General features: G+C 34.7%; 1 protein-coding gene across 1 annotated transcript; it reads right to left on the reverse strand.

Moving 5' to 3' along the window:
- Positions 1-4,014: 4,014 nt before the first annotated feature.
- On the reverse strand, positions 4,015-30,903 carry LOC142624252 (protein transport protein SEC24 C-like). Its single transcript, XM_075797782.1, has 25 exons — positions 30,764-30,903; positions 29,532-30,478; positions 28,677-28,907; positions 28,364-28,438; positions 28,135-28,233; positions 26,343-26,454; positions 25,155-25,282; positions 24,827-24,946; positions 24,508-24,588; positions 18,294-18,371; positions 18,070-18,162; positions 17,355-17,409; positions 14,181-14,257; positions 13,768-13,839; positions 13,548-13,631; positions 10,730-10,849; positions 10,556-10,624; positions 9,892-9,969; positions 9,622-9,760; positions 8,953-9,117; positions 6,900-7,045; positions 6,638-6,817; positions 5,747-5,835; positions 5,573-5,604; positions 4,015-4,637 (listed from the first exon to the last, which is right to left on the reverse strand). Exons 2-25 carry the CDS (start codon positions 30,378-30,380, stop codon positions 4,528-4,530), a joined length of 3,282 nt encoding a protein of 1,093 aa, XP_075653897.1. The 5' UTR covers positions 30,381-30,478; positions 30,764-30,903; the 3' UTR covers positions 4,015-4,527.
- Positions 30,904-55,729: the final 24,826 nt, after the last annotated feature.

Genomic DNA, 55,729 nt, shown 5'->3' on the forward strand with positions numbered 1-55,729 from the left:
TTTTTTTTCATTTCGCGATACTCGCGTTGACTCGCGCCAATCCAAGCCGATTCGCACTGATTCAGGCCAAATCGGTCCGTATCCGCCGAAACACACCGTGCTGGAGCCGAACAAGAAAATGAAGAAAGAAAGAAAGTTAGAGAAGAAGGTGTGGTTTTGGTAAGACGAAGTTGAGCTTGCTACAACCATTCTATCTCTCTGTGTGATTGTGATACTAGTGGCCTTAACCCCTTTCTTCTTCTTTGCTTCTTCGTTTTCTTCTTCCTTTTTTAGCTGGAGCCCCTGCCTTTTGTTCTATTTCTTTTTTTGAAAAGTTTTTTTTTTTTTTAAACAGTAGAACGATGGGATAACTGGAGCCAGCTGCCAACCATATCTTTAAATGCCTTTATTAACTTTATTTTGTTATTTGTGACCAATCACGTGGGCCAGCCACATCTTCCACCTCTTTTTTTTTTTTTTTTAGGTAATGAGAAGAAATTACACTTATTTTAATATTTGCCACATATATCATTTATTTTGTTTTTGGGCTGACCAAATACGTGAGTCACTAAACCAAATATTTTTATTTATTTATTTATGAGAAGCCTCATCTATTTTAATACCTCTGCCAATAATTCAAATGTCAAAAACTTTAGTTCAAATGTCAAAAACTTTAGTGTACTTATTATTATTATTATTATTATTATTATTATTATTATTATTATTATTATTATTATATGAGTTTTCTATTATTATTATATAAAAAAAGTATGCTTAGCAATATATTAAAAATATAAATAAAAATATTTTTAATAATTTTTTAATCGCCGCACCCGCATCCTACTTTTTCAAAAATTGCCGAAACCCGCACCCGCACACGAATCCGAAAACGCACCTGTGCTTCATAGTTACTAGCTTACTTTATATAATAAGTAATTTCTTTTTACTTTTAATAGCCTTTATCTCTTTTAACAGAAAGTTAGTTAGTTGATAGGTTGTTAGTGATAAGTGCAATAACTTATTAGTTAGTTAGAAAAGTTAGTTAGGCTTTGGCAAATCACATGGCAACCACATGGTGGGTTCTTGTAACTAACTCAGCAACTTGCTTATGTAACTATAAATAAGCAAGGTTGTCCTCATTATAACTAGTTGAATTTGAATCCAAGAAATCTACCTATGAGATATTATTCCAAGAGTGTGTCTCTTCAAGAGCTAGTTCATTCTTTCTTTTCTCTAAACAACTTAGCTTTCTAAAGCATCTTTCATTTTCACCATTTTTCCTCCATCATATTTTGGTATCAAACCTTAAGATCCTTAGAATTCAAGTTGGTTTGCAATTTGTTTCTTCATTTTTAGTCATCAAGAACTTGTCAAGATCCTATCTTGATTTCATTTTCTTATCCTCTACTAGTGAACCGGATTTGTGTAGATGGCACCAATAGCATACAATAGAAGGAACAAGAAAGCTTCTGCAACACATGAACTTGTGGTGCAGGTTCATCCTAGGCAACAACCGCAACCATACGAAAAGGGAGAACCCTAGGTGACATTGAAGCAGACTGTGGAGTTGCTAAGAGGGCAGCTTGTTTCCTTGATTGAGGAAGTGAGAAGAAACCGGCATTATCATCCTAAAAATGAACCTACTAAAACTAACAATCACAACAACTTTAGTAATCCAATTGGTCAACCTAGAGGAGTTGTTCCAACTTGGTCTTCCAAGGGGAGAACCAAAATGGGAATCAAACTTCAAGATTGAGTTACCTGAGTTCTATGGTAGCTTGAATCATGAAGTATTCGTGGATTGGCTTAATCAAGTGGAAAGAATCTTTGATTTCCATGAGGTACCAGATTCTAAGAATTTGAAATTAAACTCTATCGAGATGAGAGGGAGAGCCTCAGCCTAGTGGAAACAACTCCAAGTTCAAAGAGCTAGGAGGGGTAAAAAAAAAGATCAAATATTGGTCTAACTTGAAATAGAAAATGAGAAACCAGTTTCTGCCTTTCAATTATATACAGTCCTTGTACAAACAATTGCACTATCTGAAGCAACATGGCAGAGTGAAAGAGTATACAAAGGTATTTTATCAACTGGTAGCTCAAGTAGACCTAAATGAGAGCGAAGAGCAGATGGTTGCAAGATTCTTGAGTGGTCTTAAACCACCAATTCAAGATGCCTTATCCTTGCACCAATTGTGGTATGTTTTTGAAGCTTACAATGGGGTCTTGATGTTTAATAAGTAACTTGCAAAAAGAGCTTTTGTGCAATTTCAAGCTTATGGTGGTAGCAGAAGTACCCAAGTTAGCACTCAAGGAAGGCCAACTACTAACAATGCACAGCCTTTCAAGAGCAACAGTGTAGGTCTACCATTAACTTTTGGTGCAACTAAATCAGTCCCTAAAGCAACACAAAGTTTTACATTTAAGTGCTACAAGTGTGGAGAAACTAGGCACAAGGCCACAAATTGCAAGAAAGGGGGAGTTAATGCTCAAGGCAAGGGTAAAGTTTGATGATTGAAGGTTGTGAAGACCAAGAACATGAAGAATTTCCAATATATGAAGAAGAAGAAGAAATGTGTGATGGTGTATTGATAATTGAAAACAATAGAGGAGAAGAATGTATTCAAGAACCTGTGTATGATCAATACGTGGAAGAAGAAGTAGATGCTCATTTAGAGGAAAAAGAGGATTTATCATTAGTAACAAACGTCTTGCAAGTTCCTAAGAAAGAAATGAAGGATGATGAGTGGCTTAGAAGAAGTAGTTACGAGGATATGGTGTCACAAGAAGTTTTTAACAATCTTGAATCAAGACCAGCCCTAACTACAAAAGCTATCTTGGTTTAAGAAAGGAGGTGAAGCTAGAGATTCTAGAAAGTGCTTAGAGTTCTTAATTACTTGCTTTCAAGATTATGTTCTTTGTGTGACAACCATGGATGTTTGTCATATCTTACTTGGGTGTGAAAGATTATGTCCATATCAAACCATTTTGGGTGGAAGGAGCAACACATCCAACTTATACAAGAATGGAGATCATTACACATTGCAGCCAAAGAAGGGAAAAGCTAGTCCCAAACCCATGGGCAAAATGAAGAAGGTTGGATGCAAGACCATCTACATTGCTGCCTACACTTGCAACCTTGACACAAAGCAACAACAAACCTTAATCTCTAGCATGGTGCAGCAGCTTAATACATTAACTAATGAGAATGCAGATCAGTGCAACTACCAGATCATATGCATATCTCCAGATTATCTTACAACTAGCCACACTTGAGAACAAGTGCCTTCCAAAGAGGGACATTTCTAATGCAGTTCATTTTCAAAGCTAATTGTTACTAGCTTATGTTGTATGATAAGTAGTTTCCTTTTACTTTTAATAGCCTTATCACTTGTAACAGGAAGTTTTTTTTTTAGAATAACATAAAGTTAGTTAAACTGATAGGTTGTTAGTAATAATGCAATAGCCTATCAGTTAGTTGGAGAAGTTAGTTAGGAAGTTTTTTTTTTAGAATAACATAAAGTTAGTTAAACTGATAGGTTGTTAGTAATGATGCAATAGCCTATCAGTTAGTTGGAGAAGTTAGTTAGGTTTTGGCCAATCACATGGTGGGTTTCTATAACTAACTCAACAGCTTGCTTATGTAACTATAAATAAGTAAAGCTATCCTCATTGTAATAAGTTGAATTTAAATCCAAAAAATCTACCTATGAGATATTATTCCAAGAGTGTGTCTTGAAGAGCAAGTTCATTCCTTCTTTTCTCTAAGCAACTTAGGGGTCATTTGATAACGTTGTTCTAGTAACGTTATTTGTATTTTTTGGAAATAAGTGTTAGTGAAAAAGTGTGTAGAAATACGTTTAATATTGTTTAAAAACTAAAAATATGTGTTTAAACACATATACCAAACGGGCCCTTAACTTTCTAAAACATCTTTCTTTTTCATCATTTTTCCTCCATCATAAAGTTCATTCTATTTGTAAACTTGCAGTACCTAAGCCACAAGTACTGAAAATTACCAACATGAAAAGAATGAGGTGGAAATAATAAACTGAATAATTTTTCCATTAGATAATGTCTGGAATTACCCCCTTTATGAGTCATTTCAAGCGTCAGACTAAAGAAGAGAGAGAGTTCCATCTTCAAATGACAGAACATAAATTATCTAGTTGACTAAACCTGTGAAATGTTTCTTTCTTCCATGATAAAATTACAAGTAATAAATGTTGATCAACAACAAAATCGTTTATACATTCTCTTTCCCCTTATCCCCCCCGGGGCAGGGGGTGTCTGGGATGGGGACAACCAAAATACATAAACTAAAATACGCTTTGTATTTTCCACTGAACATTGCCTATACTAACAAACCTCCTGTAGCAAAACTTTAACTGTGCTTGCATGGCTTTGAACAAGTCAATACTTCGCAGGGATAGCCAATGACTGCATACAGATGACAAGAATCTGAGCTTTCCTCTGTTTTTGGATTTCATAGTGTGCCATTTGCCAGAGGTGATCAAAACTTGTATATCAGACTAAAGAGGCATAAAATGATCAAGAAGACATTTTAACTTGGATTTCCCGGTGGACATGGACTAGAAATTCAACATATGAAGGGCCGCTTGGACTCTTATCTTCTACCAAATAGGAGAAGAACAATGCTCCTGGGGGCAATAAATAGTGAAAAGCTTGAGTAAAAAGAATGTCATAAAATAATTTCTTAAATAAAAAAATCCCTTTACTGCATTTAATGACAACACAACAAGTGACAATAATTTGTTTAAAAAATAAAAATAAAGATTATATTAAAAACTATGTTCTGCGTCTCATAAAATAGCCCTAGAATGAGAATAATGCAAATACAAAAAAAAACAGTGATATGAAATATTCAAATTAAGCACGTGCCTGACTAGTTGATAGTATATTAGTGACAAAACAAGGGATAATAATTTAATATGTTACCCTGTCTGTGTCTCACAATCCTAGCACTTGAGAAGGGACAGTGCATACTATGAATACTGACATGGCAGTAAACAAATAGAGTATATTAACATAGAAATGTCAGCCCTCCTAGTTGATAAGTTTCTAATCTCTACAAAAACCCAAATATTCAAGATGGCAACCCGAATCCAACTCTAAAATCAGTATTAGAATGTACCAGTCCGCAAGGGAAAAATGCAATCACCATCAAGAACACTAAAATGACAATGTTGCCACTTAGAGTCGAGATTGCCTGCTTAATAAATAAACAAGATATAACTGCATTTGCCATTTTAAATACATAAGATTATATAACTACAGCATACAGCTATGTGATCTATGGATATAACTGAGTGACCTTTTTCATTCAAAAGAAATGATTTCTTTGTCTAGTAGTCTGTAAAATCAACTATGAAAGTAAGGGTTGTTCCAATGCAAAAGTCATGAAATCATAAAAAATGGTCCATTTCCCATCCCAATCTTTAGATGAAAAGATCATCTGTTCCAGCTGAATAGAATTGTTGGATCATAAACTAGGAATCTTAGATTGAAATGAAGTCATAAACTAGGAATCTATCTTAGATTCCAAGTTATCTCATGGGGTTTCAACTGCACTGACCTGACGGATCTCCTTTCTTACACAACTTCATGCTGAAAAAAAAAAGTCACAAAGACAATCAACAACAGCATCAAATAAAGAAATCATAAATTGAATTAGGTAAATATACTAAAAGATACTGTAATAATTTCTCTCAAGAATAAAGAAAAAGTAACAGAAATAAGAAAATCATACCTGAGGTAGGAACATCTTTGACGCCTAATCTCATTTACCAAATCATTTAGTTTCTTTGATAGTGGATTGTCATACTGCTGCAGCACGAACTGAATCACAAAGTCATAAGTTAGAAGACGCAACATTGCAGAGCTGGAAATGTATCCCAGCAAATGATTTCTACAGATATACATCAATGATAAATGCCCTCATTTGTCGCAATCCAAAACACGTATCCCCCAAAAGTCCAAACACCAAAGGAAACTTTTTACTCCTTTTCCTTGATGTCAACAAAAACTAACCGTGACCTCACCCCATACCCCTTGTTTATTGAGGGGAGGAATTTCCTTTTGGTCCAAAAACCATAGGCAAAACAACAAGGAGCCATATCACAGGCCACAGCATCATTAATAAAAAATGAATTGAGTGATCAGTCTTTTTATGCACACCCTTGCCAATGTCACATTTTACATCAAAACAAAAAGTGTACCCCATTATAAAAATCTTGAAGCAGATAACAAAAAACTTAGATTGCATTCCTTTCATGTGTCAAGAGCTTGCTCACTATTTCCACACTCCCACTTAAGTTTTTGAAAAAGAAAAAGGCTAAGCAAGGTTTCAAGATTAAATGGTTCAATGCCATCCGGCCCTCAAGATCTTTTTTTGCAGGGAATGTCCTACATTGGCCTATTTTGAGACAGTAAGCCTAATTATGCTTCAAGAATCGGGTTTGGGTGCTTAAGATTCTTGTGTCTCAGACTCAATTATGCTTCAAGAATCGAGTTTGGGTGCTTAACATTCTTGAGAATCAGACACAAGCTGTCATGCTTAACATTCTTGAGTCTGAGACAAAAGTTGTCACCATATATAATGCTGACATTACATATTTCGAAAGGATATGACAAAAACTACCTGAGTAGGAATTTCATCAGATGGGGAGATGTTGAACAGTTGTTGCAAGATATTTGAATCCACCAAGTTCCCAATATAGATCAAGCAGTCCTCACCATTCTCGAGAAGATAAATTCCCTCGTCACTAACATGCTCACTAGAAAGCGGAATCACAGGAGGAACAAGTGATTCATCTTCATCCTGTCAATTAAGGGAAGGTCACAGAATGGTTGAGATCATATTAAAATATGTAATGCATAACCTTGTATGACATAATTCACACCTTCGAACCAAGGTTATGAATAGCCACCATCCTGGGATACACCAGTGGAATTGCCAAAGGTGTAGAGAGAGCAGAAACATAATTGATCCAAATAGACCGCTCATCTATTCTCCCATCACTCCGCAGCCCCGTACTTTTCATTAATGCTGAAAAGAAACAAAAGAATTAAATATATCAACCAACAATACTTAATATAAAAAGATCACTGATATAACATGTTATTTGTGCAATGTTGTCAAAAGCGCCAGCGCACTTGAGCACAAAGGTCGCATAGAGCCTAGCGTGCCTAGGTGCAAAGCAGAGTGTGAAGTGCAATCATGCACCACCACACCTGATTGAAGCAAATATAATTCAGTATAAAGAAAGATTCATAAGATACCATATTAAAATAATAATAATAATAATAATCATCAAAATGGTAATATGTTTAGCATTGCATTTGATCTCAACAATGTATAAAAGATCCCCTCAAGACTTTTATAAAGGATATCCTCAATTTTAACATAAGTATTGCCAATGAGCTCTAATTCAAAAGAGCAAGGCAGAGGATGAGGTCATGGGTTAAACACCCATAGGGTGCAGGTCTCTAACTTGCCTATAAAAAAAAAAAAAAAAAAAAAGGAATTAACATAAATATTATGTCATAATTAAAGTCACTAATTTGTTCAATTACTAAATAATTTTTAATTGTACAATACCATAAAAGAGTGTTCATATGGCAAATTAGCGGTCCATGTTAATTCTTGTAAGATCTAACAATTAAATTTAGAGATTCTTATATTTTTCAACAAAACATATAAATGAACTTCCTTGTGATTTTCCAAAAAAAAAAAAAAAAACAAATGAAAAAGAAGAAGTAATGAGCCTCACTTCAGGCAAGTGAAACGCTTCAGCCCTTGGGCTTTGCGATTTGCACTTTTAACAAAACTGTATATGTGGCTCCAAATTTTCCAAGCAGAAGTGACATATTTGATGACAACTGTGTGTCATTATCAATAAAATCAGGAATTATCATTAACCATAAAATATAAATAAAATTCTCTTTTTTTTTTATTATAAGAATATAAATAAAATTCTCAAATGTATGAAAGACTCAAGTTATAATAAAGCAAAATGAGATGTAAGAGAAAATAAAAGGAAAACAATGGTAAAACTCCACAACAATTTACCAATCATCATATGCATGGGTTGGTACATACTTTTAAAAGTATAACACTTAAAAGTATCATGTCATCTTTTAAAAAAGAAGACAAGACACTCAAGAAACAGAAACCCCTAGACACCAAGAAGATTATAGATATTTTGAAATTCAGTTGGGGAAACTTGCAAACTTGTAATTTCAAGTTTGACTTAAATTGAGTCTTTTGTGTATTTGAAGATATAATGATGCTGGAACCTTTTAAAAGTTTTACTAAATTTAGTAGTCACGGTTATTTTGGTTGTGGTTTAATGGTCTTACTTTGGGACCACTTGCTTAATTGAGATTTGTGTGTAGTCTTTTCTTGAATTTTTATTGTCCCTGATTTGGATTTCTAACTTCTATTAAAATAAGAATTAGGAAGTTGCAATCAGCATACATAAACCTTCATTAGAGATCAATGCATCAGCTTTCAAGCTCTTTCTAATATAGTTTTGTTGCTTTTTTGCTAAATGTGATCACTCAGAATGCCCAGGTGTAATCTTCATTCCCCTCCTTATTTCCCCAGGAAATGAATGAGCTTTGCTGCCTGCAGCAAAACACACCTTAAACCCACCAAATTTGTTAAATCTTCCTAATTTCATGCCAAAGATCACCAAACTCTGATCTCCAATAGGCAGGCATTAAACCACAAGGGTATCCTTAATATGGTGTATTAAGATCCTTCTTGTAATATTTTGTTGAAGAATGGAAGTTCTATAACCATGCACAGAAAAGTAGGCACACATAGAAGGGAAAAAATAAACATTAAGTCTACAGAATAGATGTTAGCCATACAAAGCTTCATCAGAAGTTAGCTGCTTAAACTTAATACATCCATATGAGCATAGATATATTAGAAGATAAAAAATATACCGAGGGTGTATAGAGGCAGAAGCTTAAGTGCCTCCGGAAGAATAAGCTGTCCAGACGATGTGACTGTAGCACAAAATTTACGATAAGAAAGCAGAACGCTGATGCAAAGATTTGTCACTTGTTCCCGGACTTGCAGGAGGGGAGTGGAAGGAATTTTACTTGCCGCTACAAAGAGTAATTAAAATAATAATAAATAAACAATTAATAAATTCAAAAGATGATGAAACTGTGAATCATGATGTTTCTAGAAATGCAAAACACTACCAACAAGGAGGCAGTGCAACCACCACCGGATTCCCCACTCTACGGGAAGAAGCATTTATATTCTGATTTAAGGCCATTTATTTATTATTATTATTAGCTGTTGGTAAGTTACACATGCATCCAGGGGTTTTGAACCCAAAATTTAACCATCCAAATTAGAATTTTAAGGCCATTATTATGGATAATTAACTTCTTTATAAGTACTATTATGGGGTATAAAAAATTGGGGGTTAAGGCTGCCTACCATGACCTCTCCCATACCCCGCAAAAAGTGAAAGTTTTGTGCACTGGATATGACTTTTTACTGTTATGGGTTTTAAATATTAATAGTTACAAATACATTGACAAAAGAACATTACAAACTAACTGAATTGCATGTTAGGAGGTAAAAAACAGATCAAATACCTTGTTTCAAGAAACAAGCAAATTGAGTGTCCAAGTCAGCTGAGCGGAAAAGATTACTTAGCATATTGGTGCATGGTAGAGATAAAGTTGTAACTCGAATTCTTCTTTGGCCATACACAGTGGTGTAAAGAAGGGCACACTACACAAAAATAAAATAAAATTATAATAAGAAACTAATTTTCTACACCAACAGATAACACAAACACTCCGTGAACTAAAAGAGAAGTATAATCATTACTAACTCCATACTGCAGAGAAATTCATTGGTACCTGAAAAGCGCATTCTGAGCCATCCTGCAACTTATCATCATGTTTTAAGCTTACCATTATAGTTTTGTCACAGTCAATCTGCAAAGCAGAAAGATATAGTAGGATTAAAAAAACATAGTAAAAGAACTACAAAATCTGCCTCAAGCAAAAAGCAACCACAATTGTAGAAAGAAAAAGCAGAGAATAGACCACAGATCTATGGCAAATAAGAAGAATAAGCATGATTTCCTTTAGCAAGATTGATACACACAACACAAAAGGAAAAGGAAAGCATACTAAAAAAATGTACGTGTGTGTATAGCTCACTCTAGTAGATGTGATTGCAGAGAGAATTCTCAACCTCTTTGTTTTCCTTAGTCTTTCTTTGTAGTAAAAAAATTACCTTGTGAATATAAATTGAATTCAGTCTGATGCTTGAATTTAAATTAAGAAAACAAATTATAAAATCATCTCTATAAGAATAACACTCACTTATACAGCACAAAGTTACAACTTACAATGCCAAAACCTTTCAGACTATTGCTAGATAATGATTAAAAATTTCAAAATTTCAATGTTACTGCTGGTCAACATAAGTTGTGCTACTGTAAAATTAAAATGTCATGGAAAATAAAAACAAATGTGATAACACAATGATTGACAAGCATTATGTAAATGTACAGACCCCAGGTAGGTCAACATCAGTTGGGATGCGTTTGCAAAAGTTTCCATGGTAATCTTGAACTTGAATACCCTATACATGATGAAAACAATACCAACACATTAGAATAAAGCAAATATCAAGAAAACAAAACCCATTATTACAGATAAAGTAACTTCAGTATACCAAAAAGGCTACCTGGCTGCATCTCACACGCATCACTGCCTCAAAACCTTGAGGCCTTGTGACATTCCATCTAAGATCATTGTACAGCTTTGCAGGATCCGAAACAGCCGAGAACGGGTAATAGTAATAAATCTGGAAGATAGTAAATGACATTTAAAATTGAATTATGAAAGGTCAACATATAGGAGAAAAACAAAATTTAATCTGTACATTAGACCTGAACATGCATAAAAGGTCTACAATTGCGTCATTTACATTATTTTGATATTTGCTTCATAAATTTACTCAGCGGGAAGAAGAGTTGAAAAATCCTTCAACCAGCTTGAAACAGGGAGTTTGCAAGGAAGCAGGTATCATTGATGATTTTTGACATTGGTGATTTCAAGATAACAAGGAAGATTCATTATCCAATAATTTAAATAATTCCAGGTGGTGCACTTGCCCTTTGGCAAAGGGTTGAAGCAGTCATTTGAAATAGGAACGCTCTTGAATTCCCAATTTTAGTTGATACTATACATAAAAGCTGAAAAAAAAATTTTAATAGGTAATGAGACTTAGTATCCATTTGGCATGGATTATTTTTGCCAACTTATTTTACTATTTAGCTTATTTTTGCTACTATTCAAGGATCCCAATGCACTTTTTGGTACTATTCATGGGTCCTATTGTACTATTTCAGTTAACTTTTACTTTTATTTACAGTACTTTCAGCAAAAAGTTTTCAGTTTCAGCAAAATAAACGGATCTCAAATGGACACTTATATTAAAAAAATTGAACATCATGTTCACAATGGTGAACAATCTGAACAAGAAACAAATACAACAAAATCAAGAACTAAAGTGAACAGAAAGAATTCAGAAATTGAAATACAATTCGTACAACCCCAAATACAAGCCCACTGAAATAAAGTACCAAAGAGAGGAGATTTTAAGAGGTCAAATATTGTGCCTTCAGCAACAAGGGTTCTTGGGATGCATATGAACTTGCATAATCAGTCTTATGACCAGAGCATATCAATCCATTGAACCATAAGATCAAAGCATCATCCCATGTTTCAGCTAGGTTGAAATTAATTTAGTTATAACACCAATGCAGTTCATGTGGAAACAAAATAGTTACACACACTTGTAACCCATTTTTTCCTTTTTTTAATTTTCTCTAATATTTAGCGACATTCAGTGTCAACTGTCAAAAACTTGTCCATTATTGGGAATTCTACATAAATTTTTTTTTTGATAGGTAAAAATATGTGCATTCAAAAAACACTACCTTATGCACCTTATGCAAAAGACATAAGGCAGAGAGATAAGTACACAGGGAAGAGAAAGAGAAAAAAGAAAAAAGAGGATAATAAACTAAGAGCACAGAAGAGAACCAAGAAACATAGGGAGAGAATCACTAGAGGTGAGTCCCCAAGCCCTAGACCAATCAAACAGAGTGCCACTAAGAGAGGCCAAAAGCTGGTCGTCTGAGCTTTCCATGTCCTCAAACGTCCTCCTATTGCGTTCCCTCCAGAGACACCACATCAAGCATAAAGGAGCTAAATTCCAGATGCTAGACGAATGCTTTCCAAGCCAATTCCACCAGCTGAATAGAGTATCCGCAATCGATCTAGGCAAGACCCAGGAAAACCCAAAAGATCTAAGAACCAAACTCCACAGTCTAGAAGCCTTTCCACAATGTAGTAACAAATGATCAGGGAGGTCTTAGGTCTCTCTCTCTCAATGTCAGTCACCTCCATATCTTGTGGACAAGAGTAGAAGTCAAGCTAATCTTCTATTTTCCATTTAGAAATACATTGACCCATTGAGTGCATAACTTATCCAAGAAGAAGAAGAAGAGAGCAGTAGATGGAGGTAATGCATAGCAATTAGGAATTGCAGAAGAAGGAAATTTAAAGGTTGCAAAACGTCCAAACCAACGGGGACTTTTTGCCTCAAGGCAACGATCAAATTGGAAGACAAGAAACTGCTGGGTTCTTTCACAATTCCCCTGCTAGCATAATACTAAAGAATTCATGGAACAGAATGGGTTTGGTTCAAGTTTTACTGTTAACCAAAGAAAGAATTTATTTGAGGATTAAATAAAACATGTGCAGATATTGATCTAATATGCTTGTTATTTTACCATACCCACAAGAGGAGGGGAAAGAAATACTTGAAGATTGCAACGCACACACCCAGCAGGGTCAAGTTTTGATCATGGAGTTCAAGCAACCCAAGATCAAATGAAATACTGGCAAAATTCGACGGCAAAAGCAACGGGAGAACTATTGTTATGTAACTTATATTACAGGTGCCATGGGCTTTGGCTCAAATGATGCTGGCATCATAGGAGGGGAAGAAAACCAGAATATAAAAAACTGCCAATTTGTTGATCAACAATTGAGACTTGATCTTTGATGTCAATATATGATTTAAAACAAAAAGTGAACTAGAAGGGCATGCCTGGTTCCCGAGGGAGGGGGGGGGGGGGAGAATATAAAGAAATTATCAAAAACAGTGATGACTAAGCTTACTTCAACCTAGCTTTGCAGGTTTTAACAACATACAAGGAAGATTACATTGATCACTGCACTATACACTACTTACCAGCAGGCAATTTTAAATTTTGCTAGTCATCCTTTACACACAGGCAGGCTCACTTTAACATTGGTAAGGAAAAAAAATACACTTCAACTGCAACAATGATAATTTGCCACAGAAAGTGCTCCTAAATTTCTGTTAGGAAAGAAAATCAAGGGCTAACAGTTCACATCAACCTCTCTCTCTCTCTCTCTCTTACACATACATATAAAGAGAAACACAGGGATCTGAAATACTTTGATACCTGTCCTCCAGTAGTTCTTGGGATAACAGAGATAGAAGCAACGTCTAGATAACTCTGGGTAGTTATAAATACATCAACGCAGACCTGGAATATATCATGATAAGAACAATTAGCCCTGATTTTTATGCTCACTAGCTACTATGCCCACTAATACTAGTCTGTTGGCAGATATTATCATAAAATCTTTATCACATTCAAGTGAGATGAAATTAGAGTAAACCTGATATTCAGCAAATTCAATCGCCATTGTCTTTAAAGTTTTGTCTACCGGTTGGAGTAATTTATGGGCTTCCTGAAATCCAGTGGGAAAAATATTTAATTCAAAACCACACCATTAAAGTCTTCTCCTGTACTGATTAATACCAGCAGCTCACTACAAATAATTGTAGTTTTACACATAATGAACAAACACAATGAGACAATGGAAAACAAAGTGAATGGTACACATAATGAACCAACCAACATAACGTACACAAGTTGGTTTATTCCTTTTTTCTGGAGGACAGTAACCTGTCCTCATCTCTATAAATGAAAGTTTAATGCAGGAAAAGCAAGAACAACACCCATACTATTTAAATTTATCCAAACATTAGACAGATGGTGAAATAAAACATACACATAAAATATTCATACCTTCTCCCCTGCAGAAATATTAGTTCGCCCTTCAGCCTCTCTAACAGAAAGTGCCCCAATGCCAGTTGATGGCAATACTGCACACAACATAGTACAATCATCAGCATCCCCCAGTACAATAAATTTTTAGTACTTTTTTTTTTTTATGAGTTTCAAAGGACTAAAGCTCTTGGAAAAGAAAATGACCAAGTAAAAGGGCTTTGACTATCAAGTTAAAAGCTCTACAACTAGTTAGGAATAACAGATGAGAAAGAACACAATACACAGGAGAGAATTAGTAAGTTATATGATAGCTAAATCTATAAAGCTGGAGCATCTCATTAATTCTGTGGGATGACAAACACCAACGGCACAAATCCACTGTCATACCTCGAGGATTGAGATGCAAACATGCTTCAGATTTTATGCTGTGGGCGGTCTACATTTAGCAAGAAAAATAAATAGGGACTGACTCAAGCAGCTAATCTGTTCAAGTAAAGACATTATTTATGTCAGCCCTATGAGATCCTTCAGGATTGCCTCTTATGCTAAAATCCCAATCCACAAATTTTCATCAAAAGTAGGATGGACTTTTGTACCACCCAGGGGGAATTTAATGTACATACAACTATATATCCCACATTATTTTTTAGAAAAGTTACAAGAAATTTTATTCAAAAAAATATATATATATATATATTTAAACAAACCAAGTACACAGGGGGTGTACACGGGAAGAAGTACAATCAAACTGTTAAATGATAATGTCCATTAACAAGGAGCAGAATGAAAGCAACACTCTGGTCCACATGATGCAATGTACAAACATCTATCAAAAACTATATATCCCACACTAGCAGACACATTCCATCTAAGGCCATATCTATGTACAATATTTTGTGGAAATAGTGCTCATTAAGCTGTGTTATCATTGCTGTTAAGGAAAAGAACCAATAATTGCAAGTTTGCTAGCTTCTAGTTATCAATGATGAGCACGTTTCAAATAATGTTGGATATTTCCCAACAGTAATTGTCAGACTTAGTCATCAATGGACTTTTTTTTTTTTTATAGGTCATAGAAGTTTTATTGAATAAAAAAGTACAATGTGTTTACTACAATAGTAAACCCACTGCACTTAAGATGAGTACAAACAAATCAAATAGAAGAGCTAATAGATAATAAGAAATCAGAATGGTAAGACAATGCGTAAAACCCAAATACGAGACCACTCAAATAAAGTCCCAGCTAGCAAAGACTTCAACAGATCTACAAGTCTCTCAATGTCTTCAAAAGTAAAAGAATTGCGTTCCCGCCAAACAAGCCACATAAGACAAGCCAGTACCATATTCCAAACCTTTGAAGAAAAATTCCCCAACCAATTCCTCCATGCAAAACACAAAAAGGCAATTGTATTTGGCATCACCCATTTTTTTTATAGGTATTTGGCATCACCCATTGAAGCCCAAACATCAGAAAAACTTCACTCCACTGCACATGAGCGAACTTACAATGAAGTAGAAGATGATCCACAGTTTCCTCACCACAACACCAATTCACGAGTAAGTTCCTCTTAACAATGAGAATCTGACCCCTAGCTGCTATCCATAAAAAGAAAGACACCCTTTTAGGTACCTTTACACACCAAATGCTCTGCCAAGGGAAAGAACCAGAAGGGGTGCCCAAAATTTAGTACTGGGGTAGCTTTTTGAAATAAGGGTGTTATTAAAGTAAATCTGCGATTTCTCACAGCAGGTTTCTAAAGTGAACTTTACCAAAAATACCCTCATTAAATCAAAATGACAAAAATACCAACTCAAAAACTGATCCCCTCTCTCATACTACTCTCTGCTTTCTCTCTCTAGTCTCTTTTCAGTCTCACAGCTGCTACTCTGCTGGTTGTCCTCTCCATTTTCCACCGGGCCTTGTTGAGTGGCTCAATCCAATCTCCCCCCTCAGATTTAAGGATTTCTGAATGGGCTTGTAGATCTGAATTTTTATGAAAACAAGTACTCAGGGGAAAGTGAGAAAAGAAGGGTGAGCAGGATTGTTGGCAAAGGTCAATAAGGTGAGATTTCCATGCTTGAGCCGGTAAGGAACACCTGACACTAGCAAAGTTATTAATCGTCTGAACTGCTTTTTCATAGGAATGCTACAGCCTTGTGTGCTTGTGAGACACATAAGAAAGGGTCCATGATTATTTTGAAATTGAACTTTTTCTATGCTATTTGTAAATAGATAAATAAATAAATCTCAAAATAATATATATTTTATTTTATTTCATAAGTGAATGCCCTCATATTACGGAACCAAATATTGTTGTAATTATATATATGTTATTTGTTTACATTTATGTATTAGTCTATTAATATATAGAAATATATGTGAGCACACGTGTGTGCATGTGCGTTCAAGTTATTTCATGCTCCATGAAAGGAGAAATTAAAAAATGAATACTAAATCATAACAAAAATAAATAAAAATTAATATTGCATTATTAAAATCATCATTGTCAATCATTAACTTTGAATGCCTCAAAAAAAAAATTTCAAAACCTTAAAGTTTAATGTGCTTTTTTGTAAACAACACTTTATAGCAATGTTAGCCAAATGCTTAACTAACAAAAGCAACCTTTCTCACAAAATTAACCAAATGCTCAACTGATTTTTCAAAAATGCAGCACTTAGATATGATTAACATAACCATGAGCACTATTTCTCATAAAGTCTCAAAGAGTCTCTATGTTATGTTCTAAGGTCATCCCTCTTTCAACTTTTTCTACTTAGGTACAAGCCCAAATATTAACACCCTAGTGATATGTTAATTTCCTTATTTCTTCAGCATGAGATTTCCTCATTGACTTGGCTGTACAGGCGACCAATTGCATCATCATTAATATTCGTTGTGCACAAATCTCCAAATTTTGCATTTGCATAGCAACATTAGAATGTCACAGAATCACAGACACATGAATCAAACTAGAAGCAATGTTGCCTTTTTCTTTTTCTTTTTCTTTTTTCTTTTTTGTATGTGACTATGTAATCTTATATAGACATCTTTAAGAAGAAAACTGCAGAAGGGGGGAACCACATAATTGACTGCATATGAAATATGAAACATAAACTACAATGTAACAAATATTATATTATAACAGGACAATAGGACAAAATTTGTTGTATAGAAAATTATGAGCTTACCTGATTGAAACACCAAAAGTTTCCCTCCAGTACTCTTTATTGCCAAGAAAGCAGCCTAAAATGAGAACAAAATCTTTTAAATGTTGTAATGTACAACAACAAAATATCTTCTTTTTTTGTGAAAAAGTTAAAAATATATATATACACACACACACTAAAAAGATTAATGGACAAATAATCAAATATCTGTCAAACTATATACATATACTTTTCAGTAAATTATACAACATTCAAAGCTCTCAATCTGCATACATATGACAACAGCAGAAAGAACTATATTTCTGAACAATCAGTGAGACTATAATATAATGAAATAAAGTAAAGCAAAAGGCCGCATATGCAGCAAAGATTCATATACTGCACCAACACCAGCACCAAGTAATGTCCTAAGTTTGAGGATACTTAACATTTATTTCATTATGAACCCAACAAAATGCTAACAACTAACATTCATCCCCATTAAAACATGTCTTCTTGTAGTAGATCAATAAGACTTGTTGGATTGAGCATGTTGAATGCATTTATCATTGCTATTCAAAGCTGAAACCAGACTTCAAGCTCATAGATTTTGTCCTTCTTTTTTATACGTCACTCATGATACAATGCAAAGCATATTCACAAACCACTACACTATAAACATGATTTAACACTTCCAATTGAAATAGCATAGACCACGCACAACACATTGACAGAATTGCCTTATATGGAAGCATACCTGGACTGCAGCACCAAAGGCTGATTCAGCAGTTCTGTTATTCTGAAACATGGTTGGAATGCTTTCCAGTAATAGCTCTAAATGTTGGCGGCACTAAGTACATAAAACAAACAATTAAAATAACAAAGTCATTTGAAATTTGTTAAACTAACAAAAATTATATAAACATGTTAGAGATCTACTTTTTTTTTTTCAAGAGAAAAAATTTCACAGTTTAAACTAACCTCAGAAAGCTGAACAACAACATCAGTCTGCAGAGGAGTATAAACATCTTGTACGTCAGGAACAATGAGCATTAATGGCTGCAAAAATATGTCAAAAAATGAAATCAGTGTCAAACAAATTCCAAAAATTGACAGTAAAACTAAAGAGTAAAACTAAAGTCAAAGCTATTTAGAGTCAACAAATAACTAAAAAGACCATTCCATCCATAATAAGTTGGAGAAGAGTTTGACAATCTCCAATTGCATTTTCTTTTATAAGTAAGAGAATAATTTATTTGAAAGAAGGATCACTAAAGTGCAGTGCTCCCTTAACTAACAAGCAAACACTCATGAGGTCCAAAAAATCAGCAATAGAACAAGACACCCCCCATTGAAGTACAATATTCAAACAAAGATCTCAAAAGGCTATTTTTAAATTTTAATATCTTGCATAAATTATTATTCATTCTAAGAAGTCCATATGGTTCACATAATACAATCCTTAATAGCTTGCCACACAACCCTATTACAGTGACGTCCACACACCGCTCTCCAGATAGTCAACAAATATACCAGGCCAGACATTACCAAAGGTACCTTTAAAAACAAAATACCACAACTACAAGTGCTCAACTGCTTCACTATTGCCTTTACGCATCTATTAACAACCACTTGCTTCCATTTAACAAATTTATCTATGGTCAGTATGGAATTCAAAGCTACTGTCCATAAAAAAATAAAACCTACCTTAAGTAACCTTACTACCCCAAACACCTTTCCAGGGGAACATGGAGTTATGAATGTCACAAACAAGTGCAAAAGAGCAAACACTGAACTCTATAAAGCACGGGTGCGTTTCCGGATTCGGGTGCGGGTGCGGGTGTGGGTGCGGGATTCAGCAATTTTTGAAAAAGTAGGGTATGGGTGCGGCGAGGTGCGGCGATTAAAAAATTATTAAAAATATTTTTATTTATATTTTTAATATATTGCTAAGCATACTTTTTTATATAATAATAATAATAATAATAATAATAATAATAATAATAATAGAAAACTCATATAAAAATAAAAATAATAATAATAATAAATAAATAAATAAAAAATGATAGTAATAAGTACACTAAAGTTTTTGACATTTGAATTAAAGTTTTTGACATTTGAATTATTGACAGAGGTATTAAAATAGATGGGGCTTCTCATAAATAAATAAATAAAAAGATTTGGTTTAGAGCCTCACGTATTTGGTCAGCCCAAAAACAAAATAAATGATATATGTGGCAGGTATTAAAATAAGTGTAATTTCTTCCCATTACCCAAAAAAAAAAAAAAAGGAGGAAGATGTGGCTGGCCCACGTGATTGGTCACAGAGAACAAATAACAAAATAAAGTTAACAAAGGCATTTAAAGATATGGCTGGCAGCTGGCTCCAGTTATCCCATCGTTCTACTGTCAAAAAAAAAAAATTTCAAAAAAAGAAACAGAACAGAAGGCAGGGGCTCCGGCGAAAATAAAGGAAGAAGAAAGGAGTTAAGGCCACCGGTATCACAATCACACAGAGAGATAGAATGGTTGTAGCAAGCTCAACTTCGTCTTACCAAAACCACACCTTCTTCTCCAACTTTCTTTCTTTCTTCATTTTCTTGTTCGGCGCTGGCACGGTGTGTTTCGGCCGATACGGACCGAATCGGCGCGAGGCAGCGCCGCGTCAGCGCAAGTCTGCGGGTATCGCAAAACGAAAAAAAAAAAATTGGACGCGGTTCGACGCACAGGCAGCGGCGTCCCTCGTGCGTCGCAACATCGGACGCGGGTGTGGCGGCCATTTTGCCACATCCGTGCTTCATAGACTGAACTACTCTTTCCCATCTGGATTCCAAAATAAACAATCCTCATTCCTTTCCAAAACCTATATGGATCAAAGTAAATCCATTTGCTCATTCACCACTTCTAGCTCCCAACTATGGAAATCCCTGAGGAATCTAAGATTCCAACACCTCTGCTTCTACCATTCTCTGCAAAGATTAATCTCCACACCACACATATGCCAAAACCTGATTCTCTTGCAATTCCCCACCCTAATAGACACAAACACACACAAAAAAAAAAAATTTCTATCCCAACCAACCCAGATGCCTTTCTATAAACTACAACCATGAGGTCTCCTCACTACCACTGTAGACCTATCACACCACTGCTCCCCATGTTTAGCACTTTAGCCTTACGCTCCGTTTGTTTCGATGGAAAATATTTTTCGGAAAATATTTCACATTTTATCGTGTTTGTTTTGAAGTAAATATTTAGTCAAATGTAAAATATTTTCAGTCAACCAAACTAACTAAGGCAAATTTATGAAAAATATTTTACACTTGAAATATTGGTAAAATATTTTACATTTATTGCACTCTCACAGTCCCGATGCACTGCCTCTCTCTCTCAACTTTACGCTTTCTCAGATTACTCTCCACAACTCAACCCACCATCAGCTCTTCTCTCCCACCCATCACCGGTTCCAATCCACCCTCTTCGGCACCACCCATCACCGGCTCTCCATTCATCATTGCCACCCATCACCGACTCCATGTCGTCGGTGCCACCACCAGTTTCAAGTTCTTTCGGCGCCATTGTCAATCTTGTTCCTTCTTCAATATTGTTTAGCTGGGTTTCTGGAGGTTGGGTTGCGGTGGGGTTTGCTTTTAGTGGGTTGAAGGTGGATCTGGTGATTAAGATTGAATAGTTTTTGGGTTGATGGATTTTGGGTCTCAGTTGTTTGAAGGATTTTGGGTCTTTGTTGTTTGAAGGATCTGGTGAGCCTTGTCACCGCCGCTTCGTCGCTCGTTGCTCGGATTTGGTTTCACTAGAAACGCCGCCGCTAAGATCTCTGATTTGGAATCGCTGAGAGTGAGTGTGGGTTTTTTTTTTTCTTCACGTTCTGGGTTTTTGGGATGGCTTGGGGGTTCGGTGGGTGGCTAGGTGGGTTTGTGGGTAGTGCCTAGCTAGGATGGCTGTGGTGCCTGGCTGGCTTTTGCTGATATTTTCTCTCCGATTTGTGATTTAGGTGGCTAGTGGTGACTGTGGTGATTGGGTATGTGGTGGTTGGTAATTGTCAGTTTGAATTTGCATTTTTTAGTATTGAGGTCAATACAAACACCTGAAAATTTTTGCCTGAAAATGTTTACATGAAAAATAGTTTACATGTAAAACATTTTACATTTGAAAATATTTTACGGCGAAACAAACAGAGCATTAATAACACCACACCATATTTGCTCTTGCTTAATCCCACATCTCCATAAACACTTACCCAACCAAACTTTATTGAGAGTGGTCACTCTCCAAACTCCTAATTCCCATTTTCAATTGGAGATCAAACCTTATCCCAGTCCGCTAAATGAAATTTATCCTATATAGCATCTTCTCCCACCTCCTTGCTATGTGTATCCATCCCCACTTTTAATTAAGGGGAAATTTTTTAAAAGGATTATTATGGGAAAATAATTAAGTCCAAAGACCCTTGTACATTTTCTCATCTTTTACATGCTACACATATTCACTCAAACTTGATTATTTAATGTAACACCAAATTCCATGCTTATCAATTAAGAAAGTAACAAAGTATATGACTTTTTTTTGGTTAAAAGAGAGTAACAGAGAATATAACTTCAATATAATAGACTGGAGAACTAGAGATCAAAAATGCATGTGGCTGATCCTAACTAATCTAATCTATTAAGGATGCATAGCCAACCCCATAAAGTTGGGATTAAGGCTTCTTGTTGTTGTTATCTTCATTCAAAAAACTTTAAATCATTCAAGAATCCATAATTTATACACCATCCAAAGTCTCCCATCAACCATTCTTACGTTTTCAATAAAGAAGGATGTTTCTTGGCATTTGACATATATCCCATATGTCTCTAATGGGTTGCCTACGCTAAAAAGGAAGGAAAAAAAGTATATATTTCTGAGAAGTAATCAATTAATCCAAGAAGTAACCTATATATATTATGTTTATTTTTTATAAGGTAAAATAATAATAATAATAATAATAATAATAATAATAATAATAATAATAAATATTGTCCAAATCTGCATAAAAGATGAGCCAGGTGACTTTTTTCCCTAAGATATGCAAAGACAAAGCAACTATGGATATTGGCTCAAATGCTTTTTATGCAATGCCAAGTATTATGTTTTATGAAAAATCATTTACATATTGGTGAGTTCCAGCTGGTGTTTGATATGCATGTGAACCATTGTAGTCAAAGGCAAGCCAGACACTTGTCTAGGTGCTTGGGCGAATTGAGGCCCTCACCTATGTCTGATATGCATATGAAACAGTGTAGTCAAAGGCAAGCTGGGCAATTGCCTAGGTGCTTGGACCAGGCAAGGTGCCTTTAGTGAGGCACTTGCCTTTAGAGCCTATGTACAGCACTTAAGGCAAGAGCCTCAATGAAATTCAACCCAAAAAAAAAAAAAAGCAGTTTATAATTGGACACAAATACGCACTTCTATACTTTAATTCAAGTTATGAAATGTCTCTTTCTCCCACTGTATTCTCTCCCTCATGTCTCTTTTCAAATCAATTTAGAAGTAGTTTTTTTTTTTAATTATAAAAAAAAAAAATTCAATCATTTTTTTTATAGGTAATAGAGAATTTATTGATAAAAAAAAAGAACATCATGTTCACAATGATGAACACCCTGAACTTGAAGCAAATACAAAAAACTCAAGGAGTAGAACTAAAAGAAAGCAAAAACCCATGAATGGAAGTGCATTGTGTATAACCCCAAACTTAGGACCACTGAAACAAAGTACCAAAAATAAGAGATTTTAAAAGATTCAAAGATCTTTCTTTATCCTCAAAAATACGGGTATTGCATTCCTGCCAAACTACCACAATAGACACCCCGGAACCATATTCCAGATCTTCAACTATATTTAGAGATCAGCACCTCGCTTCATTTGAGTGAGTTCATTTTTGGTGCCTCACACCTCAAGCGATTCAAGGACTTGGCACCTTAACATGGACATATGGCTAACCCTTTAGAAGTATCCTCAATTTATAGCTACAAACTCCTACGCAGTATTGTGTGTTCTCAAGAAAAGGCAATAGACACATTGTATATCTCTTTTGCATCACTTAAATGACATATCAAACCAATAAATGGATCTATTACTAAACCAGGCATCAACCCATATGACATACGTGACATATTCAAGGTTCTGAATGATGCCTCAACTAGACAAAGTCAGCATTTTCCTGGTCGACCTCATTTCATGCAAGATAGTTTCAACTGAAGTAGTGACAGCTAGCCTGCCCACCTCGCCAACTTCAAAGTTTTTCTTTTTCTTTTTCTTTTTTCTAATCTTTTTTAGCAAGTACCTCTCCCATTCCAACTTAAGCTACTGCATTCCATCTTAAGACCAATGGACTCGTTTTTCCTTGAGAGAGAGAGAGCTAAACATATCATTCCACCTTTTTTTTTTTAAGTAACATATTAAGCATTACTTATTTCCAAATTTCCTCTGGTAATGACTTAAGATGTGACAAAGTTTGTATAACCAGTTTGCATGATGAAATTAAGGCAGTTGAGGATAACATTGTGACATTTTAGATCTTCAAGGACTAAATTAAAAAATAAAATAAAATTGTTACTTCAGGGACAAAATTGAAATTTGATATGCAGTTCATAACAAAATCATGTAGAAACCTTTCTATTACCAGAACTCTCATAGAATCTCCTTCTTCTCTATCCATTACATACATCAAGTAAACTCCAAGCCCTAGCAAAGCTTCAACCTTGAAACCAACAGCCTAGCCCAACAAAACATGAATCTACAAAACTTATATCTATCTCAAACAGTGATTCTAATTTCAGCTCTCTGTGTCAGCCATGTCATGAAGCCTATATTGTCCTTCCAACAGTAGGATATCAATAATCCTCAAGTTTAATTAGACAACATGACCAAGCTGGATATAACAAAAATAAAATTTTCCATATCACAGACCAGGACTAATAAGCACACAGATGAAGATGCACATAATTTTCATTACAGATCTAACCACAAGAAACCCTTTTCCCTTTCACAGATTATCCCAAAATCATCCTAAACAACCAATTCAAGCATATTTTAATGAAAAAAAAAAAAAATTTGTTAAACTAGAGTCAATATTTATTGAGAATTCAATTTTTAAGATTTTTGAAGAAGGGAAAATTTGTTGCAAACTAATAGTAACCTGCTGCAATGCACGTTTTAGATTGTAAAAATGGATCGTGGAGTCAAATGTCGCAATTCCAACCATCGTCCGAGGGCCTTCCTGAAACAATAAAATTATTATGTCATTAACATGTACAAATGAAAGCACATGTAGCCTAAGCCTAAAGACATATCCAACCAAAAAAGGAAGAATATATTATTATACAAGTAACAAACAAACTGCAACAGGCCTTAGATAATGAGCAGATAGATGCAGGGAAAAAAGCAATAAAGAGAATTTTTTTTGTAAACAGGCACAATCAAATACCATGCCAATATGCAAATAGACATAAACTTACAGGAAGATCAGAAATAACTTGACTAATTGCACTGCAAGCTGCAGCAGTTGCACCAGTTTGTATGGCATTCATCGATACATCAATGAGGAAGAAATAAACAGCTGGCATGGGATCACGCACCTGTTCATACAAATCCAACAAGAGATATAAGGTGGATTTCTACACAGATATGCTAAAATGACACAACATGTGCCCTAATAGCGAGCACCCAACATGCTAATTATTGAAAGTAAATATCTTATTTGTCATTAAACAGAACTAAACTAATTAGAAAAATAAATAAATAAATAAACTACAGCTCACATAACATGTTTGTGAATTAACTAACCATATACTCTTTGGTGGCAACAAATTCAACCGTTCCTCTACATAGCTCAGGCCTTTCATCGGCATCTCTACGCCTACCATCTGGACCCAGGTTGCAGTGGTAGTCACGGGGGGTCTCATCAGTAAATCCTGCAAGAAAGGCCCATGTGTAAAGCCACCACCTTATTGACCACTAGTAAATGGGCAAGACATGGAATAGACTAAAGAGACAAATCAAAAAGATGCAATAATGAATACCGAGAAATATTTAAAATGTAGGCGCTATTTTGTATTCCAATAACTATGACAAGAATGTTAAGTTACACAGCTTCCAATAACATATCTTGGTTATGTATGCCATTCTAAAATCTTGACAAAATTGAAACTCAAGAGTAGTACACATCACTTAACATTTGATCTATGCAATGTCCAATCACCACACATACAAACAAGCTAACAAATACCAGATATATGTTAAGGCCCTAGTACATGTGCACCTAGTGATTGAGCTACTATGTCAAGGGATGCATCATGGGAGTATTGTTACAGGTGGGAGCTACATAATATGCAAGCTGTAGCTGCTGTACAAGATGTAGCTGCCATGAAATAGTGTAGGATCCTTTGCAAGCTGTATTGTAATCTGTATTATAGTGATGACTAATAGATAGATAAGCATTCTATGATTAGGATTTAGCACGTGATGAATAGAGGGCATGTGATTGCTTAGGGGTAGTCAAGTCAGTTGGGATACAGTTAAGAGTATCTAACTGACAGTAACTACCAGCAGGCCATTAGAAGAGACTATTAAAGAGGAATGTACTCTGTTTAGAGGATCATAACAGAAATGACAATTGTTTTAGTCCTTGATTCAATCTCTTATCCCTTCTATCTTCTCTAAGGAGTACTGGTTTACCCAAAGTAACCAGAACAAAGTACACTAACTTACCGTTTCTATCATCATATCCCTAAGATCGGTAAAGAGCTTAACAATAAGGGTCCGTTTGGATTGAGGAGGGAGGGAGGGGGGAGTGGAGGGGAGTAGAGTAGAGTTGGCTGAAAATAGGCTAATCGTAGGCCAATTCTACTCTACTCTACTCTACTCCCCCTCCCTTCCCCTCAATCCAAACAGACCATAAATAATAAAATTAAAATTTAAAATAAAAAAATAAAAAAACACACATATATATATATAGGAATTTTTTAAACTGACCACAGAAGTTACAGATGAACCGCCTTCCCTGATCAATGAACTTCATGAAAGGATTTATGTAGGCTTTGCAGCGAGAACATCGAACAGGACCGATTTCCCCAAAATCTACAACCTATAACAACAATAACACATAACATGCTAATATGAAAATTGATTAAGAATTAGATGCAATCATGTGTTCAATCTCAGCCCAAAGACAAGATAGAGAGCATAATGACAGAGCTAATCCCAAACCTTCTTGATATATGAGATTTTAAATCTTTTAGAAGAGAGGAAACTTAAAGTAGGAAAAGAGAATGTAACAAGACAATGAACAAGGAAAAAGCATAAAGAGCTAACAGCCAGAAAAAGAAATATTAAAGACATTTCTCAATCAGAAAGTGGAAAGAAATGAGCTCCTCTTTGAGCAAGCTTTAAGGCTCACTGATCTACAGGTATCCACATAATTCAAGCCTCCACAAGGACCTACTGACTCTTCAATCAATCCTAGAAATCAGAAAGACGCTAAGTTTATAAGTAAAAAAGTACTGTAGTGTCAAGTGCGTGAACTCATCCAATAATTCAACCATTTATTCAAAAAATTTCAATTGTATGCAAACACTTATAGCAAACAACTCTTTAATTGTTCTTTCATCATTTATTTTGGAATTATCAAAGTCATATTCAAAAATTCTATTTTGTGAAAAGAACAGGGAAGGGGAAAAACCCTAAGTTTGCACCAAAATTCAAAAGGAAATACACAATAGGAGGAAGGGACAGATAGGGCTCAAAAAAAACCTTGGAAATTTTTTGAAAATAACATCACCCCAATTAACTGTGAGAAATTATTTTACCAAAACCTTGCAAATCCCCCCCCCCCCTGCCCCCCGCTCCCCGGCACTCAACCCTTCTCAGTGGATTTTTTTTAATTTCCTTCTCTAAAGGATTAGACCATCATGGATTTTACCAAAGCAATGAGAATATTTTAGTTAGGAGAACTAGGACAATTCTTTTTTTTTTTTGGCACTCTGTACATCTCAGCCAAACCTCATTTATTTATCATTTAGATAAATATTCTTTAATCTTTTTTAATTACTAGATAAAAAGCGTAAATTCTGACCACCATTGCAAGTGCAGAAACACCTTACTGAAACCAGTTTTTCCTCATCCAAGTTCCCAAACACCAGCAGAGGGAGAATTTTTTTTTATCAGATTGCCCCCATTGCCCAAGGAAAAATGCCATACCCTTCCAAATTAACTTTTTTTTTTTCTTCTTTTTGAATGACTCATATACCACAAGCAAGAAGCCATGTCCAGCCATTCATAACAAGGAACCAAAGCTTCTCCGTTTCAAGGAATTTCAAAGAAAATAAAGGTCAAAACCCTTTTTCTTGGACTGCATCAGTAGATACATAAAATATATATATTTATCTGAAAATAAATTGGCAAATGCTTAGGCTTTGTGTGGCAGCAACAAGGGCACTCCTGATACCAATATAAATACCATTGTTGTCTAAGACAAAATAAACAATAAAGATTCATTCCACAGAATCCCCACAAGATAGATATAGTAAATAAATCAGTAATGAATTTTGACACCCTAACAGAACCAGGAGCCAAATATATTATTTTATGTTTAAACAAGTCAGGTTCTTTTTTCTGAACCCAAAATTTATTTGCTACATTTGAAGATTTCATATCTCAAAAGGGGAAAAAAATATCATAAGAAACAAAGGAAAACTACATACAATTATAGTGACCAAAAAAAGTGTAGTACGCAACAATTAGAGAACAAATAAAACTAATGCATTACTTGGATAGGCTCCTCAGATGGATGAGGAAGGGCCAAAGGTTGGACCAACAAAGCTAACTGCATCCCTGATGTTGTCAAAACGTCACCAGTGCATGGAATCTGTCCAATCATCAAAAGAAATCAATGTAATATCAATAAATGTGGGACATTAAGATCCATGTGTTTGTAAAATTATTACAAAATGAGGAAAATACTGTCAACCAATGCATTATAAATTCTGGATCATGACCTGACTGATGGTGCACCTCATGTAGCGTGGACTACAATTCCCAGTGTCTCTGACAATGTAATCACTTGTAGCAGGCTTAAAAAGTACAATGAAGAAGTTAACAAACAACAAAGGTAAATAGCCCAAGCTGGTAGTTAAATCACTACATCATTCACACAAACAATGTTAATAGAAGTGAAAATGCAGACCAGAAAGGAAAAAACTAACTTAAGGGAAAAGGTACAAGACAATATAGCTAAATGTTAAACAAAAAATTAAAATCAAATCAAATAGTTATCTTCAACCTAAAAAGTATAGATCAAGAAAGACATACCGGAGGAGGATTGGCCTGATTGCCCTGACGAGTTTCATACATAATGGCAGAAGAACTTGGAATAGGCCGTGGAATTTGATTGGGATCAATCTTTGATGTCGCTGATACAGGGGCTCCAGTTTGACCCATTGGAGGTATGGAAGTCATAGATTGATTTGGTAGAGGATGTGGTGGCATTCCAAACATTCTAGGTGGTTGTGCAGAACCAGGCATTGGTAGAGGTGGAGTTGCCTATAAGAATTCAAAATTTCAAAAATTCAGGTTGCTGATTAGACTTAGAGGAATGCATATGATGATTTATGTGTTATTTCTTTCTTCTAATTATATAATCATTCAGCAAACATGTTCACTATTAACTAGTGGCATTTTTATGCCATATAAGTTCAATAGTTACAATGGGAGTGGGGAATTTGAACGTCACCGTTAGAAACATCAAGAGGTGTCAATTGAGCTACAAGGCTCTTGGCAAGAATTTTTATGCAATATAAGTACTCTGAATTTTTTTAAAGTTCCAGATTTATGAATGACCTGCAATGTGTATGTCTGTTTAATACACTCCATGCATAAAAATAACCTCCTCAGTATTTGATGATATTATGCTTACCACATTGTCTCACAACTCTGCTATTCAAACTCCTAATAAGTGCTAATCCACTACTAACAAACATAAATTCCACATTTAATCAAACCGAAAAATTGCTTTGCATATAAAATAAGAGGAAGGAGCAGAAAAACTTAAATTTTATGCTTCATGCATATTGCTCTTATCAGTCAGCTTAACAACAAAACAATCCTCATAATTTACTAGCAATTTAAATGTGATCAAAATTCACAATGAAAACACTCATTGCTTACCTGACCGGGTTGCATTTGCCATGCCGGTGCCCCATAAGAACCTGGAGGTGGAGGTACACCTTGAACTGGAGCTGAAAATGGTGGTGCTGGTTGTACAGGAGGACCAGGCTGAGCAACCGCTGGACTACCCAGAAGAGAGCGCATGCTTGGAGCCTGAGGAGGAGCCCCAGCAAACCCCATTGTCGATGGAGGTCCAACGGGCGGTTGTTGTAAATTACCAGCAGGAGGAAACCGAGGCCCACCTGGCAAAACCCCTGAGGAGAATGCCGGTGGCCCATTACTCACAAAACCACTCGGTGCACTTGAACGAGGCTGAGTCATGACCGGACTAGCAGCAAAAGGCGGAGAGGCATAATTTGGGCGAGAACCCGGTGGCGGTGGTGTTGAAGAAACAACCGGACCACTAGGTGCCCCATAAGCAGGCGGTACATTAGCACCCATGGAGGATGGGAAAGACCCAGGAGGGGGTCTGGACGCAAAAGGCGAGGAGGGGTGGCCAATGGGGGGCCCAGTGGGTCTAACTGGGGCCGCATTAGGGGGCAATGTGGCTTGTTGGGGTTGTGGGGGTGGTCGAGCAAGGGCAGCAGGTGGTGGGCCAGGCCGAGAAAAGGGTGGGGACCCGGATGGGACCCCGGGTGGCGGGGCTGATGAAGGGAAATGGGGTGCTTGGCCAAAAGGGGAAGGCCTAGGAGCCGAATTTGGAGGAGGTCGATTGAGATTCAAATTGTTGAAATTAGGAGCTAACGAATTAGGATTCAAATTGGGGTTGTAATTATGGGGTGGTTGTTGTGATGGGTCATTGTTATTGCTGTTGGGCCTAGGTGCCCCAGGAGGGGCAAAAGCTGCCATTGATCTAAAATCAAAATCAAAATTCAAGAAAAACCCAGATCAGATCCCCCTTTTTTCTTCAACAAAAATCACTGTAACATCGACGAAATGATCCGAATCTACAACAGCAAGAATCAAAGAAAACATGCAACCACAATCACAAATCACCGTTAAAAATGAGATTTCAAATCCAGAAATCGTTTATGATAACAGATTCATCGGTACATATTGGATTCAAAATTTACATAACAATTGAATATGAAGCACGAACTGCCAAGAAAGATCGAAGATCTGGGGTTTTTTATATCAATTGAATTGAATTGAATTGTGAGAATTTCGTACAAGAAAATTGTTAAATCAACAAAAAGAGAGAGAGAGAGAGAGAGAGAGAGAGATTAGAACACCTGAAATGAAAAGAAGAGAGTGAGTGAGTGAGTGACAGGTCGCTGCAGCAATTGCGCTATTATGCTACTTCTTCTCTCTCTCTCGCTCGGGGATCCTCTCTGAGTCGTGAGAGTGCGAAGGCTACAAAACCGAAGTAAACTAAAAATGCGCTTTTCACATATTATTAAGGAATTACTACTGTATATTGTATTAATTACATTTTCTTTCCTACAATTACAAAGCAATTACTCCACTACTTTCTTTTCTCTTTAAGTAGCTAACGTCATTTCTCCAATAATATATTTACATGTCAGCATTGTTTTTTCTTTTATTAATAAGAAATGATATGTCCACAACATTTTTACAACATTTTTACTACAAATCTTAAGTAGCAGGTTGTTACTGGTTGTTATTGTTAGGGCAAAAAAGTAATCTTAGTGTTAGGTTCAAATTTGAACCAATAATAACTAACCACCTATGATTTGTCGTAAAAATGTTGTAGACGTAGCACCTCTCTTTATTAATTTACTTATCACGTTTTACATAAACACGTCATTCCCTTTTAAAAAAAAGCAAAAATAAACGGTATACCAGTCAAGACTATGGTTTAGTTTGGAGGTAATTTGCACAGTAGCATGGGTTTGCCACATTATGTAGTTAGTTAGTAAGAATTGGAAAGAATTGAGGAGAATAACATCTTGAGCCTTTGAGGCTCGAGTTCGGCGAAGAAATCGAGCCTCAAAGACTTGAGTTCTGATTGCTGACATGGAGATGTTTTTGCCACATAAAACTCAAGTCTTAAAGACTCGAGTTTCATAGAAGAAGAAGAACGAAGGTGACAATGAAGATGAAGAACTAGAAATGAAGGAAGAAGTACTAGATTTAAAGACCTGTCTGGAGAATGCATATCCAAAGAAGCAAAACAGGGGAAGAAGAAGAAGTACCAGATCCAAAAACCTCTCTAGAGAACGCAGATCTGACAAAGAAGAATCACGGGCTAGGGGAGAGAAGAAAAGGGGAAGAAGAAGCAGCACAAGCATTGGAAAACTAAACGGTGAAACTTGAGTTTTAAAAACTCGAGTTCCACGTGAATTTTTTTTCCACATCAACTGCCACCACTTGCAACTCGAGTTTTAAAAACTCAATTTCTATCTTGAAACTCGAGTTTTAGATACTCTAAATGCTAGTTTGCTGAATAGTTTTGCAAACTAGACAACTAACTAACATTTTATAAAAATAAAGCTAAATGCAAAAATAAATAAATAAATCATTGAGTTTGGCATTGGCCAGCTTTTTTTACTATTTAACTTATTTTTGCTACAATTTAACTTATTTTTGCTACTATTTAGGTTTTTTTGCTACAATTTAGCTTATTTTTACTACTATTCATTGGTGCCATTGCACTTTTTGGTATTATTCATGAGTCTCATTATACTATTTTAGCTACCTTTTAGTTTTATTTACAATACTTTTAACAAAAAAAAAATTCAATTTCAGCTAAATAAACTGTTCTTAAATGGACTCTATAGCCACCGTTAGAGTATTCATATTAATATGTGCAAATTATTTTGTCTACTTTTGCATAAGAATCTACTTTTTCTATTTTACACAATCATTTTTCCAAAACACTCTTATTAGTCTATCTAAAAGATATTTCAATAAAATATTCATTCTTCATTAATTTTTTAATTTAATCCTATATTTCAAGTAAACTATCAAAACCAGTGCTCACCCAGTGGAGCTGCTTATGCCGGAGGTCGGTGGCTAAATTGCAAGAATAGTGGCTTCAGTGACTACTGCCGGATCGGTGTCTCCGCCCACCATACCGCCAACACCAATAGGCAAATTGCCAAATAGTGGTTCCAGCAACTGTCATTGGATCGGTGTCTCTGCCCATCATATCACCAGCACCGATGGTCGGATTGTCGGAGTAATGGCTCCAACGACCATTGGCAAATCGATGTCTCCAACCATCATACTGCCATCACCAATGAACGAATTGTCGGAATTGTGGCTCCTGCGACTGCCACACGATCGATGTCTTTGAACACCGAACCCCTAGAATAATGGCTCCAATGACCACCGCTGAAATAGTGGCTCTGGAAACTGCCACAAGATTGGTGTCAAATAACCCAATGATAAATTTAAACGTAACAGTCATACTTTTTAAATTTAGACCCAACAGTAAATTTAAACCTAACGTTATATATATATATATTTATTTATTTATTTATTTTTATTTTTTTAATTTTTACCCAATTGGTCATAATTTTTAATTCATACTCACCAGTCATAATTTTGAAATTCAAACGTAATGGTAAATTCAAACCTAAATGTCATATATTTTAAATTCATAACCAACAGTGAATTCAAACCTAATGGTCGTATTTTTGAAATTCAGTCTTTGTTTTCTTTTTGTAGATTTCCATTATGGACTTGATTTTATTTTTTCAAATGATGAGCCTCAATTCGACTCATTTTCTAATGATGATGAGTTGGAACTTACTCTAGCTATTGCCTTAGAAGAATTAAAAAATGAAGGAGCATCAATATCACATCGTCGTTTTGTTCAACCCAACACATTTATTTGGCGTAATCATCTGCAAGGTCATGAAAGGCTTTTCCACAATTATTTTGCTAAAACACTAGTGCATTTTCCTAATGTATTTTGAATGAGGTTTTGAATGAATCGTTCTCTTTTTCTACCTATCCATTCGAGAGTTGAAGCCAATGAACCATACTTTGTCAAAAAAAGAAATGCAACTAACACACTCGAGTTGTCTTCCCTTTAAAAGATGACTGCAATCAGAATGCTTGCTTATGGAGTGATGGTTGATTTCATAGATGAATACTTGAAGATTGGAGAAAATATTACAATAAAACGCTTAAAAAAATTTCTTAAAGCAGTAGCTTCAATCTTTTCTAAAGAGTACTTAAGGTCACCAAACGACAATGACATTGCAAGATTGTTAGCAGTCAACCAACACCATGGATTTCTAAGATGGGGAGTATTGACAGTATGCATTGGAAATAGAAGAATTGTCCAAGTAAGTAGAAAAGTCAATACACTAGCCATACTCATGATCCAACAATAATTTTGAATGGTGTTGTATGACTTTTAGATATGGCATGCATTTTTTGAGTTACCAGGGTCTCACAATGAAATCAATGTCCTAGGGTGGTCTTCTGTATTTCTCGAGCTTGCGGAAGGGCATGCTCCTCAATTTAATTACTCAATAAACAGTAATAACTATTTGATGGGGCACTATTTTGCAAATGGTATTTATCCATTCTAGACAACATTTGTCAAAACAATTTCAACGTCATAAGGACGTAAAAGACAACATTTTGCTACTGCACAAAAGTCGGCAAGGAAGGATGTCAAGCGTGCATTTGGAGTGCTTTAGGCATAATTCGTAATTGTACCCTAAAACGCTTAAGGACATTATGATGGCATGCATAATATTGCATAATATGATCGTTGAAGATGAGCGACATACTTACCTTGGAGCAAATGACTTCGATTATAATCAAATTGATGATAGTCAACCTAAACTGATGTCACATAATCCCACTTGTAACCTTGTGTAGTTCATTGAATGCCATAATTCCATTAGAGATAGAGGAATTCATTCTCAACTTCAAGTGGATCTTGTCGAGCATCTAAATTTTTTAATTGTACTACTTTTATTTAATGTGAGTCTTCATTGTAAGTTTGAAATTTGCTAAGTTTAATATGAGAATAAAAAATTTCAAATTGCATTCCTTTTCAATAGCCATATGTCAATAATTTTTTTTTTGGTAATATCCTTTACACGCTTTTTTTAAGTGTTTTCAGCTCTCAAAAAAAAAATTAGGAGTTACAAGTTGCAACAGTTAAATTTAACACAATTATAACGAAGTCCTTATAAATTTAACACTATTACGTAGTTTAGCACCATTGACATCACCCTAATATCAGGACTTGAATATAATTGTGTTACTTTGTCTTATAAACAATCTTAAAAATTTTGGATTTAAATGATTTCTAAAGGAGAAAAATATAAGGATTATGAACTTAATAAATTTAAATTCTTGGAACAAGGCTTTGTTGTAAGTTATTTCTTGGGGTAAGTAATTGAAGTGCATAAGAATGCAGTTTCTTTTTTCTGCTAGAATACAACATCCATTCTTAACGCATTGCAGATTGTCTAGAGTTGTTTCAATGATAGTAGGTCAATTGCATATACTTTGATTTAACACATGAAGATTCATTAGATGGAAACAAAAGCAATAAGCAATTCATTACTAGTAGTCTAGCATGACTGAAAAGTCATACTTTTATTAGAAGTGTTTAGTACTAAATTTTAGTAGCAATGGAAAAGAAAATTTTTAATTAGTGTAACTGACAGTATACCAATTCTCATTATTAATCAATGTTATTAACATCCTATCAGGTTGACCAGCCACTTCTTTTAGCCTTATCTTTCAATACTATTACCATGTGAATTGAAAACAAAATCGCTAACATTAAAGATAATAGAAATCACATGCAAACAATGCCTGAAAAAAGAAAAGCAAATTTTAATGTAACATATACTCTACAACCAAACCTAACAATCAACTTGTAATATAGTATAATGTATCACCAAGTGACAAGATAAACGTAATAGGTATACTACTAGATATTACTTCCAAAAATTTAGAGAGAAGACACTATTTAACTGTCATAGATATGACTCACATAGGCGTTAAGAGTCAACAAGAGCCAAAAGTAAAAAATAAATAATGATCAAAACCTTTCATTCATGGCCAACCCCTAAATCAACCTACCTACTACTAAACTACAAAATTCAAGCTCGCCCCATGCTCCATTTACTCAACTAGAACAAATATTAAAGTTATAACAATACACAAATGCGAGACAAAGAAATAACCAACTTCAACCAAAACACAACTACAAAAATAGAGACATAATGAAACACACTACAAACAGACTATCATTTTATACCCACTCATCGATTGACCTTGCTTCCCATGGCAGGTAACAACAAAGGCAACTTTCTCATTGATACCTTTTGGAGGAACAACAACGAAAGCAATAACAAATACAAAAGTGCTATCAAATCAAATAAATGATATCAAATTATCTTTTATAACCAAGTGTTATTTTCCTTACACATTACAAAAATTACAACAATTTTATTATCCTCGCACAAGTAAAGACTACAAAAAATATACCTAACATGACTAGATATTGAACAATCATGTTCTCTGCATAAGTAAATACTACAAAAGGAATATTCAACATCAAATTACCTATGTCAACCATGTGCTAGTATCTTTGTACTATACAAAAATTACTTGATTGGATATTGTAAATAATAATAATCAAATTATAATGAAAATTTAGACTTTAACCTCTCCAAGATTTCCAAACATAAATGAATATATTCTTTTTGCTCGAGATTCATGTTGCTTGTATCTTTCATCATAATTTCATCTTCCACTTTCATCTTTTCTACTTCATTATTCTCTTCCTTGATATAAATCAACTCTCTTCGTTCTTCTAATACATTGCACATTAACTCTCTTCATTCTTCTAATGCAATGTGCATACATTCATTTTTCTCATCATGCATTTTCCTCTTTTGTTTCTTAATTTCATTTTATTGGGAGGAAAGCCTTGGGATCACATCATTGCTAATCTTTCTTTTATTTAATTTCTCATTTTCAACCTTCTTGCCTATAGGTCTCTCCAAGGTTTCATTAGAAATCATCTCATCATTATCTTCATCTAGATTTATTGAACCTAAAAAAGTAGAACAAAATGATGTGATTGGCTATCTTGCACAAACCTTCACATTATCTCTTAGATTTAACTAGTTAGCTTCATTCCTCAAATTATTCCAACAACATTCCAATTGAAACGAGGGTTTGCTCTTACTTTTATACATAATTTTTGCACCATCAATTTACAAAAGTAACAAATTGAAAATAATGAGTATCATAAAACTTTCGGTGCATTGATGTATAATACATATTAGATGTTGAGTAGGTATACTTTGTTATGCTCAGTTTTACTACTTTCATTTTGGTTCTCAATTTGGGCCAAGAATCCACAAAACTTGTAGGTATCCCGTTGAATTGTTGACCACCAATTACTTAAAGAGTCCTTGGAACGGTTAAATTTCTTGTTGTTGTGGAAGGTGGACCAAATTCTATTTTAGAATATTGTGTATTTTTGTTCAATCAAGGTCACGGCATTTAAGCTAACATTGAGCCAAGCTGACATTAGCTTAATGTCTTCATCTACGGTGAAGTTGTTTTCCTGTTGATCTTTTTTAGCAGTTGATTTTGTTTCAATGGACAGGTGTAGATTGTCTCATTTCAACTTGAAGTGGAAATTGATGGGCATTCACGTCGAAATGTGGAGTGGCTATCAAAATTCTATTGCCAAAACCATCCTCCTCTTATAAAATGTCAAGGAATAAGGAATTTTGCAAATCCATCGACTAAAAAAAAATAGTACAATCAGTAACACATTTCTTATAGTAACAAAAACCAATTACAGTAGCAACTATTAATAGTACCAAATACTTTATACCATATGATATCCATTTCATAAGAAACCAAATTATTTCAGTCTATCTAATGCTAAAACTAAAAGTGCAAAAAATAAGGAAGCATAATTTTAGGTGGTTGACAATCGACAGGATTCAGTCACCTACCATATCCAGCTACTCCTTCATCAATTGAAAGTCAGAAAGTTAAATTTCTCTTATTGTTTCTCTCTTTCACGTTTTATTTTACTCATACCCTTTTTTTTTTGGAGAAACTTGCATATACCCATCTAAATAGGAAATGCTCATCATATAATATTTTTTTTATATAAACTAAAGAAATCTCTTTCTCTCTCTCTATCTCAACCCGTGAGATAGATTTCTCAAGAAATTATATATGGTTCTAACAAAAAAGAAAAAGAAAAAATAAATCTATAAAAATAAGGAAGCATGATTGTAGGTTGTTGACAATCAATATGATTCAATCACCTACCATATCCAGCTATTCCACCAATGGAAAGTTAGAAAGTTAAGCATGATTCTCTCCTATTGTTTCTCTCTTTTCAGGTTTTTATTTTGCACATACCCTTTTTTTTAGAAACTTGCACATACCCATCTTTATATAAAACAATGAAATGTCTCTCTCTATCTCAACCCATGAGATAGATTTCTCAAGAAATTCTATATGGTTCCAACATAAATAAAAATAAAAAAGAAAAAGAAATTCTATATAGTATCAGTAAACCGGTAAACCATGTATTTGAAAGAAATTAATTATATTCTTACTCTAAACCAAAGAAAACAAAACCCTAAAACCTCCATTAGAAAAACCCATACCTTTTTGGAGAGATTTGCTCCAAAATCTGCCAATAGAGATACGCTAATCCACCTTCCTCACTGGGCTGTAAAACTCCTAAGCCTGACATTCTTGCTCTGTGGTGAAGAGAATGAGCAAGAGAATAAGTGCTCAAATGGAAGAGATGCAAAACGAAGGGGGAAAGAGGATTCTGAGTTCAAGAATGAAGAGAAAGATGAAAAATCTAAGCTTAGGCTAGAAAAGAGAGAAAAACGGACTAGAAATTCCATGTGGGTCCTAATAACTTAATATAAATACATAGGATAATATTAAAATAATAGGATAGAAAGTTAAAGTAATCATACAAATATACACAGTTACTGTAACATCCTTCTATATTTACAAAGGTTTAGAATGACTAATGTTGGTGTTTTTTGTGCATATTGTGTGAATTTCTTCACTTTTTGTATTTTACCATGACTAATGCAATTGCTCTTAGGTTGTCAATTCGAGTGTCATGTTTGTGCGTGTCGAGATAGGGAAATTTGGCTAAATAACTTAACCTGAATTCAATCAATTTAATAATCGTGTCATGACTCTTCTACCCTAACACAACATATTAATGAAGGTTGATACAATATAACCTACTTGACACACTTCATAAACGAGTCGCGTTAGGTTGACATGAATGTGATATAACCCATTTCAACCCGCTTAATATTAAATAAGTTAGGTTGACACAAATTCAATCTATTTAACCCTCTTCAAAACACCTTATTAATATTATTATAAATTTAATAAATCACAAATTTAATATGAAGTTGTGGTACCCAAGCCCGATATTACTTTCAATGCAGGGGTTGGGCTCCCAATTTATTTGTTAGTGGGTATCTTGGACTCCTACTAGGGTAAGTTTCAAGTGCTGCTTGGATGGCCCAACTGTGTAACCCTCCTACCTCTCGTATCCAATTTCCTCTCTTCCTTAGTATTTTTCCTCTCCCCTTCTCTTATGTTTCTCACGTCCCAATTTCTACCAACCAACCCCTTGTCATCCACCTTGCCTTCCTTTTTATAGTCTCCCTTTAGTGGATGCCTAAATGATTACCCTTTCCACCTTTTCCCACGTGGTCCCCACTTCTACCCCGAATCCCTAGCAACTTGGTCCATTCTGAGGATTTTCTTGAAACTTGCATCTGACGCCAAATAGCACTTCGCAGCGGATTTCCCAAAGGCACTAATAGCATTCGGGGACCAATCTGAGTATTACCCGTTACCCCTTCGGTCATCCCCAACCCGTTCATTGATACTGGGCCGAGCTCGACCCAATAACAATAGTCCACTTTCGAACACTGATCCCATACCTTTGTATTATTGCCAATGGACTAGGCCAACCCCAACAATAATGGGCCCAATTGTGGTCACCAATCCCACGTCCCTACAGAACTTATAATATCAAAACACCTATTATGCATACAAATAGAAAGTTAATAATAACATTGAATTTTTAAAGTACATTGTCAACAAATTCAAAATAACATCAAAGTACATAATAAATACTAAGTCCATAATGTAGTACCATCTATCTAGAAATAAATTCTTTAATTACATCCCAAAAAGAAGTGCATACTCTTCAACCCATTCAAAATAACATAGTTTAGTAAAAATATAACATCCACAGAACTTGTCAAATGCTAAGTATAAAAAATATAGCATAGTTTATGTCTCTCTTATTTTCTTATTAAGTTTAAAATATAGATTGGACTTAAGGAGTATTTGACAAATCTAAAAATAAATTGAATATTTATTTGTTATAAAAGTTAAACATTTTGTGTTAAATGAGTCATTTCAAGTTAGCACAAATAAATTGGCATGTCAAATGTATCAACTGAGAGTCAATCAAGATGACCCACTCATAATACGTTTCTTATAGCGTCACTTTTTGGTCGACTCATTTATGACCGTATTCGTGTTATGTTTGCAAGTCATGTCAAACATTGACACCCTAGCCATGGTCATTCTTGCTTTTTCCTGATATTTAACTTTTTTTTTAATGTTATTTCTTTCCAAAATCAAGCACCAAGCACCAAACAACAAAATGTATAATTATATAGTATTGATATTCAACCCAAAATTAAGCTTTTAGCATAGAACAATTTACTAAATCAACACCATATTGGTCAAATAGAGTCTAAGCTAAAAAGTTTTCATGGTGTGTGTGCATGAGCTAAGTAGGGGTTATGATATTACACTACGAGAAAACCCACAACAAACACATACACAACACTCCAATCAAAACCACAACAATTTTTATCCTCCCAAAATCCACAAATCTCTCCTCCAAATACAATATCACAACAGAATCTTTGCCCTCAACATACACAAAACCCATAAATTAAGAAGCCACCATACAAAGAATACAATGAGAGAGAGAGAGAGAGAGAGAGAGAGAGAGAGAGAGAGTATTGAAAGGAGAAATCCACAATGTAGGGGAGAGAGAAATGGTCGACAATTTGGGGAGAGTCGTGGGTTTGGGGTAGAGGAGTCACACGAGCATGTGTGGGTTTTGCTTCTTCGTTTAGGGTTTGCTGTGGGTTCTTGGGTTTGTCTCAGCACTGTGGGTTTGGTTATCTGTGGAGAGAAAGAAACGACAATTTGTGCCTCATGCAGGTTTTAAGGTTATAAGGCAGATAGCCATCATGATTTGTGGGTATCACCAAATGAGTTTTAAATAGGCTTTTTCAAAAAGAAAACCAAAAGAATTTGGCACCCTGAACAGACTGTAAAATGAGTTAGGATAAAATCGGTTATCAGATATAAGTTATAAGAAGTGAGATATAAGTGTTAAGGGAACTAAACATAGCCTTACCATTTCCTCTTTTTTTTTTTTTTTTTAATACACGATATAATTATAACTTATGGTGTTCGCTCTAACCCAAAGACTAATAGTATTGGGTTATTGTCTTGTGTTAGGATTATTTTAATGTTCGCAAATTCCATATCAAAACTGTCATTTGTAATTGCAAAATTTTCATGTATTTAGTTGATTTCAATTGTAATTGGGTTGGATGTAAAACTAAGAGATGTAAGAAGTTTCTATTCAATGTGTTGTATTGGGGAATCTGGATTGAGCAAGATTCATTCAAGGATGTTCATCGGTCACTCCGTGAACACCTAGATTGAGCAAGATCATTAATGTGGCTTCTAGAAAAGCTTGCCAGACACATAGATCAAGCAAGTATTGAGAAAAGGCACCAACATGGGCTTTTTGTAGCCACTTAAACCCCAAACCCTACACATATGTAAACATGATTGTTTTTTATGTACAGTTTTTTTAAAACCCCACTTTTCAAAGTATAATTACACTTTGAAAGTATAATTATAATTATGCTTTCAAAGTATAATTATAATTATGCTTTCAAAGTATAATTATACTTTAGCATACTTTTAGCAAATAGCTAGAAAAGAAGTTAAATCTAATATAACTTTAAGCAATGTTACACCACTCAATATTTTTATTTTGAATGCAAATTTTGACAAATTCATCGTTGGATTACATTATCTTCGTATATTTTTAATGTATGCAAAATTTCAAGGTGATAAAAGATTCATTATCATGTCATCACTTTAAATTCAAGCTTTTATATATATATATATATATATATATATATATATATATATATATATATATATATATGAGATGACTTGAAGTTACACCTGATGTAACTCTGATAGAACTAATGGTTAAAAAATAAACATTAAATGCTAATTTCTTTATACCTCATTCACCTAATTAATAACACTTTTGTTTCTCTCTCATTGTTTATTATTTAAAACTTTTTTTTTTAAATTTATTATTTAAAACCTTGTTAAACAACACCCAACCATTTATTTATTTATTTTATTTTATAAGAAGGCAGAACATAACTATATTCACAATTGATAAGAGTATTACCGACTTAAAATAAGAAAAGAAAAAGATAAGAGTTTTATAGACTTAGCAAAAAGAAAAAAGGAGTATTGCAAATATATTTGTAAAGTCATTCATCAAAAAAAAAAAAAAAAAGTATATGAGTTCGTAAATGCACTTTTAGTCTATACATTTTGACCCGATTTCTATTTTGGTCCCTACATTTTATTTTTACCACTTTTAGTCCCTAAACCAATTAACGCGTGACATTTAAGTCTTTACCGTCACCTAACTAATGCTGACGTGACTAACGGCACAGTAAAATAATAATTAAAAAATCTATTTTAGCATAAAAAGATTGTCACGTCAGAATTTAAATTTTAAAAAAAAAATTTATTAATTTTAACTAAATGAAAGATTTAAAAAAAACTCAGGAATAACATGAAGAAAAGAAGAACTTCAACCCAAATCAAAGAACTCAAGAACACAAACCTAAACACAGAATTTTCTTTCTTGACCCGTGACTACCCTCAAATCACAACCACAAATCCACCAAAATCTGCCACAAAACCATCAACTCTCCATCACAAATCCAAAACAATAAACCCATCCACTACCCACACAAACCCATCGGAGCAAACTACCCCACCCAAATCTGATTAAAAAAAAAAAAAACTCAGCTAGTCTAGGCGCCATTCCTCTTCGATCTAAGAACGAAACCCACCACCGAACTCCAATTTGTGAACGAATCCCACCACCAAACTCCGATCTGTTCCCTCACCGAAACCCATCACCAAACTTCAATCCAGCCACCGAACAATCATGCAACCCATCACCGACCGACCCCAACTCTAATTTGTGCCATCACCAAAACTCCACCACAGACGCCAATCACCACAAACCCACACCCTCCACCACGCCGATCCACAAACTCAGACCTCCACCACGCCAATCCCTACAAACCCACGCCCTCCAGCACGCCGATCCACAAACTCAGACCTCCACCATGCCGATCCCCACAAGCCCACGCCTTCCACCACGCCGATCCCCACAAACCCACACCTTCCACCTCACCACGGCAACCCACAAAAGAAAAATGCCAAAGAGAGAGACCCATTGATTTGAGAGAGGAGCTTGAGGCATATAGGTTTGGGTTTGAGCAAAATCAAGAGATAAAGAGAGTTCAAGAAGTCTAAGCACCAAGATAGAGGGAGAAAGAAGCAAAGAAGAAGAAAGAAAGTAGAAAAGGAAAGAATGGAGGCAGAGAAACTGAGAGATCGATCTGAGGAAGAAAAAGAAAAAGAAAGAATAAAACAAAAAAGAAAAAGAAATAAGTACAAACAAAATCACACACAAAACCCACAAGCACCGTTGAGACAGGAGAGCTTCAGAGAGTTGTGATTTGGGATTGTGGTGTTTTAATTGGGTGGGCTTGATTTTTTGTTTTTGATTTCTTTCATTTAGTTAAAATTAATAAATTAATTTTTTTAATTTAAATTCTGACGTGGCAATTTTTAATGCCAAAATAGATTTTTTAATTATTATTTTACTATGCCGTCAGCCATGTCAGCATTTTCTGTTAGTTGGGTGACGGTAAGGACTTAAATGTCACGCGTTAATTGGTTTAGGAACTAAAAGTGGTAAAAATAAAATTTAGGGATCAAAATATAAATCGGGTCAAAATGTAGAAACTAAAAGTGCATTTATGTCAACTTTTTATTTGCATATACTTTTTGTGAATTTGGGGTGCTAATTTGTAAAGTCATTTGGCAAAAATAATGGATGGGTGCTGTTTAATGAGGTTTTAAATAATAAGTTTATAAAACAAAAGAGGTTTTAAATAATAAATAAGGAGAAAGAAACAAAAGTGTTACTATTAATTAGGTGAATGAGTTATAAAGCAATTAGCATTAAATGTTGTTTTTTTTTAACCATTAGATCTATTTTAAATCTATGGTCTTAAAGTTGTGTAATTTATACTAGATGTAACTCTTTTTTTTTTTTTTTTTTGAGAAACTTACTCGGTGTAACTCTAAAGCAATATTACACTACCCAATAACTTGTTATTGAATTCATATTTTGAAAAATCTTATTGTTTGATTACACATTTTATATGTTTTTAACATGTATGTCATTTTTCATGTTAATTGGATGTTATTTACTGTTCGATTCAATAAATCTTTTATGCATTATTTTGAACTATAAAAACTTAAATTTAAACAATTAATTGATGACATATTCACAATTGATAAGAGTATTAGCAACTTAAAATAAGAAAAGAAAAGGATAAGAGTTTTATAGACTCAAAAAAAAGAAAAAAGGAGTATTGCAAATATATTTGTAAAGTCATTCATCAAAAAAGAAAAAAAAGGTATATGAGTAAACTCTCTATTGACAAATACGTTTTGTAAATTCGGTGTGCTAATTTGTAAAGTCATTCAGCAAAAATAATTGATGGGTGCTATTTAATGAGGTTTTAAATAATAAGTTTCTAAAACAAAAGAGATTTTATGTATTAAATAAGGAGAGAGAAGCAAAAGTGTTACTATTAATTAGGTGAATGAGGTATAAAGCAATTAGCATTAAGTGTTGTTTTTTTAAACCATTAGATCTATTTTAAATCTATGGTCTTAAAGTTGTGTAACTCATCGTTGGTGTAACTCTAAAGCTCAATAAATTGTTATTGAATTCATATTTTGAAATTCTTATCATCTGATTACGTGTTTTATATGTTTTTAACGTGTATGCCATTTTTCATATCAACCAGATGTTATTTACTATTCGATCTAATAATTTATCTTTTATGCATTATTTTGAACTATAAAAACTTAAATTTAAATAATTGATTGATGACATGACTATTGATCTTTGATCCCCTTGAAACTTTGCAAGAATGGAGAATACAAAAAGATAATGTAATCCAACGGTAGAACTCTAAGCAATATAATAAATAATTTGAAAACCAATTGTTGGTTTATATGTTTTAATGTTCTTAACATGCATGCTAATTTTCATGCCAACTAGAAGTTATTTACCATTTAATTCATAAACTTATATTTCATGCATAATTTTAAATTACAAAAACTTGCATTTTAAAATATTTGATTGATGACCTAGTTATTGATATTTGATTGTCTTGAAATTTTGCAAGTAAGGAGAATATACGAAGATAATGTAATCTAACGATGAATTTGACAAAATTCACATATAATAGAAAAAATATTGAATGGTGTCATATTATTTAGCGATAAAGTCAGTACTGAAATGTTCCATTCTAATGAACAAACTCTAATGGGGTCCAAAACGATATTCATAACATCTACACATCAAGTGGTAATGGAGTTGATGTTTAAATTTCTGATTGCAATTCACTTATCCAACCTTTTGAGGTAGCTCAACTCCAATGTTAGGACATATGTAGAATTTGTTAGAGACATATGTAATGTAATTGGCTAATCTTTTGACAAAACGCACTTTACTTGTAATTAGATAGATCTAGGATATGTTTAGTACTTCAAGGAACAAGAGTTCAAGTTTAGTATTAAAGCCATGCAAGTCTGCTCAATAAACAAGTGAAGAAGTGTTTTTCATTAAAACTCAACAGATAACTCGATAAATGACATCTATCGAGGTTTAATATTGAAGCTCGACAGCATCTCAATAGAAGTTGTATCTGTCGAGAACTACGAAATTCAGATTTCCAGATCTGATTTCACGCACATCCAAGTGTATTTGTGTAGGGTTTCTTTTCTCACAACCCTATACATATATAAAGATTATTTTAAGGGTCGTCACACTCAATGCAAAGTGATGCAAAGGTTGTTGCAATTGTTGTAACACACATATTGTGACTAGAGACAATTTGCCCTAGTTCATCATATTCTTTGAAGAAGCTACTACATCTTTGCGTCAAGGGTTTTGTAACTAAGGAGATTCTTAATCTTCATCGTTGGATGAATTGAAGAACTTGGCAATCAACATCTTCCTCAAGTTGGTGTGTTAGTCACGTACTTGGATCTATGTATTAACTGGTTAGTCACGTACTCGGAGTCGTGCATTAAAAGGAGATATTGTTACTACATTACAAGTCCAATTGAATATTGGAGTAAGGGTTCAATTGTAAGTTGGTATTAGGTACTTGGATTCCTTTTACTTGTAATCACTTGTTTTGATAAGTGTGGATTTTCGGGAGTGATGACCTTAAATTCACTTGGTGGGGTTTTTGTTTCAGCAGTTTTTCCCATTCGTAAACAAATCACCTGTGTCAAATTTATTTTCCGTTGCATTTAACTTAGTTGGTGATTTGTTTGTGCTACCACGCTATTTCATGTAATTGAACTAATTAATTAACTTTGCTAGATTAATTTACCAAATGGGTCAATACATTTTTGGCCTATGAAGTGGTATCAGAGTGGGTACACTTTGGTTAGGGTTAATCTTTGCTGTGTGATCCATTGATCCCTATTTGTCATGGATAGAGGAAAATCTCTAATTATACTTCATTTATTTGATGGCACTAACTATGCATACTAAAAAGTACGCATGAGAGTTTTCTTGCAGTCTTTAGATGAGAAGGTGTGGCAAGCTGTGGAGATTGGCTAGACTAAGCCAAAGGAAGCACTGGCTAATTGGGATGATGCCAAGATCAAAGTGGCAAACTTCAATAGTAGAGTATTGAATGCTTTATTCAGTGTGGTCACCAATGAGGAGTTCAAGAAAATACCCTCTACTGAAATTGCTAAGGAAGTATGGACTATCCTTTAGACAACCTACGAAGGGACTAAGGCTGTTAAGGATTCAAAACTTCAAAGGCTTACTACGAGCTTTGAAGAGATTAAGATAGAGGAGGATGAATCGTTTGACAAGTTCTATGCCAAGTTGAAGGACATAGTCAACTTTGTTTTTAATCTTGGGAAAACTATTCCCAAACCCAAGGTTGTAAGAAAAGTGCTTAGATCTTTGCTTGAGAGATTCCATGCCAAGATCACTGTCATTGAAGAATTAAAGAATATTGACAAAATTCCTTTGACAGAGTTGGTTGACAACTTGCAAACCTATGAGTTAGGTTTGACTAGGATTGGGAAACCAAGCAAAAGTAAGAGCATGACATTGAAGGCCAAAAGCAATGAGACCGATGAGTATTTTGATGATGAAAATTCCAAGATGAAATCCTACATCACTTAGCAATTCAAGAAGTTTATGAAGAATGCCAATGTGAAAGGATTCGACAAGGACCGAAAGCAATCCAGTTTTTCACAATTCAAGAGCCAAGATAGAGGAAAGAAATATGCTAAGGATGGCGGTCAGTACACTATTCCCTTCGGACTAAAGTGTTTCGAATGTTAAGGTTTTAGACACATGAAACAAGAATGTCCAAAATATATTAGGACAATTGGGAAAAGCAAGACTCTTGCTGCTACCTTGAGTGACATTGAGCCTGAGGATGAGTCAAATGACAATAATGACGAGGGAATCTTGAATGCCTTCATTGCCATAATGAATCCTACTAAGGGGATTGTCGAAGAGGTAGATGAAGAAGAGGACTTGGTGGAGTTTAAGTTTGAGAAAATTGATGAACAAGATGATATCCATACAGCCTATGCTAAGTTGTACACGGTTTTCAAGAAGCACGAGAAACTTTATAAGCTGGCCACCAAGAAGCTGAGTGATGCGGAGCTAGATCGAGAGGAGCTCTCTATAAAGGTTGATGAAGCAAATCAAACCTTTGGAGCTTTGTGGTTCGAGAACAACTTCCTTGCTGAAAAGACAAAGAAGCTTGAAGCAGAATTGTTCCAAGTTAGAGCTTGATTGGAGAGGACTTCCAGTGCAAAGCTCAATGAGATGCTAAGCTCTCAGAACTCTGCTTCTGATAGAATCAGCTTGAGGTATGATTTCTCTTCTTCTAATATTGAATCCTCTAGTACTATTGTGTTTGTCTGACCTGCTAATAATGTTAATTTTGAGAACAATGAATGTAAAACTGAAATAGCTAGTGAGAATGTAGACAAAGGCAAATCTATTCTAGGAGCACCCCCTAAACTTGAAAAGAAAGAGACTAGAAATCCTAAGACTAAGAAGGTTAATAACAAAAAGTCTCAACTGAAGAAGCCACATCTCTGTCATCATTGTGGAGCTTCAGGGCATACTCGTCCAAATTGCTACAAGAGGTTAACCACTTAACAAAGCAATAGTATGCTCTTGTCTAGAAACCAGAATTAGTTTCCATCCTCTTTTGCTCCTCTTGGAGATCTTCTCAAGGCCCTCATGTTCCTTTCGAACTTAAACAATTTCAATTCTTCCTCTTCACCTCTGGTTCAAGGGTTTGCACAAATGAAAAGTACTTCCTTCAAAATAAAGGTTTGGAATGAAAAAGGCTCAAAGTGATTTAGTCACTTTTTCTCTCTCTCTCCTTATGGTTATGCATTACTTATGTGTTTTGTTTCTTGTTTTGGAGTCAGTCTAGTTTTATGCTTTGTTTGTTTAACATATTTTGTTTGTTTGTTTTCAGTTTTGCTTTATTTTGTTTTTCATAAAAAAAATTGAAAAATAAAAAAAATACAAAACAGTGTGTGATTTGTGTATATTGGTACTTGTGTACCTTGGATGGCCATTGAAACAAAGTTTTCCAAACTTTATATCATTTGTAACTTAGATGAGCATCTCAATGCACAACTAAGCAAGTGAGCTTTGTGTCTCGTGTTTGTGATATGTTCAAAAAGAAAAATACGTAAAGAAATATAAAAGCAAAAAGAATCAAAATACTTTTAAATATGGTTGCAAGCGTGTTTTTAGAAGATGTGAGAGTTATAGGATGTACCTCGAAGGTGTTCCTATCAAGCAGTTATGATTGTTTGTGAGTGATATTGATTTTCTCATTTCTCAAATTGTCATAATATGAGACACTTATGCATTCTTGCCATATTTTTCACACACAACACACAAATTCTTTGTTACTTTTGATACATGTATAGGTACAATGTGATTTGGCTATCACAAGAGATACATGTGTAAATGTATACTCACTAAACTGTCTTGACTTGTTTTTGAAATATAAAATTTGTTAAACTTTTTTAGTGTTTGTGTGTGTTTTGGATCTTAAATGCTTTGCATTTATGTTAAGAGATGTTTTGAAAGCTTAACATGTTGATTGGATCTATGCTTAAGTAGATTGCTTGTTGCATTCAGCTCTATGTGTTTTTCTTCCTTGAAAAACTCTTTTTCTTCAAGCTCAACAGTTGTCTCGACAGATGTCTCTTTTATCAACCTTTCTTTCTTCTATCTCGATAGCTTCTCGACAAATTTTCGATCTCTTGACAAATCTTAGATCCATAGAGATTTTTGAAGTTTTTTTAACGCAATCTCGATAGCATCTCGACAGCTACTTCGATCCATCGAGAGACCTTCTGTATGGCCGATAGCTTCTCAACAACTCCTCGATCCATCAAGGCATTTTTGTCGTTGACAGCACCTCGACAAATTACACCTGTCGAGATTCAATGCTCGACAGATCTCGATAGCTCTTATCCATCGAGATGCGATTTCTATTTAAGACTGAGCGCGAAATCAGTTTTCATTTTCTCCCTTCTCTCTCGACAGAAACATCTCTTTCTCTTCCAAACACTCTCTCCCTCACTTAAATCTCTATACCCATTTGGATTTCTGCTTAGATCCTGCATTTCTTCTCTGGGAAGGGTCTTTAATCCTTCATTCTTCATGCATTTAACGCATTAGACCTAGGTTTTTGGGATTTTGTGAAATTTTTGGGGTTTTTGAAAACTTTTGAGTTTTTTTTTTATAAAATTTTTGGATTGGCTATTGTTTAATTGATGCTATATGCTCATGCATTGCATTGCATTCCATTAACACTTTCACAATGTTTCATGTATTTAGATGTGTTCTTTTTTGTTGAAAATTATGTGCTGGTAGGTTTGGATTAGGTTTCAACCTATGATACAAATTTTTTTAGCACCTCACATGTTCATGCATATTTCATGCATACGTACTCTTTCTTTTTCTTCTATTTGTACTCTATTATGATTGTGTTATGTTCTCTCTATCTCTCTCTCTCTTTCTCTCTCTCTCGGATAGACTGTGCATGGCACCAAAATAGCGCAAATCCACTTCTGCTCGAAACCATTTTCGTGGTTTTAGGTCTTCTTCTTCTGCTCTTCCCCCTTCTCACGTTCGATTCCGTGATGAGAATGCCCAAAAGGACTTCTAGGAGAACTTCCAGCAACACGGCATTCATTTGGAACACCAAGTCATTCTATCGAACTTTTCTAACACTTCTCTCCTCACAGTCATTAGGACTCGGGGTTGGGCTTCTCTATGTAAGAGTCCTTTGTAATGTCTCGTCGTGATTATACAGGACTTTTACTCCAATATACATGCATCGATACCTCTGTGCCTCTGTTTGCTACGTTTATTTTAGCTACACGTATCGCAGTTACCCCGGATCTTATATTCGAGGTACTACATAAACCGAGGGTAGCGCATCCTGACTACCCTAGTTGTGATCGTCTCCGAACGGTGTCTAGAGACGAAATCATCTCTCACTTTTGTGAGACTCCTTCTCTATGGGGTGGTAAGCTAAACACTCCATGCTCGGGCTTTGCAAAAGGTCCGAGATTCCTTAATATGGTGATGACAATTGTTCTTACTCTACTATCTTACTATAACTCCATCACAGAGCCTCGTGCTCGATTTTTGTTATCCTTCTTAGAGGACCTCTTTATAGACTTCCCTTCTCACTTAATCACATCAATCATCGATGTTTATCAAGATACGGCTACATGTGATAAGCTTATCTTTCTCTCTACTATCATGCGTATCCTTCGCCACCTTTCCATCCAGATTCCTAATAGCCTTCCTCTCTATCCTATCATAGGTGCCATTGACGCTGGTACTGTTTGTCGGAGTGAGGCTCAGCTTTGACAAAAGTGGCCACGTGTGGTGACTCCAGATCCTACAGCTTTTGCTGGTCCGTCTACCTCCTCTACTTCTTCCTCGACTAGTGCTGTGACCTTGGAGGCCATCATGGTGTAGTTTTAGCACATGGATGCTCGCCTTGACACTCTCTTTGATGATTTGTGTCAGGTGAACACTCGTGTCGATTATATAGCACGACGACAGGCTCACATTGGTGGCTTTACCGCTTCTCCATCTCCCTCTCCAAAGGCTTCATCAGATGAGGATGGTAGTGATGATGATGGTGATAAGGATGCTAGCTCTTTCGATGATGTAGAGATGACGCCCTCTTAGTGACTTGCCCTTTGTCATTCGTGACAAAAATGAGGTTTTGGATGAGAGTAGTCTTGTACTTAGGGGGAGAGTTAGTATAGGGCATTTTTGTTAGGGGAGTGTCTACATTTTGAGGGATGTAGTGAGGTTTATATGTACTTTTCTCTTCTTCTTTTTTTAGTTACATTAGACCGATGTACAGGTCTTGTGACCATTTATTTATAACATACATTGTATTTCCTTTCATATATATATATATATATATATATATATATATATATATGATGTATGTTGTTTTTCACTTATCTCTCTCATGTGTTATTTATTTTCTCTCTTTATACACATGTTTCCTTATGTACGCAATCTTTGTTTCTGTTTCACACTACGATGCCTTGATGGATTCTGTTTAAAGTGTTTCAGAAAGATAGGTTGTGAAAATCTATTATGCCATGAACTCTCTTCTTGCAAAGTTTTTCAAGAGTTTATGTTAGGGTTATATTTTATTGTATTCAACAAGTGGTTATGAGTTTAGATATTTAGGACTTCTCTCATAATTCATTTGTTTGTTGTGGTTTTGTCACAGATTGCCAAATGGGGAGATTGTTAGGACACATGTAGAACTTGTTAGAGACGTATGTAATGTAAATTGGCTAATCATTTGACAAAATGCACTTTACTTGTAATTGAGTAGATCTAGGATGAGTTTAATACTTCAAGGAACAAGAGTTCAAATTTAGTATTGAAGCCATGCAAGTCTGATTAAGAAACAAGTGAAGAAGTGTTGTTTATTAAAGCTCGATAGATAGCTTGACAGATGACATCTATCGAGATTTAATACTGAAGCTCGACAGCATCTCGACGGAAGCTATATTTGTCGAGAACTACAAAATTTAGATTTTCAGATCTAATTTCACGCACATCTAAGTGTATTTGTGTAGGGTGTCTTTTCTTACAACCCTAGGCATATATAAAGATTATTTTAAGAGCCGTCACACTCGATGCAAAATGATGCAAAGGTTGTTGCAATTGTTGTAACACACACATTGTGACTGGGGACAATTTACCCTAGTTCATCATATTCTTTGAAGAAGCTACTACGTCTTTACGTCAAGGGTTTTGTAACCAATGAGATTCTTAATCTTCATCGTTGGATGAACTGAAGAACTTGGCAACCAACATCTTCCTCAAGTTGGTGTGTTAGTCACGTACTTGGATCTATGCATGAATCGGTTAGTCACGTATTCGGAGCCATGCATTGAAAGAAGAGATTGTCACTACATTACAAGTCCAATTGGGTATTGGGGTAAGGGTTCAACTGTAGGTTGGTATTAGGTACTAGGATTCCTTTTACATGTAACCGCTTGTTTTGATAATAGTGGATTTTCGGGAGTTGTGACCTTAAATTCTCCTGGTGGGGTTTTTGTTTCGGTGGTTTTCCCCATTCATAAACAAATCACTTGTGTCAAATTTATTTTCCATTGCATTTAACTTAGTTAGTGATTTGCTCGTGCTGCATCACTATTGCATGTAATTAAACCTAATTAATTTATTAATTTACCAAAAAGGTCAATATATTTTTGTCCTATCGTCCAGCATAGTGGTTATAAAGGAAATTTTTGTGCACATCTGTTAGTTTAAGGCAGGGAAAGCCTAATTTGTGTCCTAACTCATTTAATATTTTACAAGCTCAGCCCATGCACCTGATTCTACATTTTCGAGCTAGCCCAATAACGCTAACAAGATCAATGATTTCCCCTGCAGATCCAATTAGGCCCACCTTCTGTTTTGGATCAATATCACACTTCACACAACTACAGTACTACATTCTTCTCCGGTGCTCAGTAATGTTAAGGGTATGAAAGGAGAAAATTTTTTGAAGCATAAGTTTCAAAAAGAGAAGAAAGATTGAGAGGGAAAGATATGTTAATGTGATTTATGAAGCAAACATATTTTTTTTATATAATTAAATAGCTATTATCACCATTATAGCTATAAAAAAAAATATTTAGGCATGAAATTGAACATGACACTGTAAATCATGTTCAATGAAATATGAAAGAGATTGAAATAAAATAAAGTGACAAAAAAGAAAAATGTTGAAGTAGCTCCAACTTAATCCGTAGGTGAAATTGCTGGAAAAAAAAAGAATTATTCATTTTATGAATTTAGTTATTTGAGGAAGGATGACTTTTATCGGATAATTCAGCTACCACAGCTATTTTGGCTTGGTCAAAAAGTGGATTTTCCTCACTGTAACAAAATTTTCATATACAAATTTACAAGAAAAAGAAAATTGAAACTTGTAGAAGGAGGTGAGATGGGGCTTAACTCAGGCAATGCATTAGCCAGCAATCCTGCCAACTTTCACCAAACCTAACCCACACTACGATATAAATTACTCACTCTAAAGGACACACCTAAACCCAATGATGAGGTACCTAATACTAATAGCACAAAGATATACATTATTATTATATTTTGAAGAATCAAGTTCACATGTAGACATAGGAATTAGTAATGTGAAATCAAAGAGTGCAGAAAGAGGAGAAGTAAGAAACAAACATAAATCAAATAGAATCTCTGAACATTTTTAATAATCATAAACCAATTTTAACTTGGTGACTAAGATATCAAGCTGCAGCGGCATGTAATGCAAAAAATATGTAGTAAGGTGTGGAAGTGGAACACTAAAGTCAGCTTAAATTAATAAATGCATGAGACCAGCTATAAAGTTAGTCGTGAAATTAAGAAGGAAGCGCCCATTATGGATTACCTTGTTCTTAGTTAATTACATTTTGATTTCACGCGCATGCAATGCAATATAGTTAGGTTAGATGTCTTTGTTCAATTGTTAATGTGATAGGTTATTAAGGATGAGTTTAGCTCTCTAGTCTAGATAGTAGACTAGACTAGACACACCTCGAATATATGTAATGACTTTTTGTTGTAAATCTTGTTAATATTAGGTATTGATTTTTGTTTTTCTTATCTTTCCCTTTGTTGAGCAGGAGCCTCATTTTCAGGGTTGACACAAAGACTGAGATAATACTAAAATAATCACCTTGCCTTTTCCCAGGGAAAGTAAAAAAAAATAAAAAATTCTCACATATATGTCCAAAAAGTGAACAACCATCCATCAATACTATTAGATGTTTTTCTTGGTTTTATGTTTTCAACACTTAACTAATCTCTCTGCCTCATATAAATAAATTTCATAGTTTGTATTAAAATTAAGTAATTCATAATATTTCTTAATTAATATTTAGTTTATTTAAAATTTAACGAAAGAGGAAATGAACTATTTAAATATATAAAAAATGTAAGTGATGCATGGAGTAATTTATAAATCCAAAATATGAAAGACAATGGGATTTTCATTTCTGTGGAAGGTAACCAAAATCTGGATCACCATTTGTTAAGGTTTTGAAACAATTATATATACCTTCATCTCTTTATTATTATTATTATTTTTTGGCTTCAGAATCATGCTTAAGAGATTGTTTATTAATTGAATATGGTTCACAGCTTTTCAAATAGTCTACGAGGACGCGCCACCGCCGTTATAGAATTGGGCCCACACACCCTAGAAAACGTGACTGGCCCACAAACCTTGTCTTGGCTTAGCCTTGTGTGTCTAAATGAACGGTACATATATAATAATGAAACAATAATTAAAACCATCTTTCATCTACTACTTCAACTTTTCTAATTTGATTAATGCCTACACACACACAGTAATGACTAATGTGTGAGTCAGTCTCGCTCAACTTAGCTCTGCCTTTGCATTCCCACTATGGGGATTGGGGGGGCAATGTTAGAGATATCACGCATTCAAGCCGGATTGTTTTATTCTAGACAAAGACTCATTATATTAGTCCAATCTAGATTCATTATTTGTTGAAAATTGGTTGAAGTGTAATCATATTTAGAAAATGTAATGTTTTAAAAAATTGTATATAGACAAATAATTCAAAAGGTTAAAAAAAAGTTGCTAAACAAACACTAATTGTATCGTGAATGTATGTCTTATTGAGACAACATTATCTACAGCTAAAATCAAGACATTAAATGATTAATTCCTTTGCTTCCTTTCTTCCAAAGATCAACTTGCAGAGACTCACCAAACCTCTTTTAATCCAAATAACTCCAAAGTATTCTGATAGTATTTAGGAGTTCTCATGTAATCCGAATACAATAGTTTAATTATCTGTTGTCTTGTAAACAAACTTTTATTAGTATACGTACGAACGTTTGAATATATAAATATTCTGAAATATTTTCAGGGAAGCAAATCAACACAAACTCTTATTATTCTATCTTTATGCCACTTTAACATGTTAATTTATAAATTATAATTAGTTTTCTCCCTTATTCTCTTTACATTTTTTTTAAGAGAAATATTTTCTTATTCTAACATGGCTGGCATTTTTACAAGCAATACTAAAAGTTGAACATGGGAGGAGTGAAAATGTAAGAATAAGTGTTTATTTATTCAACAATA

The sequence above is a fragment of the Castanea sativa genome, chromosome 2 (genome assembly GCF_040712315.1).
Source record: "Castanea sativa cultivar Marrone di Chiusa Pesio chromosome 2, ASM4071231v1".
NCBI classification, from domain to species: Eukaryota; Viridiplantae; Streptophyta; class Magnoliopsida; order Fagales; family Fagaceae; genus Castanea; species Castanea sativa.

What these genes read in the sequence shown, in the direction of transcription:
- LOC142624252 (XM_075797782.1), bottom strand. Translation starts at nt 30,380, where the DNA reads ATGGCAGCTTTTGCCCCTCCTGGGGCACCTAGGCCCAACAGCAATAAC. An exon ending in ATCAGGCCAATCCTCCTCCG is followed by an intron (nt 28,439 to 28,676) that starts GTATGTCTTTCT and finishes GTACTTTTTAAG; the next exon opens with CCTGCTACAAGTGATTACAT. An exon ending in CAAAGATGTTCCTACCTCAG is followed by an intron (nt 5,605 to 5,746) that starts GTATGATTTTCT and finishes TTTTTTTTTCAG; the next exon opens with CATGAAGTTGTGTAAGAAAG.